Genomic DNA, 62,451 nt, shown 5'->3' with positions numbered 1-62,451 from the left:
TACGCCAGTAGTTGCATGGCATAAAGAAATTTGGTCCTCTTTCTAGTCAAGGAGTAATGTTAATATACTGAATATTATAATGCATTTGATTACATTTTTAGTTTTCTCATTTCATGTACTGAACACCGATTAATTGAAGAATAATTGCTCAGCAGCATTGTAAATGAAGGATGTGAACCATGTTAGTGCGCGTTTGTCTTTATGGCCCAATGGCCCAAATAATTTTAAGTGTTTTCCCAGCAAGTCACATGTTTTCCGGCAAATTGAATTCTGTACTAGCAAAATGGTATGTGGTAATGTCCTTAGTTATCATTTTAATATGTGCCTGTGCTTTTTAGATAGTTTAGGTTCTGAGCATTACTTAATATAGTAAAAAGCTCTTTTATTTTAAATTGGAGTTCTTGGAGAAAACACACAGAGAGTATTGGAGTATAAAGCGTTTTCATTCCGTTGTTTTTGCCACTGACTCTCAGTCTTTAATTTTGAACAATTTTTAAATTGAAATAAAATGTGTAAGATGTATTATCGAAGGTGCAGATTTATTCCACCCGGGTACCCCAGGGGATTTTAAAAGATCGGGTCATACAGCCGTCTGGAATATGACTGTTGGTGTTCACTGTGTTTTTTCCACAAAGACCATTTTTCACCTTGCAGTTGTCTGCGGTCGTAGCTATCCTGTGCCTCAGGGCTCCAGCCCTCAGCTGTCTGTACTGAGTTTGCATGTTCTCCCCATGTTCACGTGAGCTTTTCTGGCTGGATTTGATTGGCTCCTCTGATTTGCTCCTCTCTTTGTGGCCCTACAAAGGGCTGGTGACACATCCAGAGCAAGAGCCCAGCCATGACATGTCAAGGTTCTGCCTGAGCATGAACTGGTTGTGGCTTCCTGCAGCCCTCCTGAGGGATAATTACTCGTAGTGCTGGTCAACTACACACCCACCCTAGCGCAATGTACCATTCTGCACTTTGTGCAGAGAGGAATTTTCACCAGCCTTTTGGCTTCATTTGTTCCCCCATCTCCAGTGTAAACTGCATAGACCAGCATCTCAACACAGTTGCCATGGCTACTGTATCCCCATAGCAACTGTGAACCCTTCACAGGTTCTGCTACAGAGGAAGGAGCTTCTCAGAGCCTCTGATTTAAGTTGGCGGGAGATGACCAAGGTCTTCGTGGGCCACAGAGTTTGTGTCCATTAAACCGGTGTCCATAATTGAACCCATTATTTACCAAAATAAACACTGGCCTGTTTTTCATAGTCCTACAAAGTCTGTGGGAGGGTGACCAAGGCTGTCCAGCGAAGACCTGGGCTGTATTCTGAGTTTCAATAGAAAGAGCTGTGCTAAACGGGCGATTGTTCTGTCTGAAAAAACAAATCCAGGTATTCAAATGTGAACTTAAGGCGGAAAAATCGAGATGTATAAACAATATCCCGAGAGCAATGCCTGGCACAACCTGGCATCCCTAAAGTTCCACTTTAATTCAATGGGTGAAGCAGCGTCTCAGTTCACAGCCTGATGTTCTGTGTAGAGATGCCGACAGGTCGTGGAAGGTGCTCTTCAGTTGTTCTTCCTGATGAAACTTGGCATATAAATGCAAGAAGTTATTGAAAGTGCCTAAGATTACAAAAAACATCAACCATTTTTAAATTGTCTTAATAGAAAATAACTTTCATGGAGCTCACAGAAACAATTGATCCTTCGTGTTGACGTAACATGGCAGTATTATGCTATTTTCAAAGACAAGTATATGGAAGTACAGTATATTGAGCATAAAAAAAATAACATACTGCTTATAAAGGCATTAGAAAAATTACTGCTTTTTGTAGATGGTGCACGGATATTATAGTGAGCAGGTACGATGTATAACTTCTTTATGCGGATTAACGTTTCACTGGTCTCCCAAGCCCCCTCATCCCAGCTCATCCCACAGTGTTCAGTGGTGTTCAAGTCTGGTGAGCAGAGCTCCGCTGTCTCCCTCTCATCTCACACTACAACAGCGGGAGGAAACGGTGTCTTGTGGGGAGGGCAGCCGGGGAGGCCCCAGGACTCCTGTAGCTGCTAGACACTCCTACCCAGACCATCACACTCGGACCTCCCCATCGACTGGTCTGTGGCATCTGGTAATTACAGTATTAAAACATTCCATGCGTGCGCCAACGCTTTCTGATGTTCATCAGGGTGGTCTGCACAAAACCTCACTAAAGAGGACTTGGTTCCACTGCTGGTGAGTTGAGCACACTGAAGGCATTGTTGTCTTTATAAAGCAGGGCACTTTGGTTCTTTTCTGTCTCTTCCTGTCTTGATTTTCCCCAGGAGGGACATTCAACAACAGGTTAAATCACCCCATTGTCTGCGCCCAATCAGCTCTCTCACTAATGGACTGAGTTGCTACTAGTGCAACAAAGTCACTTGAGTGCCTCGTGCCCTGTCATGAATAATCAGTTAATCAGCACATGTAATCAGTGTCAAAAATCCATTTTTTACGTAAAATGAACAATCTTTTTTTATGCTAATTAAACATTTCTTCACATGTCCCAGCTTGTAGGTCCGGTGTGTGACCTTCACATCATGCCCCAGCTCTCTAACTCTTTAACAATGTAGGAGTGGGGTTATAGCAATTGGAGAAGTTCCACTTGGAAGAGAGAGTATAAATGGGGCATCAAATTAGTCGGATTTGTGATGAACTTGATCTTAGGTGCTTGCTCCCCTCATTACTTTTTTATTTCCTCGGTTCCTGACTGTAATCCTATAGTTCTTTAGCCCAGGTGCCTGGAATAACGAGGATGACAAGTTAATTGCCTGAAGTGGGAAAACGTTACATCCTCAGAACTCTGTTTTATGGCACGATGCATGGGGCCAGTCCTGCTGTCTTGCTGTGCCTTTTTGTGTCGTGCAGTTTCGCTACGCACTTATGAGTTTGCCTAATAGGATCAGAGGAGAGCAGAAGAACACAACATTTCTGGAAACTTCGGGGGTTCATTCTGCGGCTGCCATCATTAGTTACATGATCGAAAAGACCAGTGAGCCAGTTCCAGAGGTGCCCTGCATGCCCAAGCCATGACCCCCACCTCTGGTAGGCTTCACAGACCTTCTCCACACTTTATCCTCTCCATTACTTACAGTAGGTAAAGGTTTATCTAAGCTGTGAAGCTTGTAAATATTATTTAAGGCCTATGTCAGCATTGATTGTCTGGGTAAACCGATCAGAGATTGCTCTCCAGAGGAAAACCATTCTAATTTTCTAAAATAATACGGTCGAAACTACTCCAATATGTCTGTTACTTTGTTAAAATTACTATGATTCAGGTATTGCACACTTCCTAACATCCTAATACTTACCTAATACTGTATTTTAACAAAATACTTTTTTTTCTGAAGTGTGTGTAACCTACTGCTGAGTGTTGGTCAAAACTGGAGTGTTTATCACTGGGATGTGTTTTTGTGGGCTGTAAATTTCCTCAGGCTCCTATTGGACAAGAAAATGATACCACACATAAAGTTAACCTCCAATATTGTAGTAAGGATTGATGTCCTTCATGCTGTCACCACCAGAAGTAATTTAAGTTGCTATGGGCACCAACAGTCTGCAGGAAATAAAATTGGTAATTTCTTATGTCCATAAATTAATTAAATTTGTTTTTTCCTAATTGTTTTGCTGCTGAAGCACATGAGTAGAAACAGGATACTTCAAATTTTTTTCATGACAAAATCTACCACTAGCTGTACATAATATATTCTACTGTACTGTAATACTTTAGTTTACTTAGTATAGACTACATTACTTGTGTGGAATTGTTTTTTGACAAACACATATTTCCTCATTTAAATTCACTTGGTATAATCTGCTCTTGTACTTCTGCTGCTTTACATTTTATTTATTATATCCCTGGATACAGGTGCCATCTAAAATAGATGTATGTCCATAACACACACACAGTGTACATAAAAAGTAAGAATGGGATTGTTATTGGAAGAAGAAAATGAAATCGTGAAAGGTGCTTGTCCATAAATATGCAATTAGAACAACAGCAGTTACTGCATATTTTAAAAGTGGGGGTTACTTACAAGGTTACAGCAACATATATTTATTTCAGATTTGCTTTCTTAATTTAAAGCTTTGAATATACAATTTAACAATACTATTTCTAAATGATACATCGCTTCAGTCACAGGCCTTAAACAGTTTAAACATTGGTATTCCAAAGACATTCTTAACTAACTCAATCTGGGAATAGTTACTTCAGTGTCTGTTTTGAGTCTTAATAAAAGCACAGTAAAAGTGTTGCTCTCTTCTTACAAATTACCATGCTTTGCATTGTACTATGACTTACCCAGAATAATAATACCTGCTTTGTTTCTGCCTTGTGTCACAAAAGGGTGATCTGTTAAAGTAAAAGCGATTGACTTTTTTATTTCTGTTTGCTCTTAACAGTTGTTTTAAAGGAACCATATGTGATCTGAAAGTGAGAGTGTAGAGATCTTCCTTATAAAAGCACCATGCAGTCAGCCAATATGGATCTGACAAAACAGTTCCAAAATCCATTTTTTATTACAATGCCTTCCCTCTGGGATTAATTTGATGAAAGAGGAACAACTGCACAAGTCGTGGTGGGCACTGTTAAGTTCTGGAGGCAAAGAAAGAAAAAGAGAAAACGATAAATAGTATCTGACAAGAAAACCATCCGTCTAAAGAAGTGACTGCGAGTCGTATATTTTCAGATACCATTCGAGTACAAACTAAAATATCAGAAATCTGAAAAAAATCTACAACTGCTAAAGCTTATGTGTAACATAAGAAGGAAAGGATTTGTTATTTGACTGGTGTGTTCGACACTCAAAATAGGTCAATAGTCAATACTGTGCTCCATATCTAGTAATATTCCCTAATCTTCTGCGCTTATCATCCATGCATCTAAAAGCAACAATGCTAGCAAGCTATATAGCAGGTAATGGTGAAGATGAGAGGCTGAACAAAAGCACACAGCTCATCCCCATTTCTTCGGTCTTTGTTTGGTTCTGGCCTGGTGTTCTTAATGTCAGCTTCTTCATTCTTGTACCTCATTCAGGATACAGCGAAACGAAGCACCCTGGTGCCACATCGATTGAGATTTCCTTATGCTTTATTGCACCGCGGCTCCGAATGGGACCCCGAGTTTAATTAGCCAAACACACTTTATGATCCCCAAGAGAGGTTTTTGTTTCAGAAGTCTTGCAAGAGTAAAAAGAGCAATTAAATACCTGTTCCTTTGCAAGTTCTATTTCCTGTAGATTGCGTTTTGAATGCAATCTAATTCTTGCAGCCGAAGACTGTAGTAATCACCTCCCCCTGAAACCATACAGTAGTGCTTTAATACTTTCCCATATCACCTCTATAAAATAAATCCCAGTAAATGAACATTTGGTTTTCATTCTTCCTCTAGCCAGAAACTGTTTTCATTAGCATATCCTCCAGCCTCAGCTCTTTCAAACTGTAATCTTTTACTTCCTAAGAGGCAATTGTGTTAACACCGAAAATTGAAGTTGGCATTTGAGTAATAACATTCTGCTCCCTATTCCTTCGGTGCTGCTATTGAAAAGCAAGATGAAATGTCTCTATGACAGTCCTTGAAGGCCAGCCTGCCCTGTGTTGTGGTAATGAACTCAGTGTGTGCTCTGGAGCTAACAGAGCTGCAGAACACAGCTTGTGAGACACTTAGGGCACACTTCTGTAGCCCAGTCCATGAGAGACTACCACAGACGGAAGCCGTGATGCTGATCTGAGCTGCTGGCTGCAGGTGGGGCTGTCTGTAGAGTCTGAAAAAGCACAAGTTGTGCCGAGTAAGAATACGTGGAGTACTTTTTCATTATCATCATAAACCTTGCAGCGAAAAAGACTGCTTTTAATATGAAGTAATCCATCCACCCGTCTTCTAACTGCTTTAAAACACAGGCTTGCGAGGGAAGCTGGTGCCTATTATGGCAAGCAAGGTAGGACACACCCTGGGACAGGACGCCAGTCTATCGTAGAGCAGGCGCACACTGAAACCAGGGCCGGTTTTCCCTGAAGCTCATCAGCCTACCCCCATGTCTTCTTTGGACTGTGGGGCGAGACTGGGGGAAGCTCACCCGACCATGAGAAGATCATGCAAACTCCATGCAGACAGCACCTCAGGAATTGAACCCGGGGCTCTCGTGCTTAGAGGCAGCAATGTTAATTACAGTGCCGCCATGCCACCCAACATAAGTAATCAGCAGGTCACAATTTACATTGTACATCTGGGGTCCCTTCCATTTGTGCTGATTTATGGTAACTTGCCAATCAGAGCATCTCTCTATTCTCTGTATGGCTCTATATGAAGCTGTTTTGCAACAGTACAGTGTCACAGGGCAGTGACAGGGGATTTTAATACTTACTGAATTATTTGAGGTTGTGCAGGGGATCTGGACCGGAGTTTCCCTGCAGGAGCGAGCCCTGCCCGCAGGGGAAACACAATCTCAGTGGTTCAAGTTTCACGAGGAGCGGGGAGGAAGTCCGGCGGTGGAGTGGCAGGCAGTGAAAGTGAGCCGCGCAGCCCGTGCAGTAGGGGCTGAAGGCTGGCCGCCGGCAGGCCGCGCAGCGGATGAACGCTGTCAGTATCAGTGAATTCCACTGCCTGCGCGTGAGCTGCGCCCTGCTCAGCATCGTGGCGGGGTGCATCATCATTGGGGTGTCCCGAGACTGCGGCGCAGATGCAGTGGGGGGCATCTTCCTGGGAGCGGGCGGGCTGGGTGAGTACAGTTCTCCCAGCACCTCATCCCTGCTGATGAGGCACTTAAAGGTCTCCAGGTCACAGAGGACAAGTCGTGGCTGTGAAGAGTTTCGGTCCTGCTGAGGGCACCGATTTACACAGCTGGAATATTAATTGTTTAGCTGGATATCTTTAACCCTTCTTTTAGGGTTATAAGCAGGAGAAGGTTTGCTGAGGCCTTAAGCCCTGCTGTGCTCGGACCCCAGAGAACTACAGTTAGCCTCTTCTAGTTACATTGTGGCAGGACATCTCTTGAGTGCAAAGAAAGGAACTTTGCTTAATTTAAAAGAGCCAGTCCCATAATCTATAGCGAGAATCAGAATCTAGATTTGTGAAATGACACTTTAGTATTTTTGGTATTGTTTTTCAGCTACAAGCTGATCTGAAATTGACTGAAAACTTTTTGATTGATGAAATTTTAATAGATGAGGAATATTTAGCATGTTCAAGGTTGAATATTCTACTAAGACACGTCTCCCCAAGGAGTGTCTCACTGAAACAAATGATACAGTAAAGAAATAGCACAGCTGAGGGAGGAGGTGCACTGTGCTCTAGACACTGCCTGTGCTGTGAGTGAGAGTAAGCGGACATGAAGATTGTCTGTTCAGGAAAGCCAGCTCATTTCTAAAAGGAAGCCGGCGACTCCGCACTTTGTGTAAGCGACGCAACCTCCTCCTCTCAGTTGTGATCCTCCGATTTGCCTATAGCGAATCATGTTCATGTTCCCCTCTTGATTCTGGGCTGCCTTTGCTGAATCTCTTCGGGATCTTGAATACTCAAATCAAATCTCCCCACACCCTCTGTGCTCGAGACTAAATAGATTCTGTTCCTTTAACCTGACGGAGTCGACAATACCTCTGAGTGCAAAGACGTATCTGATGCCTCTTGTCTGGACAGCTTCCCGAGTAGCAGTGTGTCTTTTGTAACGTGGTGACCACAATTGTATATAATGTTCTGAATGAGGTCTTACTAATGTAAAGCCCAATTCTAACATAATACCCCTTGATTTAATTTCTATACACTATACCACTATATATGCTATTGTTGTGTGCCTTTGTTTCCATCGTTTCCCCACATTGTCTAGAACATCAGAATTATCTTTTTCAGCAGTAGCTTCTTCTGTGTTTCTTATCTTATATTTATAGTGTGTTTCTTCTATCTGTATGTCACAATCTGCACTTGTCTACATTAAATGTCATCTGATCTTGGGGTGTAACCTGAGGACGCCAGTCACAATGCAGGCTGGTAATCAGGACCCTGGGCTTCCAGGCATTTAGTGCTAAGAGTCAAATATATGATAGCAGCTCTCTTCTTCACGAAAAGCCAGATCAAGCCACAATGAAACTGAATCCAGCAAAGAGATGCAGCCTCTACCTTTCAAAGCTACAGAGAGCAAAGCCTTTCCTATAAAAATGTCCTGTGGATGTCAAGAGGTATTTTTGGTACAGCCCAAAATTGTGATTTATTGAACTCCTTCAATTAGAGAGGAGAATTTTACTTCTGGTGCACAGCAGGCTTTTGGGAGCTTGTGGACTATAACCAGCCTCTTCAATGCAACATCCATTTGCTATCATTGAACCATTAAACATATTTTGTTTCCTTATAAATATTATTTATCTCAGTAGTTTGCTCAATCCCTAATCAATGCGGAGAAGAGGCGTGAATGGACTGGTGAGATTCACTGGGTTAACTCCCTCCCCCTGAGGGGAATGAACCTGTTGGAACCCTCTCTTTTCAATGGAGAATGAGCCAGGGAGCTGCAGCACGGGCCAAGATGGGGCAGAGGAACAGATTCAATGGAGAAACGTGTGAGAAGTGTAATAGTTACATGCAGGGAGGTGGAGGTGGTTGAGAGCAGGGTTTGATCTCCCCCGATCTTATGTTTGAAACTCCATGCAGACATAAATACTGTGATCATGTGCAAATTAGCCTATAACGTTCTCCACAGTTTGATTCTTTCAATGGCTGGACATTCACTACATTTACTGAGCATTTGTCATTGTTGTGCAGTAATGTTCATAAGTGTTGAAGAGCACAGTTTACACGGACACGGATACACAGACTCTCAAGCAGTGCCTTGCCCATGTCTCAAAACCATTTTTTGTAGCTCTGCTAGAAGGCACTGCTTTAATACACCAGCCTAGATTCTCACACTTGTTTTCACATTACCCTTGACATGTTCAGCTTTTGAAACCGGACTGTGGATGTCAGCAATGAAAATGATAGCTCGTGTAGGATATGGCTGCAATCAAGATTTAATAGCGTCTCCTGGCTTCATTCTGTATTGTCCCTCTGGCCAGTCTTGATAAAAAAGAGGGTTTGCCTCTGAAGGTGCTCAGATGTCATGTGAATGTATTACACCCAACCTCCTCTGCAAGCTCCCAGGACTGTGAGTATGCCCATGAGCCAAGCAATTCCTTAGACATCTGAATCATGTTCTAGGTTAAACAAGTGACTCGAGAGATGCAGCTTTGATCTATACAGAAATAAGGAAAGACTGCATGAAGCAACAAGCAAGTCATTCTGGAAAAGTTCCAGCACTGCGAGGAGGAGGAAGAGGGAGATGAGTAGTCGGCCAAGCCTCTCTGGAGGATGTATTTGTCTTTATCTTCAGACTCGGAGAGCCCTCACAAAGAGCCGGTGATTAATGACGCATATCATCCCAAAAGGGAATATGAAATTGTGATTTCTGAAGCCAGCTCCTGAACACTGCTCTACATTATTTAGAAGAGATACTACAGTGAAGAATGTGGAGCTGTCACTGGAGCACTGAGAATTCAGGAAGCAAGAAACTAAAAGAATAATTGTAACAGACCTTTTAGTGGGTTTTCTGAGTCCTGGTGCACTCTGACCACACTTTGGCTTCTGCTGGATTAGGTTATATTATTCAAGCACTTCTGTCAATTAAAAGAAAATATTCTGGATTTATATTTAAGAGGCAGCTCACATACTCTCTGGCTTTTTAAGTCATTAAGTAAACTTTGTTTTTATTTAATATTGTGAATCAATACGTTTAGTGTTTTAGTATTGTATTTCAACTACATTCAAATCTAAAATTGTTGGAATCATTTTTGATTAATAATTGATTAATAGGTGCAGAATGGTAGACATGCTCAGTGTTGAATATCCTATAAAGATGCTTGTTGTCTCAAGGACTCGGAGTAGAGATGAATAGTTTCTTTCTGTATACGGAGATAAAAAACCTGTCAGAGTCGACCATAACACAAATCAATCTTTTTGTCATTCTGGTCACATTTAGGAGATGCACCTGCACCACACCTGAGAAACTATTACTTGTTTCAGAGTGTCCTGCAATTCAGTTTTGAGGAATCTTTTGGACATTGGAGATTGGATGTTACCATTTCAAATCTCTAGTTATTGCTGTACAGAAGTATCTGGCTGCTTAGGAAAAAAAGAAAAATGAAAATCATGAAGAATTAACTGCAGGCATTCTAAAGTAGCAGCTGGTACTCAAGTGCAAATTGAAATCTCTTTCTGATACATATTGCTAACGCTGTACAGAGGCGTCCACAAGACTGTGGTGATTGCTCAGTGACAGCTACTGTAGATGAAAGGAAGACGAATGACGTGCTTTCCAGCAAAACATCATTTCAGAAGAAAAGTAGATTTGCTGTCAGGAATTCATATTGCGAAAGCAGTAAACTCTCCTCTCAAATAACAATAAAACCAAATAGACTTTTGTCCAGTATAGCTGGAGCAGCGCAGCACTGTGAGTCGTGGCCAGCTTATCACACCAATCTGATGTGATGTGTTTGAGATCTGTTTAGGTAATGTATTCATCTCTGCTGTACTGTACCAGCCACCGTTTACAACCCAAAACCATCAAGCACGCTTTGGTACCATGTTGTCTCTAGGCCAGGAAACTGCTTAACATCTCACTGTGCAAACATTGTCATTCTACTGGCTGATGAAAGAGCCAGTCAATCTAGACCTGGCACGTGCAGCTTGTTCTTTTATTCTTCGAAACACAAATTGACAAACTATCAAATAACTATGTACGTACAGTACAGAAACACACAGTATGAATCTGCACAGCAGGGGAGGCTACAAAAGTCATTCAGTGAAGAGGTAAAATAATAATAGGAAACAACTGTGTTCTGGGTAATTTCACCTGCAGCTGTCACATGTGATTGGTTGTTGCTTTCAGTAGACCATCTGTAGATTAGGTCAGTATAGTCAAGCATAACGGTTTACATAGCAATAGCTATGTTGGAATGGGAATTCTGGGCAATTATCTTTGTCCCTGGAGATGCTGGGAATATAGAATAAAGACTGATTTACAACGCTAGATCGATAATATTGAACCTGTATTATTCCAGTGCGTGACATGGAGTTGGTTAATGCTTGTAGTTTTATAGATAATGCTTTTGCACTAACCCACTAGGCTTGTCGTAGCCGAAGGACAACCCTGGGTGCTGTTTTTGTGGCTGAAATAACAAAAGAAAAAAAGGAGGGTTATTATCTGACAAAGACATGGTTCCTGTTTTGCAGCACATAAAAATGATAGATTAATGGGGTTTAGCATTTAGGCTTTTATGTATGGCCTGAAATTTATTCAGAAGCTAACCATGGAGAAAATTATTTAAAATTCCATTTTAAGCTGGCTTTAAAAGTTAATTAGGCCTCTGGTTTGCCTCACAGCTGAATTCACAGATACTCAAAAACACAGACTTCACAACCCACTTTTTGCCGTTTTCCAAAGCCCTTTATGTTTCGGGGGAGAGAAGTGTCTCACTGGACAATACAGGATCAACCCTAACATATACAGTATGCGTAATGAATAAGTGTGCCATTCAGAACAAATATCTGTATTTAATTAAAGAAAAAAGGAAATTATAAAATGATAGAGGAAATATCTCTCTTGTCCAGCTCCCCTAATTAAATTGAATATGCCATACATTGCAATATTAATGATCACAAGGATAAGCAAGGGGAATTAAAATATTAATGGTATAAAGACATTCATTTTAAAGTGTACTTAGTATGAAAACGAATGTTGTCTTTCTGAACTGTGTAAACTATGCACACAACTGCTGTTTATTAAGAGTATGATTCATGTATGGATGGCGGTCAGCTCCTGGGACCTGGGTTTGATACTACCCTTTGTCACCTTCTGTATGAAGTCTGCATGTTCTGTGAGTGTGCGTGATTGTGTGAGTTTTCTCCAAGTGCTCCAGTTTAATCCCACAGTCTGAAATCATGCTGCCCAGGTTATTGTGTGTCTCTGTATGCCCACCATATATGACTGCGAACAATTGCATGTGTGTGCCCTTTGATAGACTGGCACCCCATCCGGGAAGTACTCCCATCTTCTGTACTGTCCCTGTGGACTGACACCCTACAAGGATAATATGCTTACTGAAAATGTAGGATTTATGTTCCTTTTACATGTCTACTTTGGTTATGTATTACATCACAGGTCGTCTTCTTGCAATCTAGTAGTCAATCTAGAACACTTACAGTAATATTTTCTTTTGACACAGCATTTCCATTCATTAAGAATATAATTTGATGTACTGTACTGTGATTCGTGGTTGAGCCACCCACTGCTCAATAACTGCTTGTCCTTATTTCATTCCAGGTCTCATCATCTCCATCTACCCTTTTATAAAAGCCTGGTTCAACTTCAATCACATTTTGCCAGTTCTAGGTAAGACATCTCTTCTGCTTGTTCTCATGAGCATTGTATGCTCATCAAGTACAACAGGCAATGCTTGCCTTTGGTGTGCAGGTGGTGTCTCAAACTCGTGGAAACTGAAGGATCAAGGCCAAATTCATGTCACTACATCACATACAGTAGAAGACCTGTTGGCTCGAATGTCATAACTGCAGACCTTTGCAGCAAAAGTGTACAGAGCCCTCACTGACATCAGACATACATGAACACTTGGTCCAGGACTTTACGTCCTCACAGAAATCAGAAAAACACTAACTTTAGGACACTGAACAGTCTTTGTTCGAGAAGGTATACTCTTGGGCTAAGTTTTCCATCGTAACAAGACTTAGGAGTACACGACGTAAAACTAAACAAACAGCACCACTTTTAATTTCCCATTAATTAAGGTTTTAAGGCAGATGTTGGGTTTTGTTTTTTTTTATGTTTTAAAATGATAGTTTCTGGGGACTATCCTCGCTTGAGTGTATTTTGAGAGCTCGAGAGAGTGCGTTTAACACCACACCCCCCTCCCCACGCAGATATTAACCTTCAAAAGTCGTGAGCAAAGACACGTTAAAAAAAATAACCCTCTATAACCCTCTCCAGAATGTAAATGTAAGCAAACACTCAGAGCTGGAGATCTGCAGCACATGGCCTTGCATCCCTCTGTTAACAGAAGGTTAATATTGGGAATGAGGAGCAGTTGTTTCCTCACTGTGGAGCAGCAGATACAGAGCTGTGGCCACCGACAGTCCAGGGGTCTGGAAATAATCGGAGAGACTTCTTGTGTCTCGGCTGCGTCCGTGGTGCACAACTGCTTTCACAGCTTCCTCACGCCTCCCAGAAGGGGGAAGCCGAGGGGGCGGGAGGGGGAGGGAAAACGAGCAGGAAATCGTAATCAAGTCGACATCCTTCTCGATAGCTCGGCTTCGTCCTGCGTGCCCGATCAACGATTCTGGGGGTCAGAGAGCCGTGCGGGCCGCGCGCGTTTCGGAAGCGGGGTGTAGGAGGAGGAGGAAGCTGCTAGGAGCCCTGGATGAGAGGGGAAAGGGGAGAGGTCAGGGGTCGGGGGTCGGGGGTCAGGGCCGTACCGCAGCCTGGTGGAGCCGCAGTCTGGCTGTTCCTTCTTCGGACCCCCCCCGATGAGCCGCTCCCTCCCAGAAAGCGGCCGCACTCCCAGCCCTCCCGGGAGATCCTCCGTCCTGCCTTTTATCTCGGTACAGCCGAGGTGGGTTTCCATAGCAACCATAGCATAGCCGCCAGCACGGTTAATTCCATGTTTTCCTATAGGGAGTTATTAAATTTTCATCCGGTCTGGGTTTTTTCTTTTTTTTTTTTTTACTTAAGTCAGGATAAGTTTGTGTTCTTTTCTCTCAGCAGAGATCGGAACAGGAGTAAGAGGTAACTGTGAAACAGAGGAACAAAGCTGACTGAAAAGTGTGGTTTTAAAGTGCATATTTAGGCAACTGAGCTGAATTGCCACAACACCTGCTTGCTACTGGTTTTTAAACCTTATTTATTCTGATCCCTGCTGATCTGTATGTTTCCCAGAGCCTTGTTGCGCTGAAATTGCAGGTGACATGCTTTACAATAGCACCAGACGCATGCGAGAATCATGCATTGGTGTAATGGCTCTAAAGGCACCGGATGATAACGGGTGTTTGAACACTTTTGGACCATTTTGGCACTCCAAAATAATTAGAGCACCAGAAATATCACAAAGGAGTGGAGGCCATCCTATCAATCTAAACTCATTTGTTTGGTTTTTTTCTAGTTAATTGATCTGAGGCTTTCAGTTCCTAATCCCAGGAAATCTTGAATGCGGTTTGCTCTTTGGGGGATATCTGTAAATGTGCTTTCAGCTTTTGAAAGGTCAAACAGGATTTGTAATTGGTATCAATCCTGTACCAATTTCAGTGTTGCAGAACTGCCCCCCTTCAAGTGCAAACAACTGGACCTCTGCAGTTGGAAAAAAAAAGGAATGCCTGATACACAGTGTATATGTTTTATTCTCTCCCCTCTCCATCCTCGTTTAAATGCCTCTGATGTTCTCTGGGAATCCTTGTGCTTGCCGCTTCTGAATATTGTCCACTCTGTCTGTATAGACACCCTTTGCTACAATAAGGTTTCCGGTGAAGCCTTGTCATCACGCCATGCTCTGGGTCATGTCTTGTTACTGGATTGAAATTTGCAGTCTTGTGCTTTTGCATTGGTGCAGGAGGGGTCCCAGTTCGTTTCCACGCTTCTGTTAGTTTGCAAGTTGTCTGAATGTGCTGCAGGTGAAAAACTGCTCTATATGCAAAACATAGACATTAATTCTATGCCCAAGTGCCACTGGAGGGTTTCGTTTTCAGAGCATGAATCCCTGTACCCTGAAAGAGCTTGATTCAAAAGATATACAGCATGTTGGACACAAGACAGGAGATGAGGGATAAGGTACAGTCATGTGGCGCTTTTTTACAGGCAGTATGAAGTGAAACACAGGGTTTCAGTGCACGTTTTTCAGAATGGGGAGAACAAAGAGTTCCATTTATAATAATTAATCATTCTCTGCATTTAACATAGTGCTTTTCTTCCCAGAGTGCCTTACATAGGGAAACTGCCCCATGTAATTAGTACTGCCCCCTCCTGGAAGATGTGTGCATCACCCCTGTTTATACAAGAGCTCCCCGAGATACAGCAATGGAGAGTCAGCAGGCTAATTGCATTAAAACGTAAATAAAGACAAGTTTTAGAAATGAGATATGAATAATTTTGCTCGGGGGACAATTCCAATTATTTAGTCAGCAAATTAATTTAAAAATCTATTTAATAGTGATTTTTTGACAGTACATTTGAGAGCAGGTTTTTGAAATTGCCTTATTGTGAATAAAGGCTTTGGATTTAACTATCAACCGTTACAAATGATCTAACCTATTGATGCTTCATGCTTGGCTCCTTTTTGTAAAACCTGTTAAAACACAGCCCTTATCTGCTCTTTACTCAGCGGGAGAGAATACTGCCACTCTCATCTGCTCTCCTGTAATTATTTTACTCAATATGTTTAATTGTGATAAAAATGTGACGGTCCTAGAATGTCAGAAAGACAAATACGCTGGTGAATCACTCAGAATACGGGTGGGACAATGTCACATCATTTGAAAAAATCACGAACAAAACATTCCCAGTGTTTAAGAAGATGCAGTTGTGGATTCTTTATGTCGGTTTCAATAGTAATTATTTCATACAAATAGGTAAAACTGAGGGCCTAACAAACATGACTAATCAATCTTGGAGTATTTCAATACCCTTCAGCTCTGATTTCAAGTCTCAAGTTCCTCCACTCTTCTTTGCTTATAACAATTCTGACATATCTTCAAAAAAACAAAGCTGAAATTAGATTCAACCCAATGAAGTCACTCAAAGAGGCAGGGAGCTCTGACCTTGTTCCTGGACACAATCATTTCAAGCCCTTTTGTTATTAAGAAAAAGAGCCTTTATACTGTAGATAATAAAAGCAACATCATAAAGTACATGGATTGCACTTATAAGGGTGATCAATCGATCGGGGCCGACTAAAGAGAGAGACAAAAGCGTTTTATAAGGTTTGAATAGAACTACAAAGCACAGCCGCAGAGAACCTTCAGGAAGATAAGCCATAAGGCAAACTGAATTTGCCTTCTATCTCCATTCTGTACTGATAATTATATATTATCTGTTCACCCAAGGTCTGAATGGACACAATTAAGCCTTTTTTTTATATGATTTGTATGATTTTGAAATAAAGGTATCAGTCATCTTAGCAACGGCAGAAGTGCTTGCTGATAGCATTTCTGCATCTATCACTCCTATTTGAATAATAATTTCTAGAGAAAACGGTGCAGAGCTAATAGGCTTTTTTGTGTCTGAAATACCCCCATCTAGACATTCATGGGATCATCCCATTCATCCTCAGGTTGGAGCTAGCTCTTGTCCCGTCGGATTAGACAGATTTAGAAAGGCTTCCAGGGGGCTCTGGAATGCGCAGGTGTACGCACCTGAGCTCTGTGACTGTAGGTTCAAGTCCGGGTCATGTCAATGGAAGGATGTGACAGGGATTATAACAGAGTGTTACTGGAGAGTCACAGTTTTGCTGCTGGAGATTATACAGTGAAAGAACCTTCACAACACTAAAGAAGTACGAAACAGCCCAAAAGGATGTCAGATTCATTCCTTGAAAATACAAGGTAAAAATAACAAATCGTTCAAGGATTTTATTTCGAGTACTATATAATTGCATTCAGATTTAGTGAAGGATGTACTGCAATTCTTACTAGAGTATTACAAAAAGTCTTACATCTCCTCTCAGTTAAGGAACATGCCTGTTGAGATCTCCGATTCTCTTTAGATACTGGTAGATTCTCTAATTGCGTGTTTCAGTTCATTCCCTGGAAAGGCCTTTGCCAGCCTAAGCATGCAGGTGGCCAGTTCCCAAGGAGTGCAGCTGAATTTCGGGGAAGATGTTAGCTATCAGGTGTAGTCACCACCCCACACTGGAGACTTCACAGCCACACCTAGAGGTCCAGTAAAAAACTCAGGTTGACCCCTCACATCAATCACCACATTTGGCTTGTTGATTAAACATCTTTTACAAGACCGGGCTTCTACTGCTCTCATTTCTGTCTTTAGCTAACCCTTTTACAATCACCTTAACTTTAAGCTGCAGTACAATGCTAAGATCTGAAGCTTTTATGGAGGCCCAGTACCTGAAACTGAGATATTGACCTGCCATTTTTTTTTTAAACAGAGTTTAACAATATCCTATCATCTACATAATCTTCCCCTTCAGTCACCAATCTATTGTAAAGGGAAAGACGAAGAGAAAGAAAAAATAAAGTACAGTACAAAGATCATGGGGAAAAAAAAGGCGAGAGCAAGAGATCTTTCGGGGAGCCCGTCCCGAAGACTGATCTCAGTTTTGCGGATTGTGAAAGATGCATCTACTTGGTGAGGAAAGAGTGGTGTTGTTTGCACCTGCTGTTCCGTTTCCAGGTGCAATCCTGGTCTAAAGGAATGTGCTAAAGTAAAGGATTCATAAATCCCCAAAGGCACTGATAAAAAGTCAACCCATGTGAACTCCTCAGAATCAACACAAAGCGCTTTTAAACACAGAAAGCAGGAGGCATTGCGATGTACAGAGGGTACTGGGAGAATGGAACAAGCTGCCCAGTCCCGCTGTCAAAGCCCAGATCCCGGCCGCTTTCACAAAGTGTTCTAATTCCACTTATTTCTGGAATCCTCTCCGCTTTCCTCCAGGAAATTTTCGTGTTCACCCCAGGCCCCACCTCAGCAACGCAGAACAACCGGCAGAAGCATTTAAACGAGAAGGTAAGTGCCCACAGCATCATGGAAATGTCACATGGCACACAGTGTCTCCTGGGGTCTAGATCACTAGATTACTCTCTTGGTCACTGTGTCTCTATTATTTCATCAACAACAGAGAGACCAGACTAGCAGCAAACACCCAATATTTTCAGATATCCTAAACCCTTGATTCAGATTCTTTCTTACTAGTACAAAACCACTTTTTCACACAGTACAAAATTAAGCCGTTTTCCTATAATTTTCTTTCATCTTTGTTGCTATTTTTCGGACTTCTGCAGGGTTGCAAGAAAAAGAACTTGTCCCCCCACCCCCCTTGCGTTTGGATCACGATGCTGAAGTGAAATGTCCGATGTGTAAGTCAGTGTGATCTCCCAGTGGGAAGAAACCACAGAATGACTGAAACATGTTATTTACGTTATTGATCATCTTGTGGCATTGTGGTTGACGACCGTAGCACTATGCGAGACGGATTGTTGCAAAAGGGTGAATATAATGCAGGGCACACACTTTATTAGAAGGAAATCATCAAGATAGATTGAAGTCTCCCACATAAAGCTGGGACAGTACTGAAAACCGAGAGCCTAAAATTAGCATAGATAGTAAGAGACGAAGCCAAATCCTTCCATGGCCTTTCTCACAGTTAAGCTCAGCACGGTGGTTGGGTACAGAAATTAATGATGATAAAGTCATTTAGCACCGGATTTTTATAGTGATAGGAGGGGAATTTTTCTGTTTCCTACTGCAACGCTGAGACCTCCCTTGAGTTTGGCGAGACGAGGTCATGGAAATGTCACTTTATTTCCCCCTTTTCACTTTTACTCTTCTCAGCCACGATCTCCCACCTCACTCCCCCAACAGACCCACAACAATGATTCTGCGATCAGTTTATTTTTCTTCGGCGTGGGGAAAAAAACAATACTGAAAATAGCACTGCAGAAGAAACGGAAAAGGCAATCATCATTCCCTGCCAGGTGTCCAGAAAGTCAGAGGCCTCCCACTGCACAGCGTGACAAGGGCGTTCTAGCTCCTTCACACCCACCCTGACCTGGGGGCTCTCTGCCTGTTGTGCACAAATGATGATGAAGCCCAGACTCCCTGTGCTGTAGAAGTCGGTCCCTTCCCAAGGGATGGATGGACCCTTACCGTGAAAGACACTGAACGGTAACACAGCAATAGCATCTCCGTAGGAATGAAAAAACCTCACCGTCTTGTTGATGTAGCCAGCTGGACACAGTCCGAGTCAGAGGCTCAGGTTCAGATTGCCTGGCTGGTCTCTCTCTCTGTGTCAGCTGGCCACACCTCAGACACAGTGCGTGACTGCCTTCTTGCGCAAGTGACAATCTTTATAATCACCGAGGGAGAGGAAACAATGAAGGCTAATTACGTCTGTGATAGGCTGAGCAGATCAAATTAAAGTGCAGTAACCAGAGGGTCATATTCCTTTTAATATCGAATAAACAGCTGGAAAAAACCACTCAGCGGGGAGTAAATCAGATTCCTCTACCGAAGACAGGTTCATGACTTCCCATGGGCGATCTGTCTACAGCAGAGTGCCACAGTGGCTCTCTCTTCCTCTAACGTATAATTTAGATGCATGTGCACCTCTCAGGCTGAGACTTCAGCTCTCTGGGGTTCCCTCACTTTGGCTGTTTTAACAAATATATTCTATTCCAATTTGCTCTGTAACCAAGTTTTCTTGGAAAGGATAACAATGCTATTTGGACTGTGGTAAGTGAAATATGGTTTAAAAACCGATTCGGAAAGGGACCTTTTCGCTCCTGTGCTGCCGTGTTTTCACGTGTGAAATACCCTGTTACAAAGCTGACATGCCGGCTAGATCCCGTGCTGCTAAGTCTTTATTCCCAGAGTCCATTTCACGTATTCCCAAACTGGATTTTCTCAACCGACAGCCTCTCTTGCATTCCACAAAGCTATGTCACGTCGAAGAGGCTCTGTGAGCTCCTGCTCTTTCGACACTTAAAGAGGAGCCTGTGCACGCTGTCTTTGCCTCAACGCATCTTGCTCACCTCGCAGGAGCAGCTCTGTGGGACACTGATTGAACAGTGAACACGTTTTCAGGTTTTTAGGCTTCCAGCCCTCTTTTCCTCCTGATGGAAATGGACTGCCAACCGATCAGTAAGAAGTTTCTGGCTGTGAGAATGAACCTCAGCTGCGTTGCTCCAGCTCATCGTTAGCGAGGAGTTTGTTACTCCCTTCCCTAGATCAACACCCTCACCCACGATGTCTTTCCAGTGCGGTCAACACAGTTGTTGCCTGTCATAGCCGTTTTGTTTCCTTGTTTATTAAATAATATTTTCAGAGCACTGCCTAGAGCACCTGCTGATTAAAAAACCCACACTTCTTTCATTTTAATCCTTCTTCATTTCCTTAGAGATATCATCTGCATTTTATTTAGACGTGTACAGAAGTCCAAAAACCTTTTTACAAATAATGATTAATTTGCTTCATCAATAGTTATTTTAATTGTCTCGTGTTGTGACACTAATAGGATATTTATTCAATTCGATCTCATCAAGGACTTTGAACCCATAAATATTTATTCAGGCTTTGGTTGGACCACATTTACGTTCTTACTAGTAAATATTGTTTTTGAATTCGAATCTGTTATCTTTTTCGAAACGAACACATTTTAATTAATTGGAAATATGAGAGAGAGGCTTAGGTTAAGCCCTGTTACGCATTTAAATTCCTTGGAAGCAGAGCATGTTAAAATAAACTGTTTTTGTTCTCTAAACAGGAGAAAGAGGGCATGCGAGTTTGATTATCCCTAGGAAATGGCAAATATGTTATTTGTCATTACTACATTTTGGGGGTATTCTTATTTTTTTAGCAACACAAGCCCACCTGGATCAAGAACTGTCGAAGAGCAGAATGGGAACATTCCAGGATGCCCAGACTAAGGATTTGTCACCAGAAGAGGGGTAAGACATGCTGTTTCCCTATTATCTCTTTCTCCATTTCCAACAGGTGAATCCACAGCTGCTTCATTGCTAATGGATCATTTATTAGCTCAACACTTCACACTGTTCACTGGAACGCAAATATTATGCACCTACTCGGGGTCCAACAAGACTGCTATTTCAGTTTTGATATGCATACAGACTGCAATCAACTATTTAAATAGCTTGTTAATGCAATTTTGGGCACCTAAATTAATTTAGGTTTGCCAAACTACAGACTTTGAATAATTGTAAAATCACGACTTTTCCATTTGTATTTCATTGTAATAATCAATTTTTGTCTTTCTTTTTGTTGTCTGGTTTGATTGTTTGAAAAACACTGTGTATAACAAATATTAATTGCTATTCTGAAGCACAGTACATGAAAGCTAGCTTTAAAGCAACAAAACGCATGGTTGGCGATTGGTCATGACATCATGAGGTGTTGTGTCCTTGCCTCCCCAGCAAGTTCCTAATTGGTTGTTCATCTTTAGATGATTGACAGGTGACATTGAGCAGGAAGACTGATTATTTGTCAACAGTGCCAAATTGTCTCATTTGAAAAAAACAAGACACACACATTGCAATATGCAAAACACATTATTGTACATAGAATAAAAAGCTTTTCTTTCTACAGCAAAATTGGACTTTTGCCTATTGCAGTGTGTGGGAGATTTGCCTTGTTTTTAGTTTTTTCAACAGATCTCCCACACGCCTGTAAATAAGTCAAAGTCTGCAGATGTTCTTTTTGAGAGCTGTCTTATTGGTGCCTTCATCTGGTATTCACAGCCCTTTTATAAACTCATTTTCATTTTGCTTTGAAGATTTATCTGCTTCTTTGTGAAGTGTTACCCATGCTGCTTACAAAACCTAAAAAAAAAACTTGTTTACCAAAGTTTAGGCTGAGAACAGTTGTTTAAAATGCACATTGGAAAATCTGTTTACAGAATGAGACATCTGTTCAGCAAAGTAAAGACATTACGATGTACTTCCAGATTATATGCACAATACTGTGACCATGTGTTTTGCATCATGACACTTGCTTTAGGTTTAGGAAAATGAGCCACTTTCACACCTGATATCATACTGCTTCATATCAGCGGCACAGGGGGCTGGGAGAGGTAGCTGTGCCTCATTCTTGCCAGCTTTAACAGGCATGGTGTTTCCCCATCAGAAACGAATCCCTGTGCCATTTCAAGAAGGGATCACAGATTTATAACTTGTATTATAATTCACAGAATTGTAACACTATTTATTCAAATAAGGCACAGACAGCAAGGCTTCAGAAACGTTTTGCAGAGGGGAAGGAATATAATAACAGATTAGTGATGATTTTGAAATCCGAGGATGCTCCTCTCTTCGTTTACTGTGAATAACAAGTCTAACTCAATCACCACCCCCAAAATACAGATATTTTGGGTTATGGTGGATTGTGAGGTACTCTGAGCCTGTGCTGCTTTCGGGAGGGTTCTGCAGGAGACACCTGTATATTGACATGCTTCAAGTTTACACTAAACCCAAACTGTATTTGTAGTTCAAACTGAAACCAAAGGATCGCATTCAGACTCTCACATCCTTGCTACAGTTCAACGGTATATCTGGAAAGACACTTCCAGGAAGACTCAGGGCACGCTGCCTGGCAGAGTGACGATAATTGGATATGAGAACTGATACCGCGATGGTCTAATGGTTTTGGATCATTTGTTCAAGAATTTAATAGCCTGTGTCACTCTCTCTTGGCGAGACGCTGACACCCACAGCCGCATGCTCCCCGTGAACTTTCTGCGTCTGATGTGAACAAGTGACGGTGAATCCCTCCATGCAGACTCCACACTAAGCTAAATCAGGAGGCTGAGCCACGGCCCTTTTCAAGTGTGACCAGCGAGTTGCACAACAGATGGACAGAAGAAATCCTACCTATTGGCATCAACTGGATTAAGGTCATAGAAAACCTGAAAAAAGACCATGAAGAGCGATCCAGTCTCATCCCCTGACTCACTGCAGAGGCAACTTCCTTTTCTTCATAACGAGAACAGTGTAGTTCGCATCCTGTTCTGATTGACACCGGGCGGGAGAAGTTACAGGTGGTCGATGTGTGTCGCGTCTGCAACCCCAGTGACCTCTTCCACAGCTCTGCACTCGGGCCCAGTTTCTTTAGGGCCATCTCTCACACAACTGGTAGGAGCTGGGCGGCATTGGCTCAGGCGCCCGGCCTCTGCTCTCTGCATGGCCTCTCAGATAATCCCCTCTTCTCCACGGCGGGCATCGAGGAGCAAATGTTTGCGGAATCTGTTCCCCTGAAACACGAAGCTGATTACCGTTTGAAATCAGCTGCACTCTCTGGCATGTATAAAGCTGGAAGACCACAATCACATCCTATTCAAAACTGTGCCAGGATTGCACATCAAAAACACCCGTTTCGCAATGAGCTGCTGTACTATTCTGGGAGTAATGCCAGCATAGATTTTTTTCTTCTATTTTGTTGTATGTTAGAATGATAGTGTTATGTTTGAATTTTGGATCAGTGATAAAAACTTTGGAAACATAGATTATGGCAGGTTTTCACAGATGTGTCCAGGAGTAGATAGAAAGAAACACAGTATATGAGATATAACCTCAATTATGCTATAAATATATTGAAATTGTAATATCATGTGTGTGGCTCCAAAATGCATAATCAAAGCTCTTTCATTCTCAAAGGGGGGTCAACAATACTCTATGAGTTTAATCAGATTATGATTATTAGCCTTTCTGTGCAATAGACAAGGATGCCATCAGCTAAAGTATACTTTCACACAGATCTTGATTGAAGTGTTCCTTGTTTAAAAAAAAAAAAAAAAGCTGGTTGATTTTATTAGATTCCAGCAACGTATTCCACTGGGATTCTCCAGTGCATAAAAGCAACAGGCTTATAACAGGCAGTGCGATCCCTGCGAGTTACACGCCAATGTTTATTTAGAAAAAGGCAATAATTTGTACAATCTGAGTTTCTTAACATTCATAAAAGAGCCTTGCACCATCTGGCACAAGATTCAGAAGGTGTAATGTTTACCTGCAGCAACTGCTATGACTACTGTCTGAAAAAACATTTAAAATGTTGCATTAACTGTTAAAATATAAAAACGAAGGTAAGGACAGAAATCATTAAACCACATACAGTAAAAAAAAAAGAGTGGGAATTCAGGTTTTTTTACATAAAAACTAAAAAAATAGTTCATTTAAGATTCTTTGTAAACTTCAAATGCCTTATATTCCTTCTCACTGGGAGTTGCATGAGTTTACTTTTTTTCTAAAAGGGCTATAACATTTGGATTGAATATATCTCCCCCTTAAACAACACTTTGCGGTGTTCGGCATGTTCTAATAGCGTCAGGTCCTGATGGCAAGTGTCAACACAGAAGCAGACATCCAGTTGCTAGAGCAAAGTGCATTTAGAAACTGGGAACAGGAAGTGCTTCTTCACACAAAGGGTTGTGGGAGTGTGGAACAAGCTACCCTGCCATGTTGGTGAAGCCGATGTCCCGGTTTCTTTCCAGAAACGCAGAGGGAATCCTGGTTCTTTTAGCTATTGAAAAGCCAAGTGTCCTGGATGGGCCAGATAGCTTCCACTCATGGGTAATCATTTTCACATTCAGAGCTGTTCCTTCTAATGTGTAGCAAGTGCAGTGCTGACACAAAGGTGAAGGTGACTTCAACCCGTGTCCCTCTTCCTCTTTAAAGCCACAGGGAACTTCATTCAGTTCTGCTACACTGTTAGTTACAGCCTCTCATTGAGCAGCTTTCCCATCTGTTGCCGTGGTTACAGAGACTCATCTCTCAGTCATCGTCATTCACTGCTTACAACTGCATACAAACAACATCACCTTTCTCCCGTTACTGCTGTTGACCCCCCAGAAAAGGTTTTTGGGTGGTTGTCATGATTTTACCACTGATAGCCCAGAAGACTAACAGCAGTTACCAGTGATGAATTGTGCGTTACCTTTTTTTTTTATATCAATTGGTGGAGTGGAGTGCTGGAGCTGATGAAACTGTTCTGACTATAAAATGCATCTTCAACTTTAAATGCATTAAATGGAATTACAGTATTTGTCTTGTATTTTATAAGCAGGCTAATACTGCATCCAATAACTCATGTAAATATTTCATCAGGTACAGCGTGTAAGTATTCATATTTACTGTATACACTTCACAAAGGTACAGTGGAGATGTTTATAACACTTAATTTCCATTATATATTCTTCAATATGAAAACAATGTTCATCATACCCTGCTTCAATGTTGACTTTCATTAAAAAAATACAACCTGAAAGTCAATCGCGGGGAGATCTTCCTTGTAGTTCACTTTTCGTGTTCATCTTGTGATAAACATGTCTTCTTAATCTCACCCATTCTAAAGCAATGAAAGGACAATCCGCCAGCTTTCTTGCAGCCCTGTTGTTACCAGTGCACAGTAGATATTCACAGTGCCATTCATTGCTTGAATGGAAGCCAGCTTTCAATGGATCTCTCTGTGCTCAGGCAAGGGAATAGGCTGCTGCATTTTGGTATTCTCAGATCCGGGTGCCGTTCAAATCTGATTTGATCTTTGTTTCTCCCACAGGCCTTCCTCGGACACGCCTGACATCATCGCCAAACGGAAGTTCAAACAGTCGCCGTCCGATTAAGATGACCATTGATCTCCAAGATATCTCAACAAGGTTTTGGAAAAATGAAACCCTTTTTGTAAAGGGTAAATGCTTTACAGCAAAGGAAATGAAACATGATGTATGCAGCAACTTGGAGGTTCTGCGTTGCCCTTTTGGTTAATAAATAGCTCACTAAGACATTGAGTCTGAATGTTTCATCTTGTATACCAGCTAAGCACCAGTACATTTCTTCTCAAAAGAACAGTACCCCCCAGCCCGCTTTCTATCATACTCCTCAAGATGAAGAAAGTCAGATATCCACTTCCTACCAGTACCACTCCCTGCTCCCTTTTACTGACATTTTCAAGTGTTTTTTGCTTCTTTCACGACATGATCTCTCACAGAGCTGGGAGTCAGCAGGTATTGTGTGTCACCTGGATAAGGTCCATTTAGCGGGTCAGCACCGTAACAGACAGACACAGTCAGACACACTCAGTCACACTGCAGGAATGCAAGAGGGGAGAGAAAGGCAATGCCAGTGTCTCTCCTCTCGTTTCTGCAACATCTCTACGGCATCTCGTAAAAACCCAAACCAAGAAGGTAAAATAGCAAGGGTGAAAGTAGGAATATAACGAAGGTAGTGTTAAACTGATTAATGACTGTCCAAATTGCTCATCACATAAAAAGAACAGTAACATGTTTAAAGTCAATTTAATTATATTAATGTGATATTAACCCCCCCCTATACTTTAGATTAATTGTATGATAATTAGACCTTAATCCTGAACAACATACCTAGCTCTAAACCTAGGGCTATTTGCAGATTGTATCTTGTTTCAGACAGTTAAAAAAACACATTTATAAATGTATTTACAACTTTCTTCTCATAAATCCAATTCTAGAAGCTTTATTGGTTTGACCGATGAATTTCAGTCCTACTGTAAAACGTTGATTTGCAACCACTAAACTTAAGTTTGGCCAGATAAATAAATGCCGTCCTTGCTAAAAACAAAATGATGCACAAATACTCTCTGCTGATCCCTTGCTGTTATTTTTTACTCAATACTAAAAATCTATCATTTGGCCAAGAGCAGTAATGGTTCTGGTGATTTGGATGGAGTCTCAGGTAAGAGTAGACATTGTAAAACAATCAAAATAACCTCAGTAGCTTATCTGGCCAATTGTGTAACTGTTGCATTATAGCTCTGATGCAGGGGTATCTCACAGCACTGCACAACCTACAGTAGTCAGCTCTGAATACTTTGAATCCAGTTTTGCTCAAGAGGTCACATGACCTTTCTGGACTAAAAAGCAGAACAACGTCAGTCAGTTACTAAGAATGATTTGCCTCAGCCTTTGCCTAAATCGAGACAGCAACAGGCATTTAAAATGCAAAAGCATGCACACAACAGCGCAATCCTTCTGAAGTGTAGTGAAAGAGCTGGTGAAGGACACTGGTAGAGCTGCTGTTCGAGGCTGTTTAAAGCAGAAGAAAAGATTGAGTTTGTCCTTGCAAATCAGATAGTGAGCATTGTGACTGACCTCACCTTCTGTTGGGGAAAAAAAATCTCAACAATGTGCTGGGGTGGAAAAGAATGCAAGACTGTTCACCTTTTTGGTTTTCATTTCATGTATAATGGCATGAAGGATTCATTAACAATACACATGCACAATCATTACACATATACTGTATATAAACTTTCTAGACTACCAACTTTCAAAACAGGGAAAGAGTGAAGAACGCCCTTGCATACAATGGTTTATGCATCTTTTGTTCTGTTTTGTCCATCCTGAACAGAAAAGCCTGTGGACTGTAGATCCGACTGTCACATTGCTGCTGACTAAGTGCACAGAAGATGCAGGCAGCTGGAAAACCTTTGGCTCTGATAAAGGGACAAAATGAAAACAGAACAGCCAGTGAATGTGTTTGCCTGAAGGTCCAGAGAGTTTGGAGGTTAAATCACACTTCACTGGTTCTGAATCATGGATCAGCCTCCACAGGCTGTGAGCTAAATGTCAGAGAAGCCACTTGTTAATCAGAAATGCAAAAAGTCATTTTTTTTTATTTTTTTTTTACAGGAAACAATTTTGAATGAGAAAGTAGAACACAACAAAATAAATCATGGCTTGTGCTTTCTCTTAGAAGTCGACTTGGTAGGTATGGTATAAGCCATTCTATTTTCTTCTGCAGACGACTTAACAACCCATATGCTTTGATATTTTATTTGCGTTTATATTAAGCTCTTTCTTTGATATTATTTTCTTGACTAAAATGAAACTTGTTCCAGTTTTTCTTCCCGAGTGAAATTAAGCTCAATTATAGAACAAAAATGTCCCATTCAGTGTGTCAGAAAACCCAAGTCAGCTCTTATTGACAGTTCTATTGTATGCACGCTTTCATTAACTGCAATTTCCCCATCCAGCCTATTTTCTTTTCTTTTTGTGTTTTTTTTTATTCAGCCATGCCCGGTAAAAATACTGCTTTCATTCCACAAAGCAGGTGACCTCCGTGCCCCAAGAGATTATCAATAATGGATTGGAAATAATTTGGTTCTCAGGGGAAGGCTTTGAGAAAGAGAAAGCATATTCCTGATCCTTCCATTATCAGAAAACCATGTGATCCCAGTAAAGGTCTTGGCAACGCGGAGTCTATCTCCACATACAGGGTGCAAAACAAGACTAGACCTTGACAACAGCACCAGGTCCTCACTGGGCACAGACACCAGTTAGCCTCCAGAGACCAGAGTGATATTCCCCATACGTCATTGAGATCATAGTAAACCAACGTTACAAAATGATCACATTCCAATTTAGAGTTTAATTAGAGTGAATGTTGCACAAAGAATAAATACATACGTTCTAAGAATCTACTGTATGGGTTTATATTGTAGTGAATATCCACTTAAACCCAAAGAAATAAGGCCCTACCTTTTTCCTCAAATTAATAAATACAGATTCTTCAGAAAGAAAAACATTTTCCTTTAACACCCGATCCTCTCCTCCTACAGATGTAATTCTAGGTAAACAGTTGGGGAAGGCCAATAAGCTGCGAATGTTTGCAGCACAACTGTCACAAACACTTTCAGCAAGAGCCAGATACTCACTCCATCGCCTTCCCTGCTTTGGAGAGCTGTGGAATTTGCTGTATCCCACCACCTTGAACTCCAGAGATTTCTGAGCAGAGGAATCCTGCTCACTGACCAGCCACTAAAGGAAAAATCGAGATGCTCACCCACCTACTTTCATTGGAGCTTTCATACCAACGCAGTGCCTGTGTGTTTCAGTCCAACATGACCCTAAAGACATCCTGTTAACACACCAATTAGGAATATGACTCACCAGAGTGCTTCCTGCCCACTCACTTCTGCTGAAGAAAGATATTTAGAATTCAGTCAACTGCTCTCTGACGGGTCAGGATAACGGAAAAAACAGACCTTTTCTGTGTCTCTCTCTATGTCAATGCAACGGGAGCAGAGATGCACTGGGTGCCACTGGATTCACAGAACAGCTGGCGGACCATATGGAAATACTGCCCTTAAGGTTTAAGCCGAGCGAATAATATTCATTTCTTCTAACAGAAAAGATGTGAGATACTTTCTTACTGCCATTAGAGTCTCAGTAAGGGTCCATTATGCACCCCACTGACCAGATGAATTGTGATGTGTGTGGAAAAGGTCTAGTGCATGCAATGTGGTGGGCATATAATTGGCGAGTCTCCCAAGTACATCTTCACCCACGTACCTGAACTGCAGCATGTGAGGACACAGAATTACTGTCCCCAAGCCGGTGAGAAAAGAATTAGGGATCATTCAGTTACATGTTTAGTACCAGGGAAACAAACAATTTTCTTCATTGACCCTAGATTGTGGCTGGGAATCCACGACCATATTCACGACATCCTTGATTGAACCTTCTACTGTACCATCTGTGAGAATAAACCATGTGAATGTTACACTATGCTCGGAGCGCTCTCTTGAGTATCATTTGACTTCTACGATCAAACCCAGCTTGATTGAAACATACTTAACTTGAGGGATGCCGACGCGTTATTATGCGAATCTACTTCTTGTTTCACAGATGCTTACCTGGTGATCTTCCCTGTGCGAAAATCAGAAGGTTGTTCAAAATTTAGCCCAAAGGCTGCTGCCTGACACTAAGCAATAATAATCGCTGTATTGACTACCTGTGAATCATCATGTTGTCTTGAGGTTGACTACATCTCCCTAAGAAGGTCTTCACTGTTAAGGCCATTAAGATCTTCAGGAGCTTCTTATTCCAAATGTCCAGAGCACTCTGTGAGACTGGCAAACCCTGAGAAAAGCACTTCTGAAGAAGAAGTGCTCAAGTACTTGTGTAACCTCACACTGTACACGTCTTCAGACCCTACTCTAATACTTAACCACGGAGAAGATAAAATAATATATTCAGTTGTGACTCATTACATTCACACACACATTGCTAATTAAAAAGGCAACATATGGTAGGAGCATTAAATATTTCACAGGGGAACTAGAGACACTCACAAGCAAAGTTTGCTCAGTAAAGAATAATTCACAATTACACTGAGCAACGCAGCCTGAACACCACCTATGGTCAAACTGCATTTCGTTCTTCCTGATCTACAAGGTCCATAACCAGCCCAGGACCTAGGTTTAAGGTTACCATGTCTGTCTGATGTGATATATAAACTGAAAGTTGAGAGACCGTGACAACCTGGAGATTTAAAACAGAGGTTTAGACTGTTTGAGGTTGCAAGTTCAGAAGCCTCACATTGTACCAGGTAACTGTCCTCCACTCTTGTCCTAATCAATTTACTTTTTCTTTCCATGCACGACGAGAAGCTTCCAGATCTTTTTCTGCGCAGTAATAAGCGTCATGCTAACGTGCTTGAAAGGGGGTGGCGGGATATTGCATCTCTTGTTCACGACTTAACACCGAGGCGCTTCAAGCGGGAAGACCATCAAAATCGACCGAACAAAATGTTGATTCAGAACCGGGAGCTGTCCGCGGCCTGATTTAGAACTGCACAGCGCCTCCAGTGGGCAAGATGAACTTTTAAACCCCAAGGAGCCAGACAGGAGAGAGGGTGAGTGTGTGTACAGTGTGTGTGTGTGCGGGTTAGACGGGGAGGGGAATGAACGCGAGGAGCGATAGAGAGGGACGCTGATTCAAGGTTCATGCAACTGCATATCTTAAAAACACTCAGTGACGTTGCATGAGAGGCGGAAGGTTATACTTTTTCCTCAGAAAATCAGATGCAGGGATGTCGTCACTTTTGGGGTCGAATGCTGCGGCACGTTAATGCAAGGGCGATGATGTTCAAGGAGGCGGAAAACCTACACTTGACTGAAGACTAAGTAACGCAACCTAAGACATCTTCTAACAAACAAGAAGTTAAAACTATGCGAAGGAAACTGCGTTGATGTCCAAGCGTTAAAGTATTGCATTCAGACGAGGAAGGTCTGAGGCAAGACAGTCGCATGCCCGCTAGTCTGCTTGTGCTTTCGAGAGAGGGCAAAAGATCTCCTTAACACTACAACCACGATACAGTACATCCTCCGCTGTCCCTCAACACAACCCTCCCCCGAAAATGAATAAGGACTGACGAAGGACGGGAGCAGATGCAAAGCGCGAGTAGCTCTTTGGTTTTATGCAAAGTTTTCGAAAAGACGTCTTGGTTCGATCTCAAAACGGAGCAGAAAGACAACGGTGTTTTCTTCAAGGTTTTTTAAAAAAAAAAAACACACCCTTTTCCCCGTTTTTTTTCCCCTCTCTCAAGCAGTCAGGCAAGCAAGCCTGTGTTTCAGCGTTTTAAAACCCTTGTGTAACTCGGAGAAGGCAGAGTTGATCTGAGGAAAAAACACGCCTGCACCACAGCTTTGCGCAAACGACTCACCTGAAGAATTTTTGAAAAGGTAAGGCGAATGTTATAATAGGACTTAAAACATCACTCACCCCGTTCGTTTAAATCGCATCATTCCCCGATGTGCTCTTCAACAAAGGAGTGCAGTAGTGTTTGCATACCCTTTGAATTGCAACAGTCAATATTAAAATGCGTTTTATAATCGACCGTCGACGTCTCCTACTTTCTCCCCCTGTCTTCTGTATTTGTTAATTTGAAGTATGCGGGTAGTCTGTGCTCCGATATTTTTATACACGTTTATTCATATTTTCCAGTTTTAGTCTGTACACGCGAAAAGGGCACAGACGCAAGCCTCCAATGAGTACCACACCAGTGCTCCAGAAGCGTACGGACGCGACAGTCATCATTACCGAGATTACACTGATGTTTGTTTCAGTCGCAGCGCTGACTGGGTTGATGTAAAATCGCACGGCTGTGAGTTGAATACGTATAATCTAGCAGGCTTGACGCTGGTCTGGGACAGGCGATGGAGGGCAATGAGCAGCGAGATTGGATTTGAAGTTATAGATAATCGTTTTGTCGTTCGCCCGGGTGAATAAAGAATGGCTTGGTTTCTCCCGATAAGTAGACGCTATGTTAAAAAAAAAGAAATGAAGAAAACACATTATTTATGCTGCCGCTTTTTGCTTGTAATTTGTTGTTTTAGTTTTTGTAAGAATAATTAGAATAACCAACCTCATTAGTGAATTACGACTAACAAGTGCTACCAGACTAGAATATTACAGGCTTTAAAAAACATCTAGATTGTATGCGTGTTTGGTATCACGTTTCTTCACTGATTGATAGAAAATGTCAAAGATAACTGTTAGGGATTTCATTTCGTTTGCATCTGATGGGAAAACCACTTAAATTTGCTTACAATTCTTATAGTTCGAATGTTTTATTAGGGAGCTATGATTATACTGTCATTTGATACCTTTCTTAAAAAAATCAAATCTACAAGACAAAATAAAATTGAAGGAACCCACATGAAGTCCTTGTCCTTACTCTATTTTCATGTCCATTTTTGTAACCCTGAGCGAAAATCATACCATCTGCTGAGGCATCACTAGGGCTCTGAAAATGAGCAACAGGATTTCAGAAGATTCAAACAGCAGGAGAAAAACAAACTCAAGTGCTTATTTAAGTGCACATCTAATAATAATGCCTTGTGTTTGAAGCACTTTGGGATGTTTTAAGGCAAAAGGTCTAAACTCAAGAGAAGACCCAACTCATCTCGCCGACGTTCAGCTCTGCCCAGGTGTTGTATTAACTGTGGTTGTAAGTGTCGTTACGAATCCACCCTTCACTGGCAGAGTCAGCACAGTATCCTGCACACACCTGTATCCAGTATCTCAATCCCTGCCAGGCCCCTCTCTCCTGGAGCCCTCCGTGCACATTATGGTGTACTTTTATTGATCAGACCTGAGCCCCGTCATTCAGACGCATGTCGACTTGCAGGAGGAGATATTTACTCATCACTTGCACGATTTAGTTTTAGGGAAACCCAAAAAAAGTTGCATGTTCCAGTAGCTGGCACTTCGCAGGCTAAAGGTTGCTGAATAAATAGGTCCCAATAGCAAAAGACAAAAAGTATGAACTTTTGGTCCCAACAAGCACACACAGCGTTAATAGAATTACTATTAAATGAAATGTGGGAAAGCTTAAAATGCAATGGTTCTTTAACGAGGTCAATTTGAGCTCAGGAAACACATTCATCAGATGATAGCCCTTCTCTGAGGAGTGGGAGGGTTTGGAAATGTAAACAAAGCATGAACTGAATGAGCAAACAGCGCAGAAGTGATATCCACATGCTCTCATCAGATATTGCATTAATTCCGATTCGATTTGATGCTCCTAATTATTCCAGCCTGTTTTAATTGCAACACACTGAGCAGTTGTGCTGATGGCTTTTCTTGCTCCGTTTCAACATCCACAGTGTAATTTTGTCAAGCAGTAGTGTTCCGAGACTCCAAGTGAAAAATGAGATCTTGCATACAGAAATGCATGCAAGCAAGCTCATAAAATAGCTTGTTGGGTGCCCACACAGATCATTACACAAGCGCAAAAACTACAATAGTGTACAAATCCCAACAAGTAAGAAGTCTTTGATTTGGAGGATTATCACAGAAAGCAGAAGGAATAAGAAAGAGGAAGTAACACTGAGTGCCATATCTTTAGCAGGTTAAACTGGAAGAATATTAGGCTGTCAAATGTTGTAAGAATACATGACTGTGACCAACACATAAATGACACTGGACATAGTCAGTGTTTCAGTTAGTTGAGGGTTTGCAACCCTAGGCAGACTGTAGGAAAGTGTAAGCTGAATCTTGCACATTTTCTCAACAGTTTACAACCGAGGAGACGGATCACTTTTCAGATGGAAATTTCTTTGGAGTCTCATGCATATCCCTTTGAAATCAAAAGGAGGATTGTTTTGTTTCTTTGTACGAAAACTCAGGAGATGCTGCATAATTCCATCATTCTTATTGAAAAGAAGCTGAAATAAAATGTAATAAAATATCAATGTAAAACCTAAAATGTCAGCAGAACACTGATAATGACTGGAACCAGTAACCCTCTTGGCCATTGAGAGGATGCTCCTTCTCACAGACACTGAGCTGAAAACATCATGCAGTAGGCCCTCAAAACTTTAATTATCAATACCCTGCCAGGGCAAAGCTGGACAGTAATATTAAATGTGTGGCAATTGTGCAATTGCTGCACAATTTCAGTACTGTGCTTTCTACATTTTCTGTCCTTCATTTCTAAATGCTCTGCAGTCCTGCATAATCCTCGCCGCTGAAATGATCCTGCATAAGAAATTAGCTCTGAACTGATATGAGTAATTTTAATACAATATGGTTGGTTTCTGAATACCAATACCCCCCAGATATTTGAAGGACAGACATTTGATGACATCATCTGCATTAGAATGCACTGATTGAAGTACTCATTATAGTTTAGCTCAAAAGATGTTCTGTCTGCATTTCCTTTCTTCAGCTTGCTGGTTGAAATACAGTATGGTACAATATCATTTCAGCTTCTGTACTTGTTACCTTAGGTTCCCAGAGTCTTTACTCTTCCACTGTAAAAGTCCTAGGGCAACAGTATTATTGCCTTGCAGGAAAAGGGCAGCTGTGATAAGTGTACTGTCCTTTATGCATATTTAACAACACCACCTTAATTAACTATGTAAGCACACATCCAGAAATGATCTGAAAACAGCAGAAATAAGTACAGTAAACATCTGCATAGAAAGCTTCTTTTTAACTCTACTTATGCGAGATGACTTTTAAAATGAGGTGGTATTTATTGCTATCCCAGCTGTCCAGATGTGTCCCTATAGCATGGTTCCCAGTCCTGTCTGTTGATTTTTGATCAAGTTCTTAAATCGCAGCCTAATTGATTTCAGTTTTAAATCTGGAGCATATTTGCACATTTTTCTTCAGCTCTTTACAAACGGGATCCGTAATTGGGTGTCAACCCAGTACCGATTTCTGAGTTTTGAAACTTCTCTCATTCAGGTGGGTTGCCTGACATACAATGGATCTCTACGGAATAAAACAGAGAACTCGTTTTGGGTGTTACTCCCACTATGGGCGTGTCTGTTGAATTACCGCGCCCACTATGGGCCTGTTTGATGAATTGTCAAAAATCATCAAGCTGCTGTAAAAGTAATGGTACTGTATGGGACAGTGTCATTAAACTTCCTGGCCTTACGTCACAGGGCAGGTCAGAAGGACCTGCACAGAAAATCAAAATGAGGTGCAGAACAAGTTTCTATTTAAGAAAGCTTCATATTAGAGTTTTAAGATGAAAGCTATCTGTGAAACAGCACACAGAAAAGATTAGGTTATATCTAAACAAAGACTGGCTCCATCCCCAGCTCGCCCTGATGGGCAGGTAAGGATTTGTGTGAATCAAAGGTGAGTCAGGGTCTGTCGCCCGACAAAACGGACAGTCAACAAGAAACAAGAAAAATGAGTTAGTGTTAGTGTGGAACCACCACAACAATAGGTAATACACAGGAAATACTAAAAACAAAAGTACAAGAACAAGAGACATCTAATACACAATTAAGAATAACAACAATGAGGACAGGTATACTAAAAATGTGCTTTTCTTTATATATGCTGCAGGATGATGATGAAACGGGATTCCAATGATATAAAACAGGTAAGTAAAGAACGAATGTATGTGTATGAAAGATCTCGTACGAGATCATATGACAAAAAAGCCCTTCATCACATAAAGAACTCATACACAACCACTTCTAAACCTTGGTAGGTGTCATGACCCATCGGGGATGTTTAAAAGCGTGCAAATGAATATGTACAAGCTCTGAAGACTGAGGAGAAACGCAGTTTAGAAAGGCTTTTTTAACACTTTAGCCCCAATTTTATTTGTGCCTTTTCCCTTCTAAATTCAGCCTTCCCTATGCCAGAGCCTCCCCACAGCAGATCTACAATTATTGTCTGGCTGGTTTAAGTATCAGAAGTTCTTTGCAGGCAAAGCAGGTAATACCAGGGCCTAGGAAAAAAGAGGAAACGAACAATTTAATTTCACCCCGATTCCCTGAAGCAACTTGTCTCCCTTCACCAGTTCCATCCCAAAAGACTCAACGCACCTCTTAGGGCAACAACTAATTTAGCCGCTTCCCAATAAATGTACCAGGCCCTTTCATCGAGAGCAATAGCTGGGCATTGTTTTACATGTAATACTGGGACAAAACCCAATTAAAAAGATTCAAAGAATAATAGTTGTGATTGATTGCAAGCGACGCAACCCCGTATATAACAATTGCGGCAGTGAACGTAGAAACTGCACAAAATACGTCCACCTCCCCTCTGACCCCCCAAAAAAACAAAGAATAAAGGACAGAAATACTTGGAATTTGTAAACTTACCAAGTCTAACCTGGAGGGGAACGAGGACAGAATCGGTCAAGAAGGCAGAGTTCTCTGCTCCAAACTGACTTCCTGCTGAGCCCTGCTAAGATCTTTAACTGGATTTTCTTATCACATTTAGAATCACATTGCTAACGTATATAAACCTCTAAAGCTGTAAAGTGTTTCTTTAAATCAATTTTCAATGTTTAAATCTAAGCTTTGCTCACTGTCATGGTTCAGGATTGTCATGGCTTAGTAATTTTCTCCTTTGCTTCCTCACTATCTGCTCCTTTTGTATGTTCAAGCTTTGATCACCCCTAGCATTTCCATCAAAGCATGCTATGACATGAAAGCTCAGTATCACAGGCAGCGTATACACAGGCCTTTCACACATCATACACTGTACTCCGGCTACTGCTGTTTCTAATGGTCTGCAGGTAACTGTGAGCAAAATCAACAAAGGGTGAACAATGCATGATTATTTACATCTTTTAAGATTTTAGATCTTTTACTGCAGTACATTTTGTATGGGGCTTTGTCCGATTTGCGATTCATGTTTTCTCAAAAGAGCGCGCAATACTTATAATCCTGGGGGGGCGAGGGCACCACTGTTCCTCTCTTTAGATACCCTGGCTCTTAATTCATTTTCTCTCTCCCGTTAGCAGATGTGCTCCCACTGAGAAAAGCAGATGTCCGCCGCAGGCAGCCCGATTTTCCTGTGCACCACCCTCAGGCAGTGCTAGAGAGAGCCGGCGCGGAGGGATGATGTTCACGGATAAAAGCACCACCACGGTGCCCAAGAAAGGGCCGAAGAAGAAGAGGAAGAAGACGAGGCCCCAGGGACTTCCCTCCCCGGCCCTGTGCTGCGCCTGTGGGCTGTGCATCATGCTAGCGGGCATCAACATCACCCTGGTGGGAGCCTTCGCCTTCGGGACCTTCATGCCCGTGAACAATCCGCCCATCATCATCGGGCCCATCCTGCTGGTGGTGGCGTTCGCCTTCTTCGGCGCGTGCTGCGTCTGCAGCCGCCGCCCCCCCGCCCAGAGCTCCCGCAAGCCCAAAGTGGGGAGCAACTTGGGCCTCATCCACGCCGGCAACACCGCCTTCGAGATCGAGATGAGCGAGCACACGCTGCAGGACACCACGGCCGTGCAGCTCAGCCCCACGAACTCCCCCTGCTCCTCGCCCAAGTCCAGCCCCGCCCCCGAGGGCGCGCGGGCCTGCAAGCTCTTCACCATGGAGGCCAACGGGCCCGCCGCCCGCTACTCGGCCGGGGGAGAGGCCGTCCAGCTCAATCTGCCCCGAGACTTGGCCGCCACCTAGCACACCACCGCGTGTGGGCTTTAGAGGAAAGCGCGTGCAGAGCCTCCATCAGCTGCGGATACAACCGAGGCCATGTGGCCGGCCAGCAGTCCAGCGAGCGACGCACAAAAACAAATAAAGACACCCACTACAGCAGAATGAGATTCTGTCCGATTTAGCCACATGATACCACGCGAAATGCAACTGGGACCTCACACCCGAGAGCGTGCTATCCCGCCTTTTGCGGAAGTGAAACGGCCGACCAGCACGTCTGAACTTCTGAAGCAGGAGAGCTCGTCAGAGAAGGCCGCTTTCCCTTGGCCTTCTGATGGATTTCAGGCATTTAGCTCTTGTCTAAAGATACCGTGGCTCCTTCTGTGCTTCTGTGATGGCGAGTGGAGGAGCAAAGTGCATCTCCAGTATTCTGAGGCAGAAGCACCGTGTCCAGGGCTCTCCATCCCTAATCCTGGAGAGCCACAATCCAGTTTTATGGGACGCTTTGTTTAAAGATTATTTACCGATTATGTACATTAAAGATTAGAAACCCCCATAAGATACTGGTGAATCAAGCAGGAAATCTGTTCAATTAAGAGAACTCTGAACTGTCCTAAATGATCTCTGAATGAGGTTTAAATGACTTAACAAATCGCATGTTCAATCTATGACAATGCACTTGCTCCATATCTTTACAAATTGGTGATTTAATGATGACCTCCCCTGCCCCGGGTACTGGGGTTCTTCAGGATCAGGGTTGGAAATCTCTGTTGTGCTTCATTTGTACAAAGTTCCAGTCAACAAAAAATATCAATCTCCTATGGGTTGGCACATTTCACTTAGTCCTAAGTGTCCTATGAAAAGTCCTAAGAAACTGTTCCTCAAAAATGGGATTATGAAAGCCTCAAAACACATCTACCAGATTCAGTGTGGTAAGAGAGTACAGTACATTGTGAAGAACAATATTTGTATACAGTGAGACAGGACATAGGTTGTTTACAGTATACGTTTAATTTGTCTACAGCTTTGTGGTTTATTTCTTCATGTCTGAAAACTGTTTTTTGTAACCGACATATACTGTAAATTTTCATCCGCTAACGTAAAAATGGGTAAATGTCTACAACTGCCTTCTGTACTTGTTGGTCACCCCACAGAAGTTCCGATTCCTCACACTGCAGGATCATGATCCCGTGAGCTTCATTTCTCAGCTTAGGTTCCTTATATTTTTAATCGGACTGAGGTGTAGCAGTGGTCTTGTGAACAAATTGGAGTCTCGGGAGTTAATGCAGGTTTGAAAACATGTTCGGTTTACACTTCCATGGCCTCTAGGGGCTGCAACAGTATTGGATAGGAGTGCCTAGACTGTTGTATTGGTGCAATCAGATCAAAAATCTATAAAATCACAATAAGACCTATAAAACCACGGTATTAAACATCTCGTTTTTTTTAACTGGCCACTAACATGCTTCCCCGTTTTATTTCTAGTATGTGCAGAGAACTATGAAGAAATAATTTTATCAGAAACATGACGGAAGCAGTCAAGGAGAAAATTAAAATACAATAAATTGCTGCTTTCGTTTAAAAGTGCGCAACGTAAGTTATTAGACTACGGGGGTGGGGGTAACTTAAGTGGATACTGTAAGAAAACACATTCAGCATAATGGTACGCAATTAAATGCAGAAATCGCTATGAATACTGGGATATTGATTAGCCCTGCCCAGGATTGACATAGCAACCCCAGTTGGACACATGCCTACCCTCCAATTCCTCCTACACTCGTTTACTCTCCTCAGTATGTAGTTGTAGGGTTCATAAGCATATAAAAGACAGAGAGATACTTGCCAAACGTAACATTAAAACATCATCTGTATGTCTAATTACCTGTAATATAACACATACTGCCACAGTCAAGTTAACATGGGGCTGGGGGCCGATTTCAGCTTATTGCGCACTAGCACAGTTTATAAACACGATAACGATGTTATATAACCTTTCCAAGAATTAGATGGGAAACCACTATTTTATTAGGCTGAGTTTTTGCATAAGCAACAGGCTATTAGGTTTTAACATCATCTAATTTTCTGCCAGATCTCCATCCTCCAAGGATTTGTAACAGATTGAGACGCAGTAAAACAGCATAATAATGTTGGTCTTGTAACAGAGAAAAGATACTTTGAACACAGTACAATAAAACACAGTGGCAGTAATTTAGTCAGACTCATCAGTGATACAAGAATTCTCTTTGTTAAAAAAAAAAATCTTGTAACATCCATTTGGATGTAAATTGTTAATTGTCAGAAAAGATCAGATCCCTCCTCGATATGAAAAAAAAAATCTTTTTAGAAAACTGCCAAAGGCTCCTTCCTAAGATCCTAGACTTGTTAGGAGACTCTTAGACTCTTAAGCCCAGCAAACATGTTTTTTTTTAATTAAGTTTTGAGTAAAATGCTGTATAAGAATACAAATGACTTCTCAGAATAGGATCCAGGCACCTCTTCCCAAGCCAGGAAAGAGCTCACCTCCTAGACTGAAACTGCAGACACCATACTTCTCTGTGATGACTCACCGGGGACAACTACCATGACTCTCCGATACATGGCTCTGCTCAATGAGGTATTTGATTGTGTGTTGCTTCACAAACTCTCACAAAACAGACCCCTATACTGATGTTAAGGCCATCCAGTCTCACTTCCAGCAGTCAAAAGAGAGGTTTGCAACTGCACTGTCATCCGATAACAATAACCAGTAAACTGGTGGATATTCTGCAGGTGGGGCAGCACCAAAGCTGTGATAACACTGGAGAATCAGAGGAAGAGATACAGTAGCCCTGTTTAAATACCATATGTTTAAACTGGAGAATAGAAGCCAACAATCTAATTTACTTATCCTTGGCTTATTAATTAAAAAAAAAAAACATCTACCATCACCGGGTGGACCAGTGAAAAAGCATAAGGCACACGGGATGCATGAAGGGGCTGGTACAGTACATGGCAGGGCAGCCTTCTTATGATCAATCTTCTCTGCTATACTGACCGACAGCTCATCCTTCAGGTGGCCAGAAAATTAGATGCTTTGATATCTTTGACTTCATTATGCGTGTCTCTCACAGTACAGGGCAGAAAATGTTTTGCAGAAATCCCTTCGCCCACGTCGAGTGGGAAACTTCCTGCGTTACCCAGCCAGGCTGAAGATCATCTATGGTAGCCCGTCGGGTTTGACACAGCACATGAAGCTGAACAATTTGCCTTTGAGCTTCACAGCTCATAAAGCAGTGTTTATCTCATGGGCTGGACTGTACTCACTGCTTCATTGTTAAACTTCCAGAGTTTTTTTTGTTTTTTTTTTCCCCTCGGTCATTGTACATTCTTTTATGGACAGTCCTGTAGTTACAACATTTGCTTGGATTTTTTTTGCAAAACACAGTTGTGTTACATGTTGGCTTAAAAGAGCTGATTTATTTTGCATTTGGTCCGATATCGAATGATTGAATTGAATGGAAGAACTGTGGAATGTACTTTCTCTCAGCTAGTTAGTATAGTTCTGCATTTGTGCATGTTTCATTGATTGCCTTTAATTTTATGCTTAAGCATCTGGACATTTGCTGTTATGTTGTCGTCTTTTTACATCTGATCCCATGTTATCTGTTCAAACTGCTGACTTCTTTTTTTCTTGCACTTCTGCTTGGTAATGATCTGTTTTATGTTACAATATGTCCTGGTCACAGGTAACCGTTTGGCCATCGCTGCTGTGGTTTTAAATCTTTTTGGAATTACTTCATAATCTTACATCCGGGAAAGCAGATGTCTCAATTTCCACCCACAAAAATATCTCAAGCTTTAGGATTTTTATCTTTTAAGACAATTCAAATTCAAAATGGTATGACTTCAGAAGACCCCATTTCTATACGCAGAGTATACACCTTATAATGGACTGGTGTTCTGTCCAGAATGTATCCTGTCTTGTACCCAAGATGCCCATTGCCTGGAGTGCTGGGCTCCAGCTTACTGCCATCCTACATTTGGTCTAAGCAGTGATCTGCATGCTATACAAATTGGCCTGTGCAAAGGCAATTGGCTGCCTTTTATTGCCATCTTTGTTTCTGACAGAAATATCTGTACGATCAATCATCAGCTGGCATCAGCATCACGCCTCTTAACACACAGGGGTCCACATATCTTATTCCACCCAATGTTCAAGATACTCTCTTTGTTTTTTCCCCACTTATGGCCTTACATTACACATGTACAATATTCCTCAATTTCTATACCTGTGATCCTTTTTATGCATACATGGCATATTCACGCACACTCACGATTCCTGAAAGACTATTTTTAAATATCAAGAAAAAAAATAAGTAAAATATTAGGAACCCCTATAAAATATACTCTCTCTGTGGCTAGGAATCCGTGGTTGACGTCAGCGTTACGAGAGACTTACAACAGCTTTTGCTTTTGCAGCCATAACAATCCCCAGTACTACAAACTCTCCTGGTCCCCACTCAACCGCTACCGTCATCACAAATCCAACTCCAGGTAATCCCGCTCGAAGGAAGGAAAAGCATCATTTGCATGCCTGTGCCTTTAAACCAGCACGCAGAAACATTTTTACGAGAGAATTTGAAAATCTGTCCGCACATTCAGAAAGACGTACGTGAAAGCCAATAGTCAATATTGCTTCCCTACTCTTTTTCCATCTCCTGCGACAAGGCCAGTGAGAGATTTCAGGTCCCCTGGGTAGGGTGACTGCCTTAGCAATCAAGGTCTCCTGACAGACCATAAAAGGGCTTTCTTAATCTGTATCGAGCTGTCAACAAGAGGAGTACATACCCCTCCGAGACACCCTCCAACCTTTTGGGCGAGAGTATTTTAAAAAGTATTTTTTTTTTGTGGTATTCAAGATTTCTACCATTTCGCTAGCAAGATCTTTCTAGAAGATACAGCACGTTTTTATACCGGACTACAAAAGAAACATATCTAGCATTTTTCTGCAACGTGAGCTCTGCATGAACTCTTAATGGACTCCAATGTGAGGGAGCTGCACGTGTCATTGACTGAAGAGGTTCTATAAGAGGGATGTGGTAACATGCTGTTTGTCAGTGAAGGCGAGCCAAGGCAGGTCAGAATGCAGTGGGAGAGATGGGTCTCTTCCTAATTTGTGGTTAATAATAAGGGCTGTACATACGGACTAAATGTTATTTAATAGTGCAATTGTTTATCACTTTAGAACAACACAGATCACTGTACAATAGCACATATGTAATACACAACAAAAGAGAAAAGATATACATATACTGTACATACAACCTACATGTTTGAGAATAAAGCTCATTTCATTTTACAAATTTCTGTTTAAAGCAGGTGTTTATGCGGATTGTAATGCAAATATTTGCTAGTAATCTTATGTTACTGTTGTCCTGTTCTTCCTAATTTCCCCATGCCTATACTACCCATTTTATTGATAACGTTATGTTAATAAATAAGTACATTAGTAAGTATCATCACTAGCATCTAGATAATCTCAAATCAAATGATGTACAGTATTCAACTGCGAAAAAAAGTTATATATTTTGCTTTTCAGGTATGATTTGATGTGTTTACCGTTTCATGCTGTTACGATCAAAATTTCGTCTAAACATAAATGCTGTATAAAAAAAGCTCAAGTGAATCAATAAGATAAATCATTAAAAAACAACAACAACAAAAAACCCTGTCATGTGAATTAATTTCCAGCACGGAAGGAAAGTTGAGTCAGTTCTTCAGATAAGAGCGATATTGCACTGGAAACATAAGGGAAACAGCCCGCAGCCTGTCTGCTGGGCAGACAGCAGGGCTCCATAGTTAAACCTGCTCTCAGACTGGCTCACTTCCACTCAGTGGGCATTCCCACAGTGAGGCCGTTTGGTGTCCATCCTGTTCCCATGCCTGATGGGGGGCACACAGGCGCAAACTGCACACTGCTTCCCGAGTCTGCTATAAGGCGTGTGGTCAACTGTAACATTTCCCCGTCCAGTTCTCCTCTGGACTCCTGGACCCTCCCTGTTGGGGGGGCGATACTGTTTTTTTTTTGTTTGTTTTTTTTACAGGCTAACAGAAGTCCCCAGTGAACGGGCAAAAAAAAAAAAACGCTCTTTCCAGAGGAGAATCGTAAGAAACGATCTCTGTGCATCCCCCCAGCCAGCGGTAGCAGGCGAATCCGCCTGAATCGGGTCCGAGTGCCCCGAGCGGCTCAGGAAAAGCTGTGGAAGTCAGAAGCCCGAGGTCCGGAGCAGAGGACAGGTCTAAAACATGATTCTGACCGTCTTCTCTTTTAGTCTTAAGCCAACCATGCGCTGCGGCCCCTGGATTTGCCTGTGGAGAGACGGACACAGCCGTTTCCCCAGACCTACGCGGGTCTCGTCTTTTGCACCTCGAGCCGACCAAACCCACAAGAGCGCTAAAGCAGCCCAGAGACCACAAGACGCCTTTCATGTCAATAATACCGCAAGCTCCCGGGTTTCGGCCACGATTCCCCTGGCCCTTGGAATCACTGTAACAGCTGGCTAGAGGCACAGCCCAGATTCAGCCTTGCAGTGAAGGGTTTAGCGAAACCCCACACTACCAGCACTGCCGCCGAGCCGCCGACAAGCCTCCAGTGTAATCTCTCCACGGAAAAACCCAAAGCTGCTGAAGAACAGAGCCGACACAGTACGGCCCGGTTTCCCTTACAATCAAACGGCTCGCGTTGGCGAACCATGTCTGTGTGACATCCCTTATAAAGACTCTGTGACAAAAACGTCAGCTTGATTTTTAATTAGTCCAGGTGAAATATTCTGTACACATGCATGCGATTTCTAGTGGGATTTGAACAACACAGCTGCCCATTTTCCACCAGACCGTAAGAAGTTAAATCTATTAAAATACAATTAATCAGGTAAAACTCACACAGGAGCCTCATCTCATTTACAGCAGTGACCTGCGGTTAATTTGTTTAGACTGGGGCAGGTTACAGATATAGCACAACACAGAATCTACCTACTTATTAACGGATGTACACTTGTCAGCCTCCCCCTCACCTCCCCCTTCTTCAGGAGCTCCATTTATCCTGAGCTTTCAACATCAAACAATAGCTTATGTTAGAGCATGATGGATACGTTCGGAATAAATTAGCCTTATCGCGGAAAAGCTGTTGCAGGAAACCAGCCGACCCCTCTCCTGCCTGGTTTCTGTAGCTAGACATCCCACCTGCCACATGTCTGTAAACAGAGAACTGCATCTGTGGACACGCAGACCCCTGCAGAACAGGCTAACGGCGGCAGTGAAAGACAAGCCCACAGGTCTGCAAAGGCGTGGTGCAGGAGAGAGCAGGGAGTGTACAACAGAGCCTACACAATATCGTTCCACTAACGCCGGGGTCAAACCATAACATCGGCACGGTGTTTGAGGAACGCACGCGGGTAGATCATCTGCGAGGTGCCCTGGGATCAAAGGTCTGTTGACGTCACATGGCCTCAGCTTGCGTCCAGGTGGCACTGGGGAGACACCCACTGATCGCTCCTTCTGACCCAGGGCCATTGTCACTCTCACTGCCCCTGTGGTCTCCCTGGCTGGCCTCTTCCCCCGCCGTTTGGCCCTGTGATGCCCAGTCCGTCACAGGCCTTGAATGGGGATTGCCCTGAAAAAGCCCAACAGCCTCGTTCGATGGGCACTGCAAAACGAACACAGAAAGCCAACCAAGGGAAACGTTTAAAAACGGATCAACAATGTAGCCTGAGCTCATTCTCCTTTCTATATAAAAAGCAGTCGGCCTAGAGAGACCGTTGTTCTTGATACAAGAATGCAGTGCATCTTTAATAAGGGTTTTAAATATTTTACAGATCCTGGTTATTCAGGGCAGGAAGCTACCATCCCTGAAGACTGAAGCCCTGTATTCAGTAAGGAGCTTGGATATTAAAGGCAGCACCTTTGGGACGATGCTCCCAGTATACACTATATCATTTTAAGGTTAGACCCGTGCTATGGAAAGGTCTCCGATTGAGGTATAATAAATTACAAATGATTATTTCTAACAATAGAGCAGGAGATTAAAAACAAAGGCTCATTTTCTAAAAGTGATGGGAGGCGGGGGTGTAGGGGTGCTCGATGAGATGAGAAAAGTTTCAGACTCACACCACCGCAATGACGAAGTTCTGACAACTAATCTTGGACGGATCTTTGCCAGAAAAAATAAGCTACCGTTTGTATCGATTGATTACCCCCAAAAACAAAACAAAAAAAAGTAGAACAGATTTTATTTTTTCATGGTTTAATTATAACTGCAGATAAGATTGATATGCCATTCAGATAAGACGCACTCTCTTAAAGTGAGCAGTTCTGAGTCCAAGAATTACAAGACATGAGTGAGAATTTTCCTAGATCTTTTGTTGAAGACCAGTTAGCCAGCTAAGCCAGTGTTAGTCTTGGAGTTTCCTTTCCATTACCTTTATTCTAACCCATCCTTAAGTATTTAAGTATTCTTCAGGTGCACAATCCTCTTTATACTCATCCGAAAGCTATTTTTCCCCCGATCTGACCACCATAGATCTTGAGGGAATGCATGTCATGTATTTTACACCACTGACAAACAGCTGGATATGTGTTCCAGTAGATCCCATCTGTTGTGTGCTCCACTGTTCTTCCATGCAGACTTCAACAAAGTCAGTTGTGCACTGCCAATACAAGCTACTGTACATTAAAGATGATGCAGAATAAACTTTGGTGTGTGTGAATTAAACATCAAGTGAAGATAAAAATAACATGCTTGTGAAGTGCAGGTCTTTTTCCAGCCAGATATTCTCATTTTTGCAGAAACATCTTGACAGGACCAGAATTCTTCACAGTGCAATCAGATTATATTAAGACCAGAATTCTTCACCACACTATCAGATTATAGAAGTCTGTTCAGCACAGGAAGACTGAAATGGCTTTCACAAAGAGCATTTGATATGAATTAAAATTATGGTATGAGGGATTATTGAAATAATTCAGGCATTTAAATTGACTGCTGTACCAGTATGTGCATGACATTATAAATAATCTCCACTTCTTTAATCCTAAAATCCCTGTTAGTTAAGACTGTATGAATAAAAAGGTCTCACAGCAACAGTTCCAAAACTCAGATTTCTTTTCCGGGAGAAACCGGTACACTATCAAGTAGAGTGCCAGTGCCTCCAGGAATGCAGCTGAGCATAATTACCAAATCTCTGTTATCACTACCCTCTACTATGAAAGTAATCCCTTAACTAGAAATGTAGGACTCCCCTTTAAACTGCTGAGCCACCTAATCTTTACCAGAGGAAACAATCCATTAAAAACTTCATCCGGCTCTCTTTCACTAAAGCACTTCAAACTGAAGTACTGTGAAAGTGCTGCAGAGACGTGATGATACTCGAAGACACAAAAAAAATCCCCTACAAATGTATCTGGACTCTCTTCCACACGTTGCCATGATTGAAACCTGCGTTCGCCAGAAGACAAAACTGAACCATGTGATACCTTTCAGCTTTCATCCCGTCCACCTCTACACACATGGGCACAGCGCTGACCTCACCGCTTCACAGGTCAGTGAGAGCAGGGGGAGTTTCCAACACCAGACCTCTCTCAGTTTGGGACTGTTGATTTTCAACATCCTCTGCACTGTACGCACTCCACAACGTCTTTTCAAACTCCGCAATGCATCATTTTAAAAAACGGGAACTTCATGGCTGAACAGTGTCCCAACTTTTTCCTCATCCAATACAAACCATCTGGGTGTAAGCTCAGCCATTCTGCATGGAGTCATTTCTCTCCTCTGCGTAGACTTGTACCATACACCTGTCATCTGCTTCATTTTGGATTTTTGCAGAATATAGCTGCCGTACTTTACATGCAGAGACATTTTACAAGTACAGAGCTGCTCTTCACAGAACTGAAAATTTAGTAGCAATTTAGAAAATTGTCTGTACTTCAGTGGTGGTTAATGTATCCACTTATATCTAGATCACTTTGGGATCCTTAGGGGCTAAAAGTACAAGATAAAAGCAGGGAATTACCATCATTTCCACAGGGAATGAAAGAACAAAAAGGCTGCCAGTTCTTTGCTCTTGGAGAGAAATGCTAAAGTAAAGAGTTGATAAAGGTCAATGATACAAACAGGTGGTTTCTGATTATTGCTAGTAGTAGGAGGAGCAACAGCAGGTACAGGCAAGAGCAGTAAAGGCAGCAGTAGATGTACTTGGAACAGCAGTTTAGCAACAGTAGTAATCATATCAGTAGCTGTAGTAGCTATAGAGACTATGATAAGTAGCAATAGCAGTAGCCGCAAAAACATGTTAAGTTAAAACAATATAGACCCCCGGGTAGGCATATCCGCCTAAATCTGCGTTTGCTTTTATGGCTACACTTTACGTGACCAAAACCAAACATTTTTTTAATCGTGTCCCAAAACATCACAAATGCAAGTGAGCTCCAGTGTCCCCTAAACAGGACCCTTAAGTTTGGCTTCACTGCAGTGAAACTATTTTGTCATAAACAAATCAATAGTACAGAGCAGCTGTGCTAAAACGGACACGGCGCTTTAGAGAGAAACTGCACAACGTGTAAATAATATCTATATTACAAAACAAAAAAACACACAACACCGCGGAGTAAATATCACAAAACACAAGACAGTCTAAGCTTTTCAGAACTGTTTCGGAACTAGGTACATCAGCATGAAGCAAAATCAACCCTTTTCATAGGAATATTCATCTTGAGTCTTAGAAAAGGAGCAAAGTATGTCCATATTTTTCGGCTGACAAGCAAAATGCAAGCGCAAAAGCAAACATTCGCAAAAATATATCATGTTTTTCTTTACCTTGAAATAATGGCTTTCGGTGTACTCTGGAAGTTCGCAGGTTTGTAACAACAGCCGCTGGAATCCTCCTACACCTTCAAATAGACCGGCTGCAGAGAAAGCTCATCTGATAGGTTAAAATAGCCGTCTTTCAGGGAATTCTGACCATTCAGAGACTTAAACCCGCCTCTCTGAGAGAATGCGCAGGTTACTAAACCTGAGTACCAAATAAGCGCAGAAATACCACAAAGGTTAAAAAAAGGTGTAAAAACCCCGCAAACTTGCAGATTTGTTTTATGTTCGTTAGAAAAGACTTACAAAAGAAAACTTACATCCTAGGCGGGACACAACTCCAGAAACTGACTTTTAAAGAAAGACAGTATGATGAATCTGTGTTGTCTGTGTGTGTGGTTTGTTTTGGATATTTATTTCTAATGCGTGTGCTGAGGAAGACATTTAAAACATCAGAGAGGTTGTCGAAGGAGTTCTGCTTAATTCAGGAGCCTCACCAGCCCTGTTCTACATTTGGGGGAACTTTCCAACTGTAATAGCTTATCACGAGTCTCAGGAGCTAATTGCGGATAAGGCAATAAACAGGGAGCAAATTAGTTACTAGGCAACCTGTGGCTCTGCTACCAGGGCACACAGTTGTACTGTAGGTCTGAGGTGCATGTGCGCTCGCCTGAGAACAACCTTGGACCTAAGGAAGCTCTCCGTCTCTCTTTCCCCTGAAACAAGGTCATTTCATGGCTGCTTTCCCACTGCGTGGAGCCCGTGGTGGTCAAACAGTCTCTTGGCGGAGCTGCAGAACGCCACCATCGACAAAAATGGCACGGTTCCTCTTCTCGATGTAAAGGTGTTTTAACTTTATAGATAGACGCAATTCAGGGTCATTGCTGGCGAAGCAGCGTGGCGTCATGGGTCCCCAGTGGTATCGACAGCAGTAGGAGAAGCGGTCTTAGTAGCAGTAGAGGTAACAGCAATGGCAATAAGGGCAGAGGTTGTAGCAACAGCAGTGCGGGTAGCAACTGCATTAGGTCTGGCAGTAGCTGTAGTAACAGCAGTAACTGTAGCAGCAGTAATAATGTCAATGATCACATTACGAACAGAACAAGTAGTGCATTGTGTGGTAGTGCATTGTGTTATCGTGCCACCTAGTGGCAGAAATGCCGAAATGCTTCCCAAAGATAGCACGCGTTCAAACCCGCAGTTTATCGCTGGCTGTGCGCACCACCGCCAGACCCCAACACTACGACAGGTCCTAAACAAGGGACGAAAAACCACAACCGATATTCCAGTGCCAATGGGATTTTACAACAGCACCATCAACGGTCCTGGGGGTTTAAGGTTGATAATGAGAGGAAGTTGCCCAGGTTGCCTGTCCGATTTCCAGCAATCGGCTGGTAGTAGAGACAAAAAGGCACATCTATGTCTGTGTCTAGAAACAAGCACTGCTCGGCTACGCTAAAGCCCTATGGACTTGTACAGTGGCACTCAGTTCCCTTGTCGCCTTGCTCTCTAACCTCTGGGAAGCTTTGGGTGGAAACAAGACTGTTCTCAGAACCACAATGTACCGTGATCCACCACTGGAAAACATTTTTACTGTGACTGCATTGCTCAGGGGTTCCTTGAGCTGTTTTGCGGAATTCTGCACTGTTATTGTGTTACTGTACATATTAGCACAGTATTTGGAGGCAGACATGAGTAAAACCGACCAATTGGCTGTACAATTATTTCTGAGCAATTGTTTTTATAAATGCTAATGCCGTGGCTCTGAAAACAGCAGAGGAAACACAGTTTTTTTTTCTCTCTCTCTCACCATAAACTGCTGCAGAGATCCCAAGCTCAAAACGTGAACTCTAGTCTGCAGCCTTTATCCTTTCCTGGACAAAAGCGGTGGAAACGTAAAGCATGAGGCCTACAAGTCCGATAAGCGTCTGGGAGTTCGTCACACTTCCAACAGGACACTCAACACAGCAAAAGATTACCAAACGCAGTCACGGGAGGGATTACTGCGTGCACTGTGTGAAAAGAAGTTCAGGTGATAGGGCTATAGCCGAGCCCTAACCCATCGCTATCAACAGCCATCGCTATCCTCACACCTGAAGAAGGCTCCACGGCCGAAACGTTGTGTTCTCTTTCTTCTTTTTTTCAGCATGGAATAAACCTATTACTTGTTCCTTTGCAGCCTACGCATGCTGACGCAGCTGCCCACCTGAACTACCACAGGAGAATGTTCGATCTGCAATAGGCAGACGTACCACCAGAGGGAGATAAAGCTATTCGCAAAGGACAAGCGACCGCAAGGCTGATGCCGAAAGGCGGTGGAGAAGCGATTCCGGCAGATCTGAACACGAGGGAGTATTCTGGAGGTGGAAACGGTCAGGACAGGCCTTCTGTCGGGCCGAGGTGCGATGGGACCTTCTTGTGACGAAGCTGCAAGGGAGGATAGCGGAGTCGCTTCACGCAGAGGCCGAGGAGCTGCAGCGGGCCAGAGAAACTCACAAGACCGGGCCGTCTGAATCCAGTCCAGCACCGTCTACTGGCACACATCGCAATGAGGTCCAAGAGCCCATCAAACACACATGCCTACATACAGTAGTGGTGTCCTCAGACATTCACAACGTTTGTGGACATTTTGTGGATTTTGATACCATTTTTGTCTTGTCAGTGGAATCTACGCAGCGAGGTGAAAAAAAACAACAACACTGACATTCAAAAAAAGTGATGCAGCGGTGTGTGGGTTTGGAAAACTGCTCGACATAATTCTGATGCGTGGCAGATTCTTTGTTTCATGTTAGCCCCCCCTAAAAAAAAAAGCTCTGACTTCGGGAAAACTCCCAGGTGAAGTGGAGTATGTTGGTTTTCATCGTCTAACTTGGAAGAAGTTTGAACTGAAACAGTGACAGTGGGCAGATGCCGCACGCTGTCGAGGAGACCGGGGCGGGTTGGAGCCCAGCAGAAGAAGAAAGGGACGTACAGTCTGCGAAAGTCTGTCGCCTTGAGACGTCCTTGTTTCTGGGTTGTGTTCAGATTCATACGCCTTTGCAGATTCCTTCTCTGCCTGCTAAGCAAAAGCGGTCCTTAGGGAATACATTCCCACTCTTGTTACGCTGTGCGAAGATGGGAGAACAGCAAGGCCAACGTACTGTCTGTCATGCAGAACGCTCCGATTCAGCCTTCCCTGCTTGCTCTCCATGCGTGTTCTGTGTGACCATGAGCCACTGGGCCTACGGTCACACAGAGCAATGACACACCCATGGTGAAGTGTGCAACAGGGCAAGCAGGCTTTGTCTCGAGCATCGATATCTTCAGCACTGTTGCCTGTCGATTCGTGGCAGCCTGCCACTAAATCACACTACCGTTAATTCTCCATTTCATTTGCAAAACAGATGCAAATGGCAAAGAGCTGTCTTGGTATGACTGTGGAGTGCACTAGTCTGCTCTCACCCAGAATACTGTGAACAGTCCTGATCTCCAAGACACTGCTGTTCAGAACGCAATTCAGAGAGGAGCACCCAGAGATTTTCCTGCAGGGAAAGTCTAAAATAAACAAACCTTGTGAGAACATTGAAGTCCACAGGAGGAGCTGATTGAAGTTTTCCCAATCTTCACAGGCACAAGTCAGCAGAGTGGATTTCTTCAGAATCGGCAGTGAAGCAAACAGGAACTGGAGGACACGAGTCTTAGCTGCGGGGATGTGCATTTAGAGCCCAGGAGGCACTTCTTTACACAAAGGGTTGTGGGAGTCTGGGCCGAGCTGCCCTGTCATGTTGGTGAAGCCTGGCTTCTTTCAGGAGACGGAAGGGGTGGATGGGAAAGGTGGGCCGCATAGCTCTGTCTCGATTGTAACCATTCTTATCCCAAATGTTTGTCCGTAACTGCCAGTAATTCCAAGGACCGAGTCTCAGACATCCCAGCCCTGTTAGGAGCAGGAACAATACAGGACTAAACAATCACCACTGCCATCCTTGTGCAGCACGTGTCAGTTCTTGATATCTTATTCAAATCAGCTCTGGCTGTGCACATTATGGAGCCGATTCATTTATTGCCCAATATTTAAAAAATAAACACATATTAATTTGATGAGTAAAACTATGTCAATTTTTTCTGTCAAACGCAATACTGAGAAATGGAAGGCAGTCGTATCTGAGTTACTCGCTAGACACCAGGGAATGCAGAAACACAATGTCTTCGGTCCTTTGAAAGCCACAGTCAGAATTCAAACTATCGTTGCCCAGCTGGTGTGATTGTAATCTTACCGGTTGTGTTTATTAATCTCATGATCAACGACGTAAATATTCTGCTGGCCGGATTGTCCTGTACGATGGGAAAGAGAAGAAGCTAAAGGGGAGATCACCAGCTTCACTGTACAGTGCTTCAGCGGGGGACTGACAAGCAGTGCCGCTGACAAGAGGTCAGAGGTCACGGTTTTAAGAGCAGGCTGGGCCCCAGGTATGGCTGTGTGACAGCGTGGTTATCAGACCGCGGTGAGCGGATTCAGGCAAAGCCTTTTTGTCATGATTAGCTCCTCACAGTAGACAGCCTCTGTTCCAACAGCCGAGGACAGACAGAGCCAAGTTACCTCTCTCCGATGGGTTGATACGGCGCAGCAGGTGTAATCCCAGGACAGGGCTGGGTCGGTGGGGGTGAGGCCGAAGAAGGCTGTAGAGCCTTCTCCGGGCCGACATGTTCGCTCCAGGACGGGTGGCCATGTGAAGAGCCATTGACAGCGATCGTACGGTTTTTAGAAGGCTGTAACATGCCGGTGCCTGAGCTCAGAATCGTTAACTTCTTTTTCCGAAGAAGAAAAGGCGCTCTGCTTGCATGCTGGTGGAGTGACAGTTAAGATATATACAGTGGGCACTGACACCGCCATTGAAAAGACAAAAGACGCCTTTGTCTTGTCACAATAATCCTAATCTGTTTTATGACAAGAACTACATTAAAAGGAAGAGGGGAAAAAACCGCGCAGGGGTATGATAAATGAACGGACGGCCAGCTAAGCTTGCTCCTGCATTCGTTTCTAATGGCCTGATTGCGCAATTAATTCCACATCTCTTTTCGCCAACACCCCCCCCCCAACGTGAAAATAGTCATATTTCGTCCCAGATTAGTATAGATACAGACTGACAGTCTGCGCTGCTCAAGGTATTTAGGAGACATAATTCATTCATAAAGCCGCAATGCACTCATCTATCATCTGAATTCGCCCCCCCCTCAATTCTCGCCCTCTTCTCTCTCAGCTCCTGGCTCTTGGGGAGAAGGGGGGGGCGGCTAGGTTCGGGGGGGGTCAGTCTCTCGATTGCTGATGTATTAGCCAGCATATGCAAGCTATGAATTATCAAGTGAAAGGAGTCAATTATCCACTCTAAAAATGAGTGCCTAGGCTCAAGTAGCCTGGGGGGCCATTCTCGTATTTATGAAATGATTTCCCGGGAAGTGGATGGAAGGAGCTAGGGAGAACAGGATGGAAGGAGCAGAAAAAAAAGACCCCTGCGCGCGCGCACACACACACACACACTCATATACACACACACTCACACACTGCCTCAACTCCGACATCGCCAGCACGCACGCCTCTCCGTTAACCGGAGCAGAAGGAACATTTTGAACTTTTAATGCAATAATCCATTTATTTTTTTTTTTGCACACCTACTTTTAGGAGTGCTTCGGCTGGGCTGGAATAGCCTCACCTCGACTGGCAGCCATTTTGCCTCGTCCCGAGTCTCTCCTTGGCCTTCCATCAAATCAAAATGGGGCCCCGATTGACTGCAGCCACTAATAGAGTGGAAGGCAAATGGAATATCGGAATAGTTTACCCCCCCAACACCACCCCTCCAGTCCCTAGCCACCCTGGCTTGTCATTTTCTTTAGCCATTGATTTTTTTCAACCTCTTTTTTTTTTTTTAACGGCGAGAGGAGAGAGAGAGGGAAAGTGAGGGAGAGAGACGAGAGGCCAGCCGGGCCACTGTTCAAGCCTCCGAGTCCAAGATGCACATCAGCAGAGCCCGGGACTGACTGACATAACTGACACTTAGGGAAATGAGGTCATTAGACGGAATTACAGGGGGTTTTGATAGCTCTGTAATGGGTTTTAATGATGGAGTTTAACATATAGCCCCACCAGGGACAGGCTTGATACACAGTCCGACAGGTCGTTTAATAAAAAAAAAGCCCTTCTCCTCAGCGCTGGAGAAAAGGGGACTTTGCAGGAAGCGAACAGAGGCTCTAAAAATAAAGACACTTTCCACTGGTCTGCATGACAGAAAAATGAAAATAATATTTCCTTTGTGGACGACTGACCTGCTTTTTCGTTAAAGCACTGCCCTTATCATTGCATATCTTTTCTTAAAAATGACAAAACGTTCAGCTGCCCATCTAAGTACATTCAGATTTTATTTTAAGAATAAACCGAAGTGTAAAAAAAAAAACAGTCGCATTGAACAGTTAATTCAATGATGATGTTCGAATCACAGATCTGTGTTTTTCATAATTAACTTACGGTTCATGGTAAGCGAGAAAAAGCAAGCATTTGAGATTTCTCAGATCAGTCCTAGAGCCATCTAAAAGCCCCAGTGATGCTTCTGCAGAATGATTCGAAGTTGGTTAAATTCAGGGGAGAGTGCCTGGGAAGTCCAGCACAAAAGCTATAGTCCCTTTGTGGTGTGAGAGACACTGTATAGAGCCACATCTGTAAGTTCGGGCCAGATAAAGGCACAGGGTTTAAGCCTTGTTTTTCGATATAATATCAGATCAGATTTCCTGCATATTTCCCCACTCTTTAATGAGAGTTTAGCACACAGAGTTTAGCACAAGTGCACAATGAATGCATTGTCGAGCCTGTGCAATTTTACCTTGTGTGGGTTCTGGGCACATGACTGTGACCCCGAATCTGCAGCCAGCTTTTAAAATGGGGACATAGGCGTGTTTCTGGTAATTAGGCTTTCTGTTCCGAAAGTGGAAAAATACTCTTCCTTTTTTTTTTTTTTTAAATCTGTGGAACATCCCCCCAAAAATCTTCCCACATTTTAGCAGGTGGCAGGGAAAGAGATACAAGTCATCCTGTTTTCTGTGGTGGGAACATGCTTCACCTGCTGTACAGTTTGTTCATATTACCAGCCATTAAGACAGCCACTTTGTGTGTGAAATACAGAGAGTTTTCCTCATTGTTTTTGAAGACTGTATTATGGCTCATGTACCCTGAAGCTTAGAAAAGGCAAAATCGTCGCGATCGTCCAGATTTCAGCTCGGTAACAGGAAGGATTTATTACACCTTAGATGAGAAAGGCTTACAATACAAATCAAGTCATAAAAACCATAAAGAGAGTCTTCACTGACTTTTTCACCGCAAGGCAGCTAAAACTCTGCAACGAGGAAAATTACTCTAGAGGATAAGAAAGAAATGTAGCTAACCAGTGACTTGGATTGCAGGACAACGCCGTCCCCTGTGCTCAATTTAATTTCTTCACCCCGGACAGGCAGGGCCCTGCCCCTCAGTCTCCGGAACAGTTGGGGAGAAAGAATCGACGGGCTCTTGCAGGCTCCAGTCTTCAGCACTGGAAGCTGTCCTGAGGGTGGGAGGTCCAGGACAGAGTAGAAGCAGTTTCGGTTGTGGGTACTCGCAGGGCAGTCTCACACCGAACATAGTCCCGTGTGAAATTGAAGGATTTTAACGAGGCTGCAAACCCCATGCTGGAAAAGAATTCCTAACTCCTGTCCTGCACAGTCCCCGTGCTCCTGCTCTCGCACAATGAGAGTGTAGTACGTGATGAGGTGTTGACACCTGCCCCGTCAACTCTTCGATTTTAACAGCGTGCAATAAGTTTTGTTCAGGGCAGGAGGGAAATGTCCATCGTATCGGTACGCTGCGCCTCTCTACAAAAATAGTTAAGAAAGGCCCCTATTTAAATTCTATCAATTTGGGTTCCACTTTTAAGCCTGTATTTTTCTGCCACCCCCTGTATTTTCTGCTCTTCAGCCTGCGGATTGAGGAAATGAGGATTGCCGTGTCCTGACAATGGAGGTCAATGGAGATATTGCTGACCGTGAGAATCCTGCTGCCTGAAGCTGTGGTTTTATTGAAATAAAAGCCGTGAAACATGTGAAAACTGTCTTTCTAGACAAAAACTTTTTTTTTTCAAGTGTTGAGTCGCTTTAACTCCCTCGTCAGCGGGCAGTAACAGGGGGTCTTTGACCTTGTCCTTCCCTGTGCTGCTAATCCCCTCAGGTCTGGACACTTGACTGATGTCATGGTCAATTATACAGGTTAGGGAAGGACCGGTGGGCGAGACAATTATGGCTGAACACACCCATAAGGCAAATCACACTTTGCTCTTTTATTTTGATCAAACAACCATGCGTGTGTTGGTCTAAACGATCCTTGCGAAACATCATAAAACATTATGAAGGCTAATTATCTGGCGTGTCTTTGAGTCAGGAAGAATCTATATCACTCCAGCAGCTCTAGGCTCGTCTGGTTCTCATGTCACCTGAGCCTTTAACGACTTAAAGGAATCAATTATCCACTTGATTGGCCTAAACCGCCACTGTTTCTTTACAGGTCTTTAGCCATTAAGAAGTTCATGTCCCCTCTAAAACCTGCAGGTCTGAAACAAACCAATCTACCATCTACGTCCAGCTCCCGAACGACAACAGGCAGAGGAAGATGTTCCATCACAACTCTAAACTGTCTTGACAATAACAGCCTCTAGCAGTAGCTGGTATAGCACCTTTCCTGCTGTCAGCTCAGTTTTACGCAAATTTTCATTCTGCGTCTGATGGCAAAAAAGGCATGCTCAGGAACACAGCTGTCCTCTCGATCTCCTTCTTGCTATTTTGAAACGTTCAGCTTGTGTTGAAAGTAGATGTTAATGAAATCCTTGAAGGAGGACAGTTCCTCTAAAACACCCTGTGTCACAGTCATGTGCTTAAACACACAATAATTATCCAATCACGTGGCACTGCTTTTTCTGACATGCTCGTAAGAAGCTCTACAACTGGAGCAACGTGAATTACTTTTCCGACCATCAAGACTCCAAATGTCGGTCACTTAAGGGCAGAAAATGTAATCGAATATCAAAATGGGTGACAGCGACAGGTTTGGATTCTGAACAGAGCTTTCTTGCGACAGACACTTGAAACAAACACACATAAGAGAAAGAAGGGACAGAGGAAAAAAAGGATGGTTTTGGAATATTACACACATCATCAAAACAAAGGCCAGAGCACACTAAAGAAAGAGAATGCTTCTCTACAAATCTTCCGCAAGTACGCTGCCAGGTGATTTGACATCTCTTCTACCAGAACTATATTTCTGCTATTAATTACAATTAACCTTCCGTTAAAAAAAAGCGATTTTCCAGCAGGGGCTTCGGTAGATAAATTCTAACAGAAATCGATTATCTGGAGTCAAGAGAAGTCAGAATGGATTGACAGCGCAGCTTCGCAGCTTGTAGGACAAACAGTGGACTTTGCACTTCCAGACCGCAAGCACTTCAGCCCAGGTCACTTCAAGTAATTCCCACAGTGCCGTTCATCTACTGCGACCTTCAGCAGAAAAGCCTCTTTTTTTCTTAACAGGGTTTAAAAAGTGCAAAACATGCAGCCCCTTCTGGCCAGTGCAGTTGCTGTTTTTTTGTCAGTATGCTCTGTAATGATTTAACTGATCATTTCATTCTAATGCAGACCGAGCCTGGGAGAAATTTCCAAGAGGAAAAATCTGGGAGGAGTCCATTCGCTAGCTGAATTTCCCAGGATCAACTTTCACACTTGTTTGTAAAAATGAAATCTACTCCCCACAAAGGGCGGAGGACAGATAGGCTGCGTGTTCTCCCTGTGATATTCTTGGGGAATAACAGATTGCATTTATTTGTGATCAGGTTTTCCCCCCTTTGCTGTTGTGTGAGCATAAAGCAAGCATTCAGGCTAAGCAGCCGACTGTGGGAGAGTTTTTGTACAGACCCTCCTATTCAGTGGGTGTAGAGGATTGTGGTGATGGTGTAAGTGACAGGTAAATTGCAGGTTAAGTGGAGAACGCAGTCTTTTAACAAGAGACTACAGGCTTCCACAAATCCTTCCTAGTCTCTAATCTGAACACAAAAACGGAGGAGGATTAAATTTGACCCCCTGAATGCGGTGTTTGTTCGAATCGAGGGCCTGATTAGCCTAGATGAGAGGAGAAGGTTTACACTCCCCATTGTGTTCGTCTGCTGCAGGTAAAACAACAGCCAACAAAAGACTCTCTTTAGCGCTAATTTCCTCAGGACAAAAGAGCTCAGCGCCATTGGGCCCCTTGAGCTGCGTGGGCTTGGAATGGCAGGAACAGCGCAGGAATTAGAAAAGACGACTGTTTATTTAATTGTAGATGAAATACCATAACACAGAGCTGGTAGCTCCTTGCTTCTGACGCAGACAAATCCGCCTTTATTTAGCAGGAAATGTTTTAAAACGGCCTAATGATGTTGTGGCTGCGCGGTGAGAAGGTTTAGTTGTTGACGTTTAGAGGCTTACAGTCAAACGTATCCTTGCTAAGGAGGTAGACTCGGGGTTTTAGCAAGTAGCGTGACTTTTGTGGAGTGTGCCTGAAGCTAAATGTGAAGGAAAGTGTCTGGTGTCTGTCCTCAAGGGATCAGCAAAGTCTAATTGGTATCACAAGTTCTAGTTGAGTCTTATAAGAGCATCAGAAAGCTTATGAGCAAGAGGAGGGCATCTTGGGTCATCTCGCCCATTTCTAGTTAGCAGTTAATTGGTCCAAGAGTCTCATCCAACCACGTCTTGAAAGATGCCAGAGTATATCATCTCTAACAGCGTGGCTGGGCAGCTTGTTGCACAACTCTCCCACAACCATTTGGGCAAAAAAAACGCCTCCTGTTCTCACGTTTAAGTGCACTTCCACAACGTTTCCACTCGCGTCCTCTCGTTTGCGTGTCCCTGTTCGTTTTGGTTCCCACTGTCTCTGAGCAATCTAAAATACCCGTTTCCGGTCCCCTCATAGTCTTCGCTGCTCAAGAGTACAAAAGGTTCTGAAAGTTCTCTCAGCCTGTCGGTGCAGGACTATCCCTTAAGCTTCTGAATGCATCTGGTTGCTCTTACAGTTAAACAACAAATAACTAAGTACCTGTCACCTATGAATTATGTCAAGAAGGTTCCCACTACAACAGCAACACTGGGCACTGGGAGTTAAAGAGGTTTCTCTGTTCGCCAGCAGACAATTCACCGAACTGCTCCACTGTTCCCCACTCGGGGGTGGAGGACGTGCTGATGGCCCACGTTTCTCAACCCCACCTCAAGCAGGGGGGGTCCTTGGCGCGCTGCTGACCAGTCCCCCGCTGGTCATCTAAAGAAACAGGCACCTCACAAAGGAGAATGACCTTGGGCAACCGGTCCCTGGTTCAAGCAAGTTGATAAACACTGACCTTCGGCCCCGAACAGCACAAGCTGAGAGGCTCGTGCATTTAGGGCTCTCCACGGCGAGGGCCTCAGGAGCAACTTATTCCTAATGGGGGATAAAAGCAGAAGTCAGCCAGGATGCTAACGTCACGTGTGAGAGACAAGAGGAGGAGGAAGGAGATGCGCCGTTTTACGCTTCAGCGAAACCTCATAACTGGAGAGCAACCCAGGCGGGCAGCAGGGGGCATCGCGAAGGGGGCCGGACTGTGGGGTGGCAGTGAGGTCCAGGCCGGGGTGGGGCACCGAGCCGCTGTGTGGTGTTCGTGGGGCGCTCTCGCAGGGAACCCCCACCCCCCCCAGCCGCCAGGCCGGGGGTGTCGTGAAGCCCGTGACAGGTAATTCTGGGCGCTCTGCCGAGAGACGGTGTGAGGTGGGGGGCGCAGGGGAATCGAACAGCCCAATCTGGCTCCGCGCGCGCTTACTAGTGCGCACCGAGCACGGCCATCCAGCTGACCCCTCCGAGTCATTGCAGGACCGCGGGAGAGGCAGGCCGGGGGCGGCAGGTGGCTGGCTCTTTCTCTCAAGGAGAAGAGGGAGATTGAGTGTCGGGGAGGAAGAGGGGGGGCGGTAGCGGGCTGAGCAGCGGACCCGCGCACTGTAACCCACTGTGGGGCTCCCAGCTAAAAGGGACTGGGACTGTGAGGCTTAACGCGCAGATCCACTGCTAAGCTGTCAGCCGCGGTGCTGTAATGGCTTGTTGAGCAGCAAAGCCAGGCGGGGGCCGCTGAGAGCCATATTTCAGTGGGTATCGATCAGGCCCTGCCGCCAGTCCTCACTCCCTGTCTCTGATCCTGTTTGCAGCCCTGTAAAGTAATAACTGTACTCGTGTCAGGGAGGTAATTATCATTGATCTAGCGCGCCGTGACAAATTTCTCAGTCACGCCGCTTGATTCATACCCGGTGTTCGGCACGGAGCGCTGGCGACGTAACGAAAGCCCCGTCTCGTTTGTCCACCCGTGGGCAATGCCCCGGCTTTAGCCCCTGTCGGCACCCCCGGGCGCGGGTGACCGGCTCCACCCGGCTTTCTCGCCCCCCGCTCCGGCGGTGCGCCTGGAGAGCTGACGGCCCTCGCACCCACCAGGGGCCCAGCCTTTCCAAAGGCGCCCCCTGGAAAATTCCTCGTTTCGAAGGTGTTTTTTTGTGTGTGTGTGTGCATGCGGCTGTGAAATCAGGTTGCGGGCATTCAATATTTCGTCAGCATCGCTGTTGGGAGTTTGTGAGTTGTCATAAAGCGGTAAACAGATTTGGAAAAATTAAGTGTAGAAGTGTAAAGATTTACAAAAATGTAAAACTACAGACGGGCATTTTACGAAATACGTTGCTGTTCCTTTTGTTAAAAAAAACAGCAGGAGTGGACTGCATCCTCTTTAGAAGGTGATGACTTATTCTCACCTTTGCGGGTTTCTTCCACAGCAAACAAACAGGTGTTTGCTCAGATGTTACAAACCAATCTTCCTGGTGGCAATACACGAACAACACGCATACCTGCTTTTTTGTTTTTAATCAATTTAAATTTGTAAACTGGTTCATAAAAAATGTGATTCTTTTTCATCAATGTTTTATAACTGTGAAGTCACTGAGTCACTGAAAAAAAAGACTTAAATTCACGATCTTGGCCACAAGTGACGATATAAAACTGAACGGGGGCATACATAGACCACACTACTGCCCCCTACAGGTAGGACCCTCTCACAGACCTCAGAGAAATAAAAGTAAAACCTGGATACATAACTTGTGCTTTCTACAAAGTCTATTACAAAGTCCTCCTATTAGCAGAAGCCAGACAAGGCTCACAGCAACTCACCTGTTAACGTGTGTTTTAGACAGCTTTTGATTCATAATCTATTTCTTTCTTTTAATTTCTCAGTTATAGTTGGTTCTATTGTGTGTTCTGTATACAGTGCTTGTTTGTATTGTATACATTCTATAAAGTGCTTGAGACTGCACTGTATTGAAAGGTGCTGTATAAGAATAAGATTGATTGATTGAATGATAGGTTAATTGGATGATTGGTTGATTGAAGTCCAAGCCTATTCTGAAGGCATAGGGTGTAAACTAGAAGTGCACCCTGTATGAGACACCAGTCTATCAGGGCAAATACACACACACTCACACACACACTCTCTCACACACTCTCACTCTCCCACACACCTACACATTCTCTTACACACTCACTCACACACACACACACACACACACACACACACACACACACACACACACACAGGGAGTACCACCCTTATAGGACTCATTAAAGAAAGAAATCAATACCTAAAATTGTCAATCAGGAGGACGAGCTTTTTCACTAACTATATTTATATGCTGTAGATTCAACAGTAGGTAAATTTCACAGTATCTAGAAGAATTCAGTTCACTTAGGCTTCCAGACTTAATCAATGCTTCATGATTTCCCTGCTGACTCTTAACTCCAACATGCCGATGAGAATTTCCTTCTCTGCGGCTCCATGCCCGTTTTCAGATCCCCACAGCTGGGTTCTGCCTGGCCACACGCACTCAGGAACAACAACATAAAACAGTATGACAGATCAGGACAAATTACAATGACTGGGCAAGTGAGCAGAAGATTGTAACATTTATCAGGAGAAAAACAGATAATGCCTTCGTCGGATGGAGCTGCAGCACAATCTACAGGTTGGACAGTGCCAAAAGTCATTTATACTGGAGGGAACGGATACAGAATAAAAGAGGAAAAA

At 43.2% G+C, this 62,451-nt stretch overlaps 2 protein-coding genes and 1 long non-coding RNA gene across 4 annotated transcripts; 2 read left to right on the top strand and 1 right to left on the bottom strand.

The window, feature by feature from the left end:
• Window positions 1-3,944: 3,944 nt before the first annotated feature.
• On the bottom strand, window positions 3,945-48,388 carry LOC107078330 (uncharacterized). Its single transcript, XR_001479269.2, has 4 exons — window positions 48,308-48,388; window positions 6,391-6,448; window positions 5,236-5,323; window positions 3,945-4,622 (listed from the first exon to the last, which is right to left on the bottom strand). It is a non-coding gene; the product is annotated as an uncharacterized lncRNA (long non-coding RNA).
• Window positions 6,577-25,547, top strand: kncn (kinocilin). Its single transcript, XM_015355116.2, has 5 exons — window positions 6,577-6,744; window positions 12,367-12,435; window positions 17,716-17,787; window positions 20,636-20,726; window positions 25,345-25,547. Exons 1-5 carry the CDS (start codon window positions 6,597-6,599, stop codon window positions 25,406-25,408), a joined length of 444 nt encoding a protein of 147 aa, XP_015210602.2. The 5' UTR covers window positions 6,577-6,596; the 3' UTR covers window positions 25,409-25,547.
• Window positions 30,461-40,898, top strand: tmem275a (transmembrane protein 275a). 2 transcript variants are annotated; one of them, XM_069193971.1, is made up of 3 exons: window positions 30,461-31,284; window positions 35,414-35,450; window positions 36,828-40,898. In XM_069193971.1, the coding sequence occupies exon 3, from the start codon at window positions 36,925-36,927 to the stop codon at window positions 37,483-37,485; it is 561 nt and encodes a 186-aa protein (XP_069050072.1). In that variant the 5' UTR covers window positions 30,461-31,284; window positions 35,414-35,450; window positions 36,828-36,924; the 3' UTR covers window positions 37,486-40,898. The 2 variants fall into 2 exon arrangements, with proteins under 2 accessions (XP_069050072.1, XP_069050073.1); XM_069193972.1 differs by having other exon boundaries at window positions 36,825-40,898.
• Window positions 48,389-62,451: the final 14,063 nt, after the last annotated feature.

The sequence above is a fragment of the Lepisosteus oculatus genome, chromosome 9 (assembly GCF_040954835.1).
Source record: "Lepisosteus oculatus isolate fLepOcu1 chromosome 9, fLepOcu1.hap2, whole genome shotgun sequence".
NCBI lineage: Eukaryota > Metazoa > Chordata > Actinopteri > Semionotiformes > Lepisosteidae > Lepisosteus > Lepisosteus oculatus.
The sequence above is the reverse complement of the archived record's forward strand: the minus strand, read 5'-3'. Positions and strand labels throughout refer to the sequence as shown.

Bases quoted from the DNA above. Each gene is read 5' to 3' on its own strand.
- kncn (XM_015355116.2), top strand. From the start codon at position 6,597: ATGAACGCTGTCAGTATCAGTGAATTCCACTGCCTGCGCGTGAGCTGC. The intron at 6,745-12,366 runs GTGAGTACAGTT...ATTTCATTCCAG, and splicing joins CCTGGGAGCGGGCGGGCTGG to GTCTCATCATCTCCATCTAC. The intron at 17,788-20,635 runs GTAAGTGCCCAC...TTATTTTTTTAG, and splicing joins AGAAGCATTTAAACGAGAAG to CAACACAAGCCCACCTGGAT.
- tmem275a (XM_069193971.1), top strand. From the start codon at position 36,925: ATGATGTTCACGGATAAAAGCACCACCACGGTGCCCAAGAAAGGGCCG.